The sequence below is a fragment of the Xenopus laevis genome, chromosome 3L, assembly GCF_017654675.1.
Source record: "Xenopus laevis strain J_2021 chromosome 3L, Xenopus_laevis_v10.1, whole genome shotgun sequence".
In the NCBI taxonomy this organism is placed as follows: domain Eukaryota; kingdom Metazoa; phylum Chordata; class Amphibia; order Anura; family Pipidae; genus Xenopus; species Xenopus laevis.
In genome coordinates this window covers 159,276,605-159,347,559 of record NC_054375.1, presented here as the reverse complement: position 1 = coordinate 159,347,559, position 70,955 = coordinate 159,276,605, and the positions used below count along the sequence as shown (strand labels likewise).

The 70,955-nt window shown below is 44.0% G+C and overlaps 5 protein-coding genes and 1 long non-coding RNA gene across 8 annotated transcripts in view; 5 read left to right on the top strand and 1 right to left on the bottom strand.

Annotated features, from left to right (window-relative positions):
• slc12a9.L (solute carrier family 12, member 9 L homeolog) overlaps positions 1-4,430 on the top strand; it is a 16,133-nt gene extending 11,703 nt beyond the window's left edge. The window contains exons 11-14 of one of the 2 annotated variants that reach the window (XM_041585287.1): positions 1-95; positions 939-1,113; positions 1,198-1,344; positions 1,998-4,430. The exon at positions 1-95 is cut by the window's left edge and continues 98 nt beyond it. In XM_041585287.1, the coding sequence (XP_041441221.1) occupies positions 1-95; positions 939-1,113; positions 1,198-1,344; positions 1,998-2,830 (1,250 nt within the window). In that variant the 3' untranslated portion in view covers positions 2,831-4,430. 2 annotated transcript variants of the gene reach the window in all.
• Positions 4,431-11,213: 6,783 nt separating this feature from the next.
• On the top strand, positions 11,214-15,212 carry LOC108711822 (acetylgalactosaminyl-O-glycosyl-glycoprotein beta-1,3-N-acetylglucosaminyltransferase). Its single transcript, XM_018253902.2, has 2 exons — positions 11,214-13,373; positions 14,534-15,212. Exons 1-2 carry the CDS (start codon positions 12,734-12,736, stop codon positions 14,983-14,985), a joined length of 1,092 nt encoding a protein of 363 aa, XP_018109391.2. The 5' UTR covers positions 11,214-12,733; the 3' UTR covers positions 14,986-15,212.
• A 12,372-nt stretch (positions 15,213-27,584) lies between these two features.
• Positions 27,585-35,012, top strand: LOC108711829 (cornifelin homolog). The gene is made up of 4 exons (XM_041587409.1): positions 27,585-27,664; positions 32,746-32,868; positions 33,144-33,298; positions 34,587-35,012. The coding sequence occupies exons 2-4, from the start codon at positions 32,775-32,777 to the stop codon at positions 34,737-34,739; spliced, it is 402 nt and encodes a 133-aa protein (XP_041443343.1). The 5' UTR covers positions 27,585-27,664; positions 32,746-32,774; the 3' UTR covers positions 34,740-35,012.
• Positions 31,236-32,730, bottom strand: LOC121401675. The gene is made up of 2 exons (XR_005966423.1): positions 32,351-32,730; positions 31,236-32,057 (listed from the first exon to the last, which is right to left on the bottom strand). It is a non-coding gene; the product is annotated as an uncharacterized LOC121401675 (long non-coding RNA).
• Positions 35,013-42,448: 7,436 nt separating the features above from the next.
• plscr3.L (phospholipid scramblase 3 L homeolog) lies at positions 42,449-55,236 on the top strand. Of its 2 annotated transcripts, none has more exons than XM_018250522.2 (8): positions 42,449-42,617; positions 45,244-45,293; positions 45,628-45,857; positions 47,077-47,119; positions 50,734-50,954; positions 51,513-51,674; positions 53,260-53,421; positions 54,964-55,236. In XM_018250522.2, exons 2-8 carry the CDS (start codon positions 45,281-45,283, stop codon positions 55,021-55,023), a joined length of 891 nt encoding a protein of 296 aa, XP_018106011.1. In that variant the 5' UTR covers positions 42,449-42,617; positions 45,244-45,280; the 3' UTR covers positions 55,024-55,236.
• Positions 55,237-59,351: 4,115 nt separating this feature from the next.
• On the top strand, positions 59,352-69,810 carry LOC108711825 (phospholipid scramblase 3). The gene is made up of 8 exons (XM_018253905.2): positions 59,352-59,541; positions 61,443-61,837; positions 61,920-62,083; positions 62,522-62,549; positions 66,709-66,887; positions 67,285-67,446; positions 67,545-67,673; positions 69,475-69,810. The coding sequence occupies exons 2-8, from the start codon at positions 61,825-61,827 to the stop codon at positions 69,529-69,531; spliced, it is 732 nt and encodes a 243-aa protein (XP_018109394.1). The 5' UTR covers positions 59,352-59,541; positions 61,443-61,824; the 3' UTR covers positions 69,532-69,810.
• The last annotated feature ends 1,145 nt before the right edge of the window (positions 69,811-70,955 follow it).

Here is a 70,955-nt window from a genome sequence, read left to right as displayed (position 1 = left end):
GCATCGTCCTCCTCCTCCTTCTGCTTGGATCCATTCACTTCAGGAGCTCAAGTAGCAGCTGGGGGTACATAAGTCAGGCTCTAATCTTCCATCAAGTAAGTCCTGTTGGTACCAGTTGTATAAAGAGCTGTTCCTTATCTCACAGTCTAACAGACTGCAGCTGGGGGAAGAACTCTGTCGACTACTAATCTACTTTCAATATGCTCATATAAACCAAGTTCTTGATTTTAGATTGACCCTTTAATTGCATCATGTAGAGAAGAATGAAAAGTTCCACATAGCAGCACCCACCGTGTCTTTATGTAGAGGGTAAAAGTAAAATCAGGGGGTTGTTTGTGTCTTCTGTTGTCTGCTTACTGCCACTCTTCATTCCCCTGGTCCTGGCTACATCCCCTATAAACCCTGTAGAGAAGGGAGTAGCACACATGACGTAGGGTGATGGGAGGAGATAAGGGCGACAACATATAATTGAGTATCTGGGGTAGAATTGGGGTGCCAGTGGGGTACTTGGCTGACGCTTCAACCAATATGCCAGAATACTGTATGTAGAAAGGGTATGTAAGACCTGACACATGTCGTGTAATAGTCTTGAATAAACACAACCACAGCATTTTGCTATCTTGGAGTGCTCTCCTCATTTTTAATTAATTAATGGATGTCGGGATAGCGGTATACCCGGAAGAGGATTTGTTGCATTTTTATTAAGCTAAGGCAGTGCGGAGAATATATATCAGGGATAGAATCTGTAGTAGAATTGGGGTGCCAGTGGGGTATTTGTATGGCAACTCAGAATATGTAGCCATTTGCCCTTTGTATTAAATAGAGGTCCCCTCCATTTTATTGACACCCTTTTTTTTATTGGGTTCTGAAATATTGCGTCTCCTGGTCATTCTCTTTATATTATATTCTGATCTGTTGTATCCCCTCCCTGTCCCCAGGTACGGAAATATCTTCTCCTGCTGGACGTGCGCAAGGATCACGTGAAGTTTTGGCGCCCGCAGATCCTTCTCATGGTGTCCAACCCTCGCACCTCCAGCCAACTCATTCGATTTGTCAATGACCTGAAGAAGGGCGGCCTGTACATCTTGGGGCACGTGGAGACTGGGGATCTGGGTGAGATTTCTATTCCTGATATGTTTAAAGGCCATTGTGTGTTCCCATTAGCCACTGCATTGTCACGTCTCTGTTTCTCTGCAGATACACTGCCCTCTGACCCAGTACAGACCCATTACAGCTTTTGGCTCAGTCTGGTGGATAAACTTAATGTCAAAGCCTTTGTGGATCTTACTCTGTGTCCCTCTGTCCGGCAAGGAACTCAGCATCTTCTGCGCATCACTGGGCTGGGTAAGTATTCTAACCCCTTCCATGTTGTCTCTCATTGTGGCCACTTCTTCTATTGCCACGGCCCCAACTAACACTGCCATTGTCATTTAAAAGGCTGTTTCACCTTTAAGTTAAATTTTAGTATGTTCTAGAATGGTCAGTTGTAAGATCATTTTGAATTGGTCTTCGTTATTTATTTTTTATTGTTTTTTAATGATTTGCCTTCTTCTGACTCTTTCCAGATTTCAAACCCCATCTAAAAACAATTGCCCTCCAAGGCTACAAATGTATTGTTATTGCTACTTTTTATTATTTATCTTTCTATTCAGGCCTCTCCTATTCATATTTCAGTCTCTTATTGAAATCAGTGCATGGTTGCTAGGGGAATTTGGACCCTAGAAACCAGAGTGCTGAAACTGCAAACTGGAGAGCTGCTGAATAAAAAGCTAAATAAGTCAAAAACCACAAATAATATAAAATGAAAACAAATTGCAAATGGTCTCAGAATATCCCTCTCTACATCATACTAACAGTTAATTTAAAGGTGAACAACCTCTTTAATGTCTCTATCAGATTTCTCATGTTCCAGCTGCACAATTTGGGTCTGATTATTATTGCCTTTGCCCTCTGCACTCCACTCCATATATTAATTCTTCCTCCCATCTTTTGTATAGGGGGCATGAAGCCCAATACAGTGGTCCTTGGCTTCTATGATGATGCTTGCCCAGATGACTACTTCCTACAAGACAGTTTATTCACCCCAGGCCTGTCCCCTAAAGATGATGCGTTTGGAGTGGATGCGACATCTTTGCAAGCTCACTTTCCCCCGGCCCGTGATCCTGAGACCCCGCGCCTTCTCTCGGCCAAGGACTACGTCTCCATGATCTGCGATGCACTCAAGATGCACAAGAACATTGTTTTAGCTCGGAATTTCCCTCTGTTAGTCAGGCCTGAAGCCTCAAGCTCCAGCCCAGCCACATACATTGACGTGTGGCCCTTGGACCTCCTGCGGCCCCAAGCTTCAGCCTATGTTGATGTCTGTAGCCTTTTCCTTTTACAAATGGCATGTATTCTGAACATGGCCGCCTCCTGGCGCCGCTATCAGCTGCGGGTCTTTCTCTGCGTGGAGTCCAGAGGAGGCAGTGATGGGGCTAGTGGCTGGCTAGCGGCGGAGGCAAAGTTCAGGGAGCTGTTGAGTAAGCTGAGAATCAGAGCCTTGATCCGTGTGGTGGCCTGGGACAGGGTTGCGGCATTTCGTGTACAAAATATGGGAGGGCAGGTTCTGAACCGCGAGCCCATCTCAAGCGAATACCTTAACGCTGCCAAGAGTGCTGTGACTGACGAAGGGGGGACGGAGACAGCAGTGAGATTTCTCTATCTCCCCCGACCCCCCGCTGACTCCTCTCTGCACGAACGTTACCTGGAGGAACTGGACACCCTCACATCAGGACTGGGCCCTACGTTACTTATTCATGGCCTGACTCCCGTCACCTGCACCGAGCTCTAACGGACATTTCTGCGGCACTCGGACTTCTAGCACTGACACTTGTTTATTATGGCAGTTAGTCCTGACTAATCTCAGTAACCCCGGGCTTCTCTCTTGTTTGCAGATGTCTCTTGCACTCCTCTAGGGCATTAATAACCACTAATATTCCTCCGCTGCTTCTTACATTGAACCCATGTGCTCACACTCCACACTCCACCCATGGGTGCCAAGCTTTGCTTCCTGACACTCCTTCACCCTGCGTTGCTTTTTGTTTTTGAGTCAAGCACTTCTCACCTGGGACTCACCTTTGGTTTCACACTCATCACATTCCCAGAATCCTTTGCTACTTCTGTTCATTGTTTTTTTTTTTTTTACATACTTTTAATTCCACTAAATAATGAACTAAATCATGTGTTCTGCTAATGATCTTGGTACCAGCCCCCCCCCACACCTTTCCCAGAATCCTTCATGGGTGCATCTTATTGACTGCTAACACTTTAATCCAGGGGTGTTCTCCTATTAGACTCACCCTCCTAACAAGTTTCCAGAATGAATGAGAAATGCCAATTATTTTCTAATTTAAATGCAGTAATATCAGTATTTCTTCAGCCTCACCGTTTGTTTTTTATAAAACGTTTAGCTTTGTCGTTTTTTTCTATGTTTTTCTATGTTTTCCCCAATACTTTGCTTCCTGCTATTATTTATTAACAAGCTTGTGCTTCCCGTTACCCTGAGACCTCTGCAGAAGTCGTCTCAATCGCCCCATCGCCGGACAATCTCGCCAGTCTGTTTGGTACTTTATTATACAGCGGGGATAGAAAGTGCTTCCAATCCATCACTCTGGGGCTATTATTTATTAAAGGGGTTGTTCACCTTTAAATTAACCGTTAGTATGATGTAGAGAGGGATATTCTGAGACAATTTGCAATTGGTTTTCATTTCTTATTATTTGTAGTTTTTGACTTATTTAGCTTTTTATTCAGCAGTTTGCAATTTTAGGTCATCTAGTTGCTAGGGTGCAAATTACCCTAGCAACTATGCATTGATTTGAATAAGATACTGGAGGCCCGAATAGAAAGATGCGTAATTAAAAGGTCCCAATAACAAAAAGTAGCTTCAGAGAACATTTGTTTTTAGATGGGGTCGGTGACCCCCATTGTAAAGCTGGAAGGAGTCAGAAAATAATTAAAAAATGATAAAAAAATAAATAATGGAGACCAATTGAAAATTTGATTCTATAACATACTAAAAGTTAACTTAAAGGTAAACCACCCCTTTCAGCAATACAAGGTTTAAATGTATAAAAATAACATGTCCCCTCCCTCTCACACTCACAGTATAGAATTCTAGAAGATTCCGTAACTTCGATCTCCCAGGGGAGGCTTCTCGATTGGGGGGGGGCGGAGTCTGTGGCCAAAAGAAGGTTCCTGATTGGTCCTTATTCCTCACTCTCCTGCTGGAGCTGCACTTTAGCCGTTGCTTTGGGATTTGCCTTATTGTTGCGGGTCGATGGGACGGTTGGACTTGATCTTCTCGCGACTGTTACGTTCTTTTATCTCTTTTCAGTGATTTTTTTTTTAACATGTAACATTTGGACACTTAATAAAAAGAATAAAGTGATTGTTGTCGCAGCCTCAGTCAGTAACCTTCCCCTCTGTTACTTGTATCGCTGCCCAGAGTTGGAAAATGATTTTATTATCATCAGCCTTCATTCATTCTCTCTTATTCCTGGGGGGTCACTGACCCCGGCAACCGAGATTCACATTGAATGTGAGAGTTTATTTTCCGATGATTTATATTTATATTGGGTATTGAGTTTAGTCCTGGGGTTTGATACAGGTAATATTCCATGAGAGTATTCCAAGTCACATGGCCCCTCCCTCTTTAAACTGCCATCAGAGTGTTCTTGTCCCTCCTACTGTTACACATTTCCTTCCCCTCCCCTGAAAACTGCCATTCAGTTAACACCTACTGCTTGAGTTAAGGCTCCTTGCCCCTCGCCCTGTAAGATTTTGTTTGTGTTCTAGTCCCACCCACTGTTTGTTTTTACCCTCCCCCCTGTAAGATGCTGTTAGTGTTCTAGCCCCACCTACTGCTTGAGTCTCTGACTTTTTGTGATCTGATAAAGACGAATGAATGTGGGCTAATAGCCACCCATTTGTTTTGTCTTCTATAGAAGTGCATTTCAGCTGTCACTGCCGGGCATTTGGGCATAGGCAGATCCCCCACTACACACCGGGCTGCTTGATGATCGCTAGCTCTTGTGCCTATGCTTGACTTTTCTTTTGAAGGTTTCTCTAAGTTGGGGGTGTGGCTTACTGGCGTGTGTGTAAATTGTGTTAGTGGAGGGAGGGGAAGTTCTGAGTTGGTGCAACTGTAAATACACAGACACGGTGTTTATGGGCCTATTCAGTGCTGGAGAAATAATGACAATTCTATACACTATGGGGCACTTTTACTATGGGTCAAATATTGAGGGTTAATTAACCCTCGATTTTCGACCATCGCAGTTAAATCCTTCGACTTCGAATATCGAAGTCGAAGGATTTACCGCAATTCGTTCGATCGAACGATCAAAGGAAAAACGAACTTCCTTCGATCAGAAATTGGCTAGAAAACCTAGGGGGACCTTCCCCATTGGCTAACATTGGTGCTCGGTAGGTTTTAGGTGGCGAAGTAGGCGGTCGAAGTTTTTTTAAAGAGACAGAACTTTGACTATCGAATAGTCGAACGATTTTTAGTTTGAATCGTGGTCGAAGTAGCCAATTCGATGGTCAAAGTAGCCAAAAAAATTATTTGAAATTCAAAGTATTTTTCATTCTAATCCTTCACTCGAGCTAAGTAAATGTGCCCCTTAGTATGTCTATATATATATATATGTGTGTGTGTGTGTATATATTAGGTGCAGTTTTCATACAGTTGCCTCAGATTCCCCTTCACTTGCCTGAAACTGATACTGTCAGGTTTCTCTTTGCACAGGGGGAATCTATTTCCTGGGCCATGGATATGTCTGGTCATTTCCTGTTTCCTGTCCGCCTCGTTCTCAGCCCCACCCTCAGTGAATGGTAATAGGCCACTATATAGCAGTTGGGTCTCTTGTTTTCCTGTAGGGGCAGGAGATTGGGCCGGCAAGTGGCAATGTGGCCCTTAAACAGACTAGTAGTTGTGATTGGCTCCCTTGTGTCTGCTGGGAGTCGTTTATTCTGCACCTCAACATAATGAGCAATTAAATGTACCCCCCATAAAGCCATGCTGATTTTTACCCATAATGCAATTCTTTAGAGCATTATCTTCATTGTGATCCCTTAACAACACCACAATTAGCCTCCCCCCCAGATGTCAGACTTGCAGGCCTGTAATTGCCTGGACTCTGCTCCATATCAGATGATGCCCCTATCACTGTGTGTAACATGGGGGCAGTTGTTTTGTAGGAGGAATGAGGCGTATGAAACAATATTGTATGTACATCTCTCTGCCCCCTGCATGGCTGGCACTGACCAATGAGCAAGTAGCTGCTCCACATATTGGCACAGGATTGGTTGTTGTCCAGGTGGGCGGGGCCAGACAAGTTATATTGTGCCAGTGGCAAATAGTTTTGGCAGTTGGAATGTCTTTGTGTTTGTTAGAGGAACACTGTGACCCAACAGAACAGCTTGGGCTTGTGATTGACTGATTGGGTGCTTGGCCCGTGAGCTTATTTGTACAGGCAAACAATGGGTGGGGCTGATATCAGGGCAGTGACGCTACAATGGTTACATTTGACAACAAATTGACACGTGCAGCTTCTGATCAGGAACGTGCCATAGTGGGGGTGCAGCCCAATTAGGGGTTTGTAGCTTTGGGGGGGAGGGGCAGAGGAACTATTGCTGCTCCCAATACTCACAGCTACACACCCACTACCCTGTGCCTTAATACCTGATGCAATTCCATTCCATTGTTACATCAACAGCTCTGCTGCCTGGAGAGTCTCTAAGCAACACTTACCTGTACTTACCTGCTCACGTCCAATCACAGTAAGTGACACACCCATCAGGTTCAACCTGTTATGTCTATTTATAACTGTCAGTTGATTTAATGGAAGTAAAAACCCTTCTGCCTCTCCAATTTGCCTCAAAAAAAAAAAATTCCTTCCTGACTCCGAGATACAATGGGACCAGTCCCTGGATCAACTTGTACTATGAGCTATCTCCCATATCCCTGTATTCCCTCACTTGCTAAACACCATCCAACCCCTTCTTATACCTATCTAATGTATCAGCCTGTACCCCTGATTCACTTCCCAGCTCTCCCTGTAACATCCCTTTCCCTCCTCTAATCTCATTGGCTCCCTCCTGTCTGCTGGGAGGAGCTACTGGTGAATAAAGCATCTGACCCTTCCTTGTACCTATCTAATGTATCAGCCTGTACCACTGATTCACTTCCCAGCTCTCCCTGTAACACCCCTTTCCCTCCTCTAATCTCATTGGCTCCCTCCTGTCTGCTGGGAGGAGCTACTGGTGAATAAAGCATCCGACCCTTCCTTGTACCTATCTAATGTATCAGCCTGTACCACTGATTCACTTCCCAGCTCTCCCTGTAACACCCCTTTCCCTCCTCTAATCTCATTGGCTCCCTCCAGTCTGCTGGGAGGAGCTACTGGTGAATAAAGCATCCGACCCTTCCTTATACCTATCTAATGTATCAGCCTGTACCCCTGATTCACTTCCCAGCTCTCCCTGTAACACCCCTTTCCCTCCTCTAATCTCATTGGCTCCCTCCTGTCTGCTGGGAGGAGCTACTGTGAATAAAGTATCAAAGAGTTTATTGTTTGGTATAGTTATCATATCACCCCTTATATATAGTGATCATATCCCCCTTAGATATTTATATATAGTGATCATATCCCCCTTATATATGTATATATAGTGATCATATCCCCCTTATATATTTATATATAGTGATCATATCCCCTTATATATTTATATATAGTGATCATATCCCCTTATATATTTATATATAGTGATCATATCCTCTTATATATTTATATATAGTGATCATAGCCCCTTATATATTTATACATAGTGATCATATCCCCTTATATATTTATATATAGTGATCATATCCCTTATATATTTATATATAGTGATCATATCCCCTTATATATTTATATATAGTGATCATATCCCCTTATATATTTATATATAGTGATCATATCCCCCTTATATATTTATATATAGTGATCATATCCCCCTTATATATTTATATATAGTGATCATATCCCTTATATATTTATATATAGTGATCATATCCCCTTATATATTTATATATAGTGATCATATCCCCTTATATATTTATATATAGTGATCATATCCCCTTATATATTTATATATAGTGATCATATCCCATTATATATTTATATATAGTGATCATATCCTCTTATATATTTATATATAGTGATCATAGCCCCTTATATATTTATATAGTGATCATATCCCCTTATATATTTATATATAGTGATCATATCCCTTATATATTTATATATAGTGATCATATCCCCTTATATATTTATATATAGTGATCATATCCCCATATATATTTATATATAGTGATCATATCCCCTTATATATTTATATATAGTGATCATATCCCCTTATATATTTATATATAGTGATCATATCCCCTTATATATTTATATATAGTGATCATATCCCCTTATATATTTATATATAGTGATCATATCCCCTTATATATTTATATATAGTGATCATATCCCCTTATATATTTATATATAGTGATCATATCCCCTTATATATTTATATATAGTTATCATATCCCCCTTAACTGTCTCTTCTCCAGTGTAACAATCCCAACTTGCCTTTCCCCATTACTGATCCCTTCCATTCTCTTTATCAGCTTAGTTGTTCTTCTGTGGACCCTCTCCAATTCAGGTACAATTCTGGTAGGATCTGCAGGACATATATACAGTGAAAGGTAAAATATCTGCTCACTTTATCCCCTTTATACTTCAGGGGCAATAGATAGAGAAGGGGGTTATAGTCGCACTATTCTGAGGCTGCAGAGCTGGGAGAGGACATTGGTTCCTCCCTCTCTGGCATTTAGGGCCCTCGTGTGGCTCAGACAATAAATAAAGGTCAGTTGCTCCTGTCGGGTGAGTTTCATGTGTCAGACACACCGGCCAGTTGTACCTGCTGCTCCGGGAGGATCTGGTGGATCTGACTCTCTAGCTCTTCCCTCTGCTCAAACACTCGCCCTGAGTCGCCCACGAGCTGTCTGTTCCCTTGGAGCTCTCTCTGTCTCTCTGCTGGTGAGTGTGAGTATGAGTATGAGTGTGTGTTGTACCTGTGAGTATGTGTGCATATATATATATATCTATGTGTGTGTGTGTGTTTAAAGGGGAACTATTCATTGAATGTATCTGGTTATAGAAAATAAAACTATAATACGATACTAAGGTACTTGAATTCTGGGCACTTATTTAGCCAGTGAGGAAGAAAGCTGATCCACTCTCCCCCCCCCAATCAGGTAAACAAAGTAAACTTTCAGATGGCGATTTAACTTTCTCTCCATCAGTCAATACACACACTCCTAAACACACTCACTATTGACAGTATTGGTCTAAACAACTGACAAATCTGGACTGTAAAGTAAAAAAAAAACCTTCAATCATAGAAATCACTAACCCCACCCCCGTTACATTTGTATCTCATTGTTTCCTCTCTGTCTCCTCTGCCTTTCCCTCCTGTACTACTGCAGCTTTTCTACAATCGATTGTGTCATGATTTACTATTTATATATGATTTATATCCAATAAATTACTCTCCCCATCCTCCCTCTTCTCTCCCCTTCTATATTTCTCCTCTCCCCCATTTGTCTCTCTACTCCCTAACCCCCTTTCCCTTCTCTCCTTCTGTCTCTCATCCCCTCTCCTTTCCTTTTCTCCCCCAACTGTTTGGCCTTACTCTCCCCCATCCTCCTCTTCTCTCTCCTTCTATATTTCTCCTCTCCCCCATTTGTCTCTCTACTCCCTAACCCCCTTTCCCTTCTCTCCTTCTGTCTCTCATCCCCTCTCCTTTCCTTTTCTCCCCCAACTGTTTGGCCTTACTCTCCCCCATCCTCCCTCTTCTCTCCCCTTCTATATTTCTCCTCTCCCCCATTTGTCTCTCTACTCCCTAACCCCCTTTCCCTTCTCTCCTTCTGTCTCTCATCCTCTCTCCTTTCCTTTTCTCCCCCCAACTGTTTGGCCTTACTCTCCCCCATCCTCCCTCTTCTCTCCCCTTCTATATTTCTCCTCTCCCCCACTTGTCTCTCTACCTGCTTTCCCTTCTCTCCTTCTGTCTCTCCTTTCCTTTTCTCCCCCAACTGTTTGGCCTTACTCTCCCCCATCCTCCCTCTTCTCTCCCCTTCTATATTTCTCCTCTCCCCCATTTGTCTCTCTACTCCCTAACCCCCTTTCCCTTCTCTCCTTCTGTCTCTCATCCCCTCTCCTTTCCTTTTCTCCCCCCAACTGTTTGGCCTTACTCTCCCCCATCCTCCCTCTTCTCTCCCCTTCTATATTTCTCCTCTCCCCCATTTGTCTCTCTACTCCCTAACCCCCTTTCCCTTCTCTCCTTCTGTCTCTCATCCCCTCTCCTTTCCTTTTCTCCCCCCAACTGTTTGGCCTTACTCTCCCCCATCCTCCCTCTTCTCTCCCCTTCTATATTTCTCCTCTCCCCCACTTGTCTCTCTACCTGCTTTCCCTTCTCTCCTTCTGTCTCTCCTTTCCTTTTCTCCCCAACTGTTTGGCCTTACTCTCCCCCATCCTCCCTCTTCTCTCCCCTTCTATATTTCTCTCTGGCAAATCAGTAATGAATTTACATTTTCTGACCCTACTGGTATTAGTGTGCCTGTAATATTGTTACTTTCTCCTCTGTTTGACTTTGTATATAACAAGTTTTTGGGATCAGTGCACCTCTCGGATGTGGTGGGAAGCAGTAATTACTAGTGACAGGTGCAATATAATTTAATACCAATATACAGAAGTGACATTAAAGATAAATATGAAGCAGGTGAGAATGAGGGAAGTTGCTGAACAAAAACATCTGCTTTAATTGCGCAATAAAAACGTTGTTGGGATCTGTTCCCCTTTAAAGTTGTCCCTTCTATCAGGATTTATACAAGTTGATAGGAAATGTGTTGTATCTGAGGTTACAAGATAAAATCACACATTTTAGGAAGTGTTTCAGCACCAACATGTGATTGTGAGAGATAAAGTTCCCTATTACTCTGTATTGGTGCAGAGACATGAGCTGTGTATGGGAGCAGAGTTTGTATCCTGGTCAATCCACTGTCACAGGCTGGTCAATACCAGAGGAGCTGAAGGATCTGTGCCGGGGATTGTGTGCCGGGGATTGTGTGCCGGGGATTGTGTGCCAGGAATTGTGTGCCGGGGATTGTGTGCCGGGGAGGGCAGGGTGAACCATTTACTTATGTCTTTACATCCGCCAGACTCTAATTAATGTGCCACCTGTGTATATAGTGGGAGAGCTCTGTCCCACCAATAGCAGAATGGTTTTGGGGATGGATATGTGGGGAGCGTGGAGTATAAGGGCCCATGTAGAAGAGTGTAGCCTGAAGGTTCCAACTCTTTACTGAAGTTGGGGAGCAGGGAGCCCATGAATTAGGTTTAGACCATGGATAGGAGGTGTGAGTTAGGGTGAGTAGTAAGATCAGTTTAGGGTGAGTAGGAAGAGCAGTTTAGGGTGAGTAGGAAGAGCAGTTTAGGGTGAGTAGGAAGAGCAGTTTAGGTTGAGTAGGAAGAGCAGTTTAGGGTGAGTAGGAAAAGCAGTTTAGGGTGAGTAGGAAGAACAGTTTAGGCTGAGTTGGAAGAGCAGTTTAGGGTGAGTAGGAAGAGCAGTTTAGGCTGAGTAGGAAGAGCATTTTACTGTGAATAGGAAGATCAGTTTAGGGTGAGTAGGAAGAGCAGTTTAGGGTGAGTAGGAAGAGCAGTTTAGGGTGAGTAGGAAGATCAGTTTAGGGTGAGTAGGAAGAGCAGTTTAGGGTGAGTAGGAAGAACAGTTTAGGGTGAGTAGGAAGAGCAGTTTAGCTTCAGTAGGAAGAGCAGTTTAGGGTGAGTAGGAAAAGCAGTTTAGGGTGAGTAGGAAGAGCAGTTTAGGCTGAGTTGGAAGAGCAGTTTAGGGTGAGTAGGAAGAGCAGTTTAGGGTGAGTAGGAAGAGCATTTTACTGTGAATAGGAAGATCAGTTTAGGGTGAGTAGGAAGAGCAGTTTAGGGTGAGTAGGAAGAGCAGTTTAGGGTGAGTAGGAAGATCAGTTTAGGGTGAGTAGGAAGAGCAGTTTAGGGTGAGTAGGAAGAGCAGTTTAGGTTCAGTAGGAAGAGCAGTTTAGGGTGAGTAGGAAGAGCAGTTTAGGGTGAGTAGGAAGAACAGTTTAGGGTGAGTAGGAAGAACAGTTTAGGGTGAGTAGGAAGAGCAGTTTAGGTTCAGTAGGAAGAGCAGTTTAGGGTGAGTAGGAAGAGCAGTTTAGGGTGAGTAGGAAGAGCAGTTTAGGCTGAGTAGGAAGAGCAGTTTAGGGTGAGTAGGAAGAGCAGTTTAGGGTGAGTAGGAAGATCAGTTTAGGGCGAGTAGGAAGAACAGTTTAGGGCGAGTAGGAAGATCAGTTTAGGGTGATTAGGAAGATCAGTTTAGGGTGAGTAGGAAGAACAGTTTAGGGTGAGTAGGAAGATAAGTTTAGGGTGAGTAGGAAGAGCAGTTTAGGGTGAGTAGGAAGAACAGTTTAGGGTGAGTAGGAAGATCAGTTTAGGGTGATTAGGAAGATCAGTTTAGGGGGAGTAGGAAGAGCAGTTTAGGGTGAGTAGGAAGAGCAGTTTAGGGTGAGTAGGAAGATCAGTTAGTGATAAAGTGAGGAGATCTAGTTGGGGCAGTTCCCCAGATGGGGTTGATGTACAGACCAATTAATTGCCCCACTCCTCTGTGTCTTCAGGTCACCATGAGATGCCACTTACGGACTACACTCCACATCACCTTCTACGTTCACCTGATAATTTTCATTTTGTTAGTAATTTGGGATCCTGGTAGGAAGAAACATTTGAATTCTCAATCTGAATTGGACTCCACAGTACCATTACGCGTGAGGGGGTCAGTGACCCTTTTTGATGGACTTTTCACTTACCAGCTCAACATCTCCCAGTTCCAGTCTGAGTTCCCTCACCTGCAGAACTACAACTGTTCCATCACCCTGGCACCATGGGGGGTGCAGCACATGAAGACATCTGAGAAGCTTCTTCTCTTGGCCATCAAATCCCACCCAGGCTCGGGGGGGAGGAGAGAAGCCCTGAGACGGACGTGGGCCAGAGAGAGGCTGATAAATGGCTACAGGGTCAAACATCTGTTCCTTTTGGCAAGTTCCCCGGTGCGTGGGCAGATGGAACTGGTAAAGGTGGAGAACCAGGCGTTTGGGGACATCCTACAGTGGGACTTTAATGAAGAACATCACAATTTGTCCCTGAAAGAGCGATGCCTCCTGGAGTGGCTCCATCATCAGCTCCATCGTGTGACATTTATATTCAAAGGTCAGTTCCACCATTGTGACTCCTCTACTTTTGTGTCATAAGCTCCTCCCTCACATCACCTGGTCCTCACCTAATTGGTGCTTTTACCTGCAGGAATCTCCTAAAACAAGACTCAGAAATAAGGCTTTTATTTGTATGGTAAATACACACAGGGACTTGTAAGAATCCTATTGGCTGGAGAAACAGACACCCTGTTGGGGGCGGTTTGAGCCTCTTTTTAATCTCAGTCCAGACCTGGATTTAGGTTTCACTTTAGATCTTCCCCATCATCAGTCTCTCCATCAAGAACCAACCCAGACCAGAATGTGAAATATCTGACCCATTACAGTGACATTATAACTTATATCCTCCCCCACCAATCACTCATTCCCCCTCTCTTGGTAGGGAATCCCATAACCTGACTGTCCTTACAGTAAAGAACCCCTTCCTATTCTGATGGTGAGATCTCCTTTCCTCCCCACCAATGAATCACTCATTCCCCCCTCTTGGTAGGGAATCCCATAACCTGACTGTCCTTACAGTGAAGAACCCCTTCCTATACTGATGGTGAGATCTCCTTTCCTCCCCACCAATGAATCACTCATTCCCCTCTCTTGGTAGGGAATCCCATAACCTGACTGTCCTTACAGTAAAGAACCCCTTCCTATTCTGATGATGAAATCTCCTTTCCTCCCCACCAATGAATCACTCATTCCCCCTCTCTTGGTAGGGAATCCCATAACCTGACTGCCCTTACAGTAAAGAATCCCTTCCTATGCTGATGGTGAGATCTCCTTTCCTCCCCACCAATGAATCACTCATTCCCCTCTCTTGGTAGGGAATCCCATAACCTGACTGCCCTTACAGTAAAGAACCCCTTCCTATTCTGATGGTGAGATCTCCTTTCCTCCCCACCAATGAATCACTCATTCCCCCTCTCTTGGGAGGGAAGAGTTGGTTTTCATTTTTTATTATTTGTAGATTTTGAGTTATTTAGCTTTTTATTCAGCAGCTCTCCAGTTTGTAATTGCAGCAATCTGGTTGCTAGGGTCCAAATTCCCCTAACAACCATGCACTGATTTAAGTGACTGGAATATGAATAGGAGAGGCCTGAATAGGAAAATGACTAATATAATCATCCTGTATTTCAGCCTTTTTACCTTATTTCTGTGTTTCCGCAGGGGATGATGATGAATATGTGAATCCTCAGGGATTGGTGCGCTACATTGGGGAACATGGCTCCTCCCCCTACGTGCTCCATGGGGCCCTGCAGCGCCACTCACTGGTAATGCGGCGGCATATTAAATATAAGGTGTCACATGCCTTGTTCCCCAATTCCAAATACCCCTTCTTCCTTTCTGGGGGGGGATTCCTGATCCCTGGGGGAGCAGTGTGGCCCCTCTATGTGGCGTCTCAGACTCTGCCTGTTTTCCCATTGGACGATGTCTACTGTGGATTCCTGGCACTGGCTGCCAATCTCTCCTACCGACATGAACCCCGATTTCATGTTTTCGGATTGAATTATGACGTCTGCCAGTTTCAGGGAGCCCTGGTGGTGCACAGGGTGGGGCCCGAGACCCTCGTGAAGATTTGGGAAGAGGTGCAACGTGCCACGTGCAGGGGGGCCCAGTGATAGGCGAGGGGTGGGGGAGTTTTTCAACTGACTCGTATGGACAAATTCATCATCATCTTTATCTGTATTGACATTAAGCAGGCAGGGGACCATGCGCCAGATGCACCACATTCCTTGTGTATTTGCCTCAATCACAGCACATACAGCAGGGATTTCATATGCCCCAGATGCACCTTATACAGACAGTCATACACAAATACAAAGCCAGGGTCAGGGCCCCAGATTTCATGTCCATGAGGGGGGGGGAGGGGCAGTGACCATGAAGGGCAGCAGCATTGGTCATAAGGGGGAGGGGCAGTGACTGTGAAGGGGTGGGCACTGACCAGGAGGGGGAGGGGCAGTGATTGTGAGGGGCATTGCCTGCAAGGGGGAGGGGCAGTGATTGTGAGGGGGAGGGGCAATGCCTGCAAGGGGGAGGGGCAGAGTTGTAATTTCTAAGGGGTGGGGGGGGGCAGGATTTGGTGAGTGTGGGAGTGGAAAGGGGCCGAGGTGGTAAAAGAGCAATTTATAAGATCAATTTATCAGCAGATATTTTACTGGTCAGACTAAAGTGTCAGTTATGTGACAAGTCCAGCCGTGGGGGCGGCTATAGATCTATAAACACAGCTTAGCCCTGTCCCCCCCAATCACATCCTCTGGCCCCCGCTGCCCCCTGCATGAAATCCGCTGAGATCCGCAGAATAAATATTTGTCGCTGTTGTGAGTCAAGTGCAGAAACACAATGAGGCAATAAATGAAGGTAACGAGGCCAATCATTGCTCATTTCTACTTCTCACCCAATAGCAGCAAAGTTCTTTATTGGCTCCTCTCCACTTGTGCCCAGGGGAACGGCTTATTGGAACAACATCCAATGAAAACAAATCAATTCTTTAATAAAATCGGGTACAAAACAGACACATAGAAATGTGCCCACCACAAAGCCCCCCGACATTTCTTCCCACCTTTCCCTCCAGCCATAGAACCAGTTCTGCCCCAATTTCCCTTAGTTTAACCCTTATTTCTCTGCAGCTCAGGTACTGATTGGTCCTTGGTATAGAGCAGGGATCCCCAACCCTTTGAACCCGTGAGCAACATTCAGCTGTTAAATGAGTTGGGGAGCAACACTAGCAAGAAAAAAGTTTTTTGGGGTGCCGCATAAGGGCTGTGATTGGCCATTTGGTATCCCCTATGTGGACTGTCAACCTACTTGAGGCTCTGTTTGGCAGAATATGGGGTTTTTATGCAACAACAACTTGCCTCTAAGTCAATAATTCAAAAATAAACACCTGCTTTGAGGACACTGAGAGCAACATCCAAGGGGTTGGAGAGTAACATGTTACTCACGAGCTACTGGTTGGGGGTCACTGGTCTAGAGACATTCAGTCCAGAACATCAGAGGGACCCGGGTTATTATCTCTCTATAATACACAAGAGCCATGAATATGTTGTAAATTATATCCTTATAAACGATGAGTTCTGATGTCATCAGTTATAAACGGTGAGTTCTGATGTCATCAGTTATAAACGGTGAGTTCTGATGTCATTTCTGTCACATGACTCACTGAAATTTGTGTATTATAATAAATAAAGTACCCCCAGTTGCAAAATATGAGGATATTAGAAGTTACCTCGCAGTTCCATGACCTGTATAAAAACACTCGGTAACTTATAATATCCTTATATATTACAAGAGGGGGTACTTTATTCACTATATATAGTCCAGGAGCAGCCTCTCATGTCCCTACTACACTGACTATGGAACAACAACCTTCAAAGCCAGTGATCCCCAACCAGTAGCTCGTGAGTAACATGTTGCCCCCCAACCCCTTGGATGTTGCTCCCAGTGGCCTCAAAGCAGGTGATTATTTTTGAATTCCAGACTTAGAGGCAAGTTTTAGTTGTATAAAAACCAGGTGCACTGCCAAACAGAGTCTCAATGTAGGTTGACAATCCACATAGGGGCTACTAAATGGCCAATCACAGCCCTTATTTGGCACCCCAAGAACATTACTCATGCTAGTGTTGCTCCCCAACTCCTTTCTCTTCTGAATGTTGCTCACGGGTTCAAAAGGTTGGGGATCCCTGTTCTAAGTAAAGGTCGGCAAACAAGTAGATCTTAACCCGATATGCCCATGTGGCCACCAGGCAGGGAGTTATTGGATTAATACGATCAACGGCTCCTTGGGCCAAACAATCAGAAAACAACAAAGGAATTTGGCACCGACAGGACAAGGACCGAATCAATTAGCCAATGTGGTTCCTGATGATGAAGATGAAGATGATGCCCAACCTATATCTCAGATCAATCGGGGAGACCCGTTGGCACACCCCCTACATGGGCAGATAAACTGCAGATCATTTGTGGCAACTAATTCAAGTATCTGTTGTGTAAAAACCTTACGTATGTGATAATAATATGAAGAAGATCATTTATACCTTATTAAATGAAACATCTTTAAACGTTCAAAGTTACATCGATGATATAGTGAATAAAGTACCCCCTCTTGTAAAATATAAGGATATTATTAGTTACCGAGGAGTTTCATGACCATATAAAAGTACGAGGCCGAAGGCTGAGTGTTTTTATACAGGTCATGGAACTCCGAGGTAACTTCTAATATCCTCATACTTTGCAACTAGGGATGTCGCGGACTGTTCGCCCGCGAACTAATTCGCGCGAACATCGACCGTTCGCGTCCGCCGAATGTTCGCGAACGTCGCGCGACGTTCGCCAATTTGGGTTCGCCTTAGCTGGCGCTTATTTTTGACCTCTCACCCCAGAGCAGCAGATACATGGCAGCCAATCAGGAAGCTCTCCCTCCTGGACCACCCCCACACCCCCTGGACCACTCCCCTTCCATATATAAACTGAAGCCCTGCAGCGTTTTTTCATTCTGCCTGTGTGTGCTTGGAAGAGCTAGTGTAGGGAGAGAGCTGTTAGTGATTTGAGGGACAGTTGATAGTAAGTTTGCTGGCTAGTAATCTACTTGATACTGCTCTGTATTGTAGGGACAGAACTCTGCAGGGATTTGAGGGACAGTGAGTTTAGGTTAGGTAGCTTTGCTGGCTAGTAATCTACCTTCTACTGCAGTGCTCTGTATGTAGCTGCTGTGGGCACTGCTGCTGATCTCTCATCTGCTGACTGCTGCCTGTAACCCAATAGTCCTTGTAAGGACTGCTTTTATTTTCTTTTTTGTTTTTTTACTTTGCTACTGTAAGAGCCCAGTGCTATTAGTCTAGCTGTGTTGGGGAGTGGGACTGGTGTGCTGCTCCTCCTAGTAGTTCACCACTACCAGCACCAACCAGAGTCAAAATTGTTACAAAGTATCTTATTTGCACCTGTTAGCTGTTCTAAGCTCTCTGCCAAAAGCCAATTAAGTTAGAAACTGTTTTTTTTCTGGCTGTTCAGTGCAGAGAAAAGAGGGACTTTCCAGTACAAAAGAGGGACAGGGGGTTGAGTGGTCAAAAGAGGGACAGTTGGGAGGTATGCAAGTGCCACCTAGCTGTGTGAGCTTTTTCACATTCTGTCTAAATAATAACAATAATAATTCTGTGTCGGTAAACATCACCTGAGTGATGTTTTTACAGCAGCAATAATATATTCCGTATCCACTACTGTATACGTTGCCCTTGCAGGCATTGTTTGCCCAGTCTTTAACCAAGTGCCACCTAGCTGTGTGAGCTTTTTCACATTCCGTGTCCAGAAACATCACCTGAGTGACGTAGTGTGATTTCTGCCCTTTACAGCACAAAACGCAGCGCTGTGTCAACAATGTATTTTTCAGATACATTTTTGCCCTTGATCCCCCTCTGGCATGCCACTGTCCAGGTCGTTGCACCCTTTAAACAACTTTAAAATCATTTTTCTGGCCAGAAATGTCTTTTCTAGCTTTTAAAATTCGCCTTCCCATTGAAGTCTATGGGGTTCGCGACGTTCGCGAACCGTTCGCATTTTTGACGCAAGTTCGCGAATATGTTCGCGAACATTTTTTCCGCCGTTCGCTACATCCCTATTTGCAACTGAGGGTACTTTATTTATTATAATACACAAATTTCAGTGAGTCATGTGACAGAAATGACATCAGAACTCACCGTTTATAACTGATGACATCAGAACTCACCGTTTATAACTGATGACATCAGAACTCACCGTTTATAAGGATATAATTTATGGCTTAAGATATTCATGGCTTTATGTGTATTAAAATATACGTGGGTGAGCGGGATTTGCATATTATTCAGATGTAGCCAAAGAGAACATATAATAAATTAAGTTATAAAACGGCTTTAAAACCTGATCCAAACAATTTAACAAAAACCACTGACGTCCAATAGTTCATTGAGGTCCTTCCGATATAAAGTTTTTTATGTTGAAAAATCCCAAAACTTTCCCTTTTACACAATGGGGCAGATTTATCAAAAGTTGAGGTGAATTTCCGAATTAAAAGAATTTGAATTTCGAGCTATTTTTATATAACTCAACTAAGGAATAGTCCAAATTCGATTCGAAAATTCAAATATCGAAATTGATCATGTACTGTCTCTTTAAAAATTCGACTTCGACCATTCGCCATCTAAAACCTGTTGAATTGCTGTTTTAGCCTATGGGGGGACCTCCTAGAACCTATTTGGAGTGAATTGGTGGACTTTGAAAAATCGAGATTTTTTGGGGGAAAACTTCAATTCGAATTTGATCGGATGCGCTATTACTTCAATTCGTATGATTCAATTTCAGCCAATGCAATCAAAAAACTTCGACTTCATTTTCAATTGGTCTTTTTGAATTCGAATTTTGACGTTTTTCTAATTCAAAATTCGACCCTTGATAAATATGCCCCAATGTGTTGAAACTTCGTGTCTCACCTAAACCACTATGACTGGTCTCTGGTCCTATTCATTTTATACCCCTATAATCCCCATTATGTGCCCTATTGATGGATTGGGCACCAGATATTTAGTACTTGCCAATCTTTGGGGCGTTCCATTAGACTTGTCTATAGGGACATTGTGCTACATCCAATATAGAACATTCTGCAGGAATTCTAATTCTTCATATCAAACGCCAGTCCTGTTTTATTATTTATTATGACATGTTCCAATGAAATTCCTTCATTTGATAGACTTGGAAGAGGGTCCCACATCCAAGCTGATACATTTCTCATATAAAAGAATTAAAGACCCCCTCAGTGGTGTTGGAATAAGAGACGGACTCTTTTGACAAAATGTTTTCACCACGCCCATTTTTGTGGCCACACCCCTCATTTTAAAACATTTGGCAGGTTATGAACGTTTGAACACATTTCTGTGGTTTTTATGTGTTATTACGTTTTTGTTAATGAAGGTGATTTACCCTTTAAGCTGTAAGTCTCGGTTTCCCAAGAGACCTGCTTATCTTAAATTGTTACAATTGTTTCTTTGCTTATCTTCAATTGTTACACTTGTTTCTTTGCTTATCTTCAATTGTTACACTTGTTTCTTTGCTTATCTTCAATTGTTACACCTGTTTCTTTGTTTATCTTAAATTGTTACACTTGTTTCTTTGCTTATCTTCAATTGTTACACTTGTTTCTTTGTTTATCTTAAATTGTTACACTTGTTTCTTTGCTTATCTTAAATTGTAACACTTGTTTCTTTGCTTATCTTAAATTGTTACAATTGTTTCTTTGCTCATCTTCAATTGTAACAGATGTATCCAAGTGCACCTGCCACATATGCTGGGCTCTCTGCCAAAAGCCAATTAAGTTAGAAACCTTGTATCTTTTTCTGGTTCTCACCAGAGCTGCTGAGGAATAAGGGTTAAACAAGCGGAATTGGAGCAGAACTGCCGTATTTCAATGAGGCAGTTGCAGTCTCTGTGAGTGGCTTTTACCCGATTTTATTAAAGAACGTTTTTATTAAACAGTTTAATACTAAGGGGCAGATTTATTAAGGGTCGAATTTCAAAGTAATGGGAGTTTTTTTTAGCTCTTTTTTAGAAATATATTCAAAAAATCAACGTTTTTTTCTGTGGGTGAATAGGGTTTATTCGATCATTCAAATCAAGTAAGATTGTATTCGATCGAATTCGAGTATTTTCAAGTCCACCAATTGACTCCAAATGGTTTCTAGGAGGTCCCCCATAGGCTAAAACAGCAATTCGTCAGGTTTTAGATGGTGAATAGTCTAATTCAAATTCTTAAAGGGGCAGTACATGATAAATTTCAATATTCAAATTTTCACTTTTTTTTTTTAAATTAAAATCGAATTTGGACACAAAAATAGCTCGAAATAGCTAGAATTGTAGCAGCACTTGAATGTTGTGTGGGGTTTAATGAACTGGTTTTCATTGTGATCCTTGACTGTATAATAAATAATATTCTGGCGACACATATGAGCAGATTTATCAAAAGTCAAATTTCGAATTGATGCAAGTTTTTTACTACTCTGATTTATTTGAATGTACTCACAACTGGAATCGGAGGTTCTATACGAAAAAATGTGAATGTCTAAAACTCAATTGAATGGGAACGATCCAAAAATTTGATTCATATTAGAATTGAATATGAACGAAACTCAAATAGACTTTTCCCTCCGAAAAAACCTCGAATATCAGGAAGACGATTAACATCTTCAAATGGATCAATGGAACCTCTGTGTAACAAAGTCCACTCACCCTGGTGGTCTAGTGGGGGGACGGCAGGGACACCCCCGTGCTGAACTGCTGCACCGCAGTCGCTGGTCTCTTAGGTCTCCTACTGGTTTTAAGGCAGGCGCGCTGGCGTGATCATGGCGTGATGACATCAGCAGGCCTTGGCGTGAAAATTCAAATGTATTTAAAGGTACATTTTCTTTTACACACTGCCCGTGATAGGAGTTTGTTTCTGGTGCTTTCTGAGCTAAACCTGGTTTGATCCTGTTTTGATTCCTGTTGTGACCCCTGCCTGGCTTTTGACTATTCTGACCTCTGGATCCTGACCTTTGCCTGATTACCAACTACTCCTTCTGCTTAACCCTCTGATTGACTTTCTGGTTTGACCTTTGCTGCCTGACTATGATTATTCTCTGCCTGCCCCAACCTGTTCTGACTACTCTATTGCCTAATGCCTTGTACTACGACTTTCTGCCCAAAGACTCTCACTAACAGTCGTGCCCCTCCAGAACATCTGGCCTTGTACCTCTCGTTTAAGTCCTGGTGGCATCCAAGTATCTGAGGGCTCGTCACGAAACCAAAGGTGATCACACTACTGGTGAAGCACGAGCCAAGACCAGGGAGCCTGGTGTTTGTTCTGGTGTTGGGTGCCGACCGTGACATTATAACGGGCCCAAGATGGATGAAGAAGGTTGCGCTGCTGCGGTCGCTGCTCCTTCCACCACTGATTCGCTACTCACCTCACTGTTACAGGGCCTGGAGGAACATGAGCAGAGACAAGACTACCTGATGTAGGGTTTCCACAATTTGACCCATCGACTGGATTCTTCTGTTCAGTCTCCAGTTCCAGTAGTCACCCCTTCTGTGGGTTCTCCTGCTTTGATGGGTAATGTATCTAAAACCCATGAACCCAAAATTGTCTTCCCAGACAAATTCAATGGGGACAGGTCTAAATTCTTTGTGTTCCAAGAGGCATGTAAATTATACCTCAGCTTTTTCCCCCACTCTTTCACTACTGGCGAAGAAAAAGTGAGGTTCGTAATGACCCTATTATAGAGTGATCCCCAAATTTGGGCTCTCAGATTGCCCCTCTCAGATCCTGCCCGTTTTTCCCTTGATACATTCTTTAAAACCATGGCTGTACTTTATGATGACCCGGATTGTGCATCTTCTGCCGACTCCGCGGTTTGTAAATTGCGCCAGGGGAAACAGGGTGCGGAGGTGTATTGCACCGAATTCCGCCGGTGGGCAGTGGAAACTGCGTGGAACGACATGGAGTTTCGCAGCCAGTTCCGTATTGGGCTTTCTGATTCAGTCAAAGACAATCTAGTTAACTACCCTCTATCTACTGATCTGGATGAGCTTGTGTCTCTTGCCATCCAAGTAGATAGAAGACCGAGGGAGAGAAGGGTGAGAAGGGAACTTTCTCTCATTTTGGGGTTACCAACGTTAAATCTTTTTTCCCAAATGTGGTTACCAATGTCAAACCTCCTAATCCCCCAGTGCCTTTACCTCAGGAGGAACCTATGCAACTGGGCATATCCCATATCTCAACTCCTGAGGAAAAGACTCGCAGTCGATCTTTGGGTCTTTGTATTTACTGTGGGGAAAAGGGTCATTTTATGAACCAATGTCCTAAGAGGCCGGGAAACTTCCAGGCCTAAATAGAGAAGCGGAGCTCCATTTGGGTGCAGAAGTTTCCTCTCCCCAATCTTCCTCTAGGATTTTGATACCGGTTAAGTTAACCTGGCCTACGGGCTCTGTCAAAGTGTCCGATTTTGTGGATTCAGGGGCGGAGGGGAATTTTTTGGATGCTGCCATCACGGCAAAATTTTGTGTTCCCCTAACATCTCTAAATCCTCCTATGAGGATATTAGCGGTTTAGACTGAGGTCTTATCTTTGTGCACCAATTACTTGCACTGTGAGGAACTAACCTTTTATATTATTGAGGGTGCTTCCTCTCCTCTAATCTTGGGGTTACCTTGGTTGCAAACATACAACCCACATATTGACTGGGTAACAAGGGAGGTTCTTCATTGGGGTTTAAAATGCCAGGGGTCCTGCATTCCTCCAGTGGTAGCAACTACATCTCTAGAGGGTTTACCTACAGTTTACACACATTTTGCAGATGTCTTTTCTAAGAAGGCCGCAGAGATCTTACCCCCAGACAGGCAGTGTGACTGTCCAATTGACCTCATCCCTGGGTCAACTCCCCCTCGAGGTAGAACTTACCCTCTCTCCTTACCCGAAGCCCAGGCAATGAGGGAGTATATTCTGGAAAACCTTGGAAGAGGTTTCATCAGACCTTCTAGTTCCCCTGCTGGTGCGGGTTTCTTTTGTGTTGGGAAAAAAGATGGTGGTCTTCACCCTTGTATAGACTACAGGGGTCTAAATAAGATCACCATAAAAAATCTTTAACACCTTCCTTTGATTTCCGAATTGTTTGATCAAGTTAAAGATGCAAAGATTTATTCTAAACTTGATCTGAGGGGGGCTTACAACCTCATCCGTATCAGAGAGGGGGGTGAGTGGAAAACGGCCTTTAACACCAGGGACGGTCACTACAAATATCTGGTAATGCCGTTTGGTCTTTGTAACGCCCCCGCAGTGTTCCAGGTATTTGTTAATGATATCTTCCGGGACCTGTTGGGGATATTCGTAGTGGTCTAGATGACATTCTAATTTTTCTGATTCTGTCTGATCATCATAAGCATGTTCAGGAAGTTTTGCTTGGGTTAAGGAGAAATGACCTCTTTGCAAAACTTGAAAAGTGCACCTTCGAGGTGTCTTCTGTTCAGTTTTTGGGGTTCAATATCTCCAGCAAAGGTCTAGAAATGGACCCTGGGAAAGTTAAGGCCGTAATTGAGTGGACTCAGCCTCTTTCTTTATGTGCTACCCAGAGGTTCCTGGGTTTTGCCAACTACTATTGACAATTTATAAAAAAAATTTCCCTGATATTAGCCCCAATCACTGACAATGCCTAGCATGTGGCCCCTGAGGCTACTCAAGCCTTTGAATTCCTCAAGAAGGAGCTTGTGTCTGCCCCCATTCTTCATCACCCTGACACCACTCTTCCTTTCATTGTAGAGGTTGATGCCTCAGAGGTAGGGGCAGTCCTTTCTCAAAGGCATCCTATAACCAACAAGGTGCACCCCTGTTCATTCTTCTCTAGGAAATTTTTGCCTGCGGAGGATAATTATGATATTGGAAATAGAGAATTGTTGGCTGTCAAATGGAAATATAGCAAAAAACGGAGCATTCGGGGAGATATGGTAAAATCTTCAAATTTTAATCATCAAAGTTAAAAGAAATAACAGCGTGTCAAGTTACATCAGATCATCCGCTTTACGCGTTTCATGGCATCTCGCCACTTCATCAGAAGCGTATAACTGATCACACTCCATAGCCACAATTAAATAGCACCTAGTCCCACCCATAAAATACATTAACCCTTCCATGATACCATGAATTAGATCACATGTTAATCAAATATTCGTTTTGCTAAATATGACTATATATAAGTAAATCCTGTAGCACGAGAATAGATAGTAACATAATATATATCATGTAATTTTATGATTTTGTAATTTAAGCTGTCACATTGATTATTATTGCATAAACATATGGCTACGATATAAGGTATATTTCAGCAAGAATCAGGGCTGTCTGGAAATAAGGAAATACATTAAGGCATAATGGATTTACTAAATATCATCGTACATCCTTATTTCTATATATCGGTATAATAGTTATTGACATTCAAGCTAATACATTTCATTTGTAATTAGAAAAAACACGACAATTCCCAATCCTTATTCAAACCCCCTTCCCTTTCCAACGTTTGTAGACGATAGATCCAGTATGCTTCATTTCTCAATAACCTTTTATCCGCATCTCCTCTTCTAGACTGTAAAATTGGTTTATCAATAATTTGGAAAGAAACATTTTTTCTCCCCTCATGTTTTTCTAGCAAATGTCTAGAGATTGCGGACCTCTTATCATTTCTATCCACCGCCGCAAGATGTTCTAGGAACCTAGTTCCAGCTTTACGGACTGTCTTCCCTACATATTGGGCACCACATTGGCAAGTTGCCAGATATATTATGCCCTGTGACACACAATTAAGATATTGCTTGATCGGGAAAGAATACCCAGTCCTCGAGCTTATAAACTCTTGCGATTTCTTAATATATTTACAGGAACCACATCTATCCCTACCACATTTGTAATTACCTCTGTGTTTTAGCCAGTTTTTTGAATTGGATTCTTTTGAGTTAAAAATACTTATTGATATATGGGAACCTAGGTCCCTGGCTTTTTTATATACAAAGGACGGTTTCTTTTCAAGTTGTAATAAGAGTAATAGAAATAAGCCGGAGAAAGTAGCCCCCAGACTACGAATTTGCACTACGTACAATAGAGGAACATCCTTTATAGAACGAAGTGTAACCTGCTTTATCTTGAGTCTGCCAAACGGTTGAACCCTAGACAGGCCAGATGGGCCCTGTTTTTCACACGCTTTAACTTTTCCCTTACTTACAGGCCAGGTTCCAAGAACACTAAGGCAGATGAACTCTCCCGGAGTTTTGAATCCAACTCGTCTGAGTCTAGTGAGTGTTTTCCCATCATCCCTAGTGAATTAATTGTGGCAGCACTGGGGTCAGACCTTGCCACATTATTATCCTCAGCTCAGGCTTCTGCTCCGGTAGAAACTCCCTCTGGGAGGTGATTTGTACGTGAGGATCTCAGGGAACAGGTTTTGGGTGAAGCTCACAATTCCAAAATGGCAGGACATCCAGACATCTCCAAAACGATATCTCTTTTGTCTCGCAATGTTTGGTGGCCTTCCTTTAAGCAAGACATTAAAAATGTTGTCAATTCCTGCCCACTAGGAATTTATCACAGGGGTTGTTGGGGCCACTGCCTATTCCTGACAAACCTTGGTCCCATCTTTCGATGGATTTCATTGTTGATCTTCCCCCGTCTCAAGGGATTTGGGTGGTGGTGGAGGTTCAGCAAAATGAGTCACTTAATTTCCCTCCCACATCTCCCGTCTGCAAAAACTTTAGCTGAATTATTTATTTCCAATATTTTTAAGTTACATGGTTTTCTGGTCAATATTGTTTCCGATAGAGGTGGGGACGCCCTCCGCGCCAAACTGCTCCCCCGCAGGCGCTGGTCTCTTAGGGCGCGCGCTACAAAGACTTCTATCTATATATTATGTATTATTATTATATCTATCTATCTATATATATACTGTATTATTATTATATCTATCTATATATATTCTGTATTATTATTATATCTATCTATATATATTCTGTATTATTATTATATCTATCTAAATATATTCTGTATTATTATTATATCTATCTATATATATTATGTATTATCTGAGATAGGGAGCAATGAGCAGTGGGTGATCCTCTATATTTAGGCTAAACGACCTCAAGGATCCCCTGAACCCCCGGAAACATAAGAAGCTAATTAAATGGGCACATCGGGCCCCTGAGTTTCACGTCCGGACCTTGGCCCAGTGATTTTACGTTTTCTATCTGATCCCCCATGTTCCTCTATCATATTGGTGCAGTAGGAGTCATTAGAAACATTACAAACTCTGACTGACAGTTGAGAAGTGACAGTCAGGTTTGCAAACCCTGCAGGTTTAGGAACTTCAAGTAACAAAGACTTACGGAAGCAGCCCTCTCATTGATCAGCTTGACCTATGGGTAATATCTAATGTACATCCGTAGTTTTTCAGTGTCAGTATCACTTTAAGAATATTTGTGCAGTGATAATGAGTGATGGAAGAGAAGGAGTTAATTTGTGTGGTTCATTTGTCATCCTGCTCTGTGTTCCGAGATTACTAATCCCCCCCAGGATATTGTGGTGAGAACCTTTCCATCATCCACTTACTGTTCAACAGATACTCTCACTTACTCACTTACTCACTTACTCACTTACTCACTCACTCACTCACTCACTCACTCACTTACTCACTCACTCACTCACTCACTCACTTACACGCACTCACTCACTGGGGCCGGGACTCAACTCACACATCTATACAGGTAAGTCACACTTCTGGACTTCCCCAGTTACCTCTCTCTGCTCCTGAAATGGTTAATCCCCAAAATGTCATATCACTCTGTAATTATCTATATACTGTCCCCCAAAGTCTCACCTCCCCCAAGTGCCTTGTTCCCCTGTAACTGTCTCTATATACTGTCCCCCAAAGTCTCACCTCCCCCGAGTGCCTTGTTCCCCTGTAATTGTCTCTATATACTGTCCCCCAAAGTCTCTCCTTACCCCCGAGTACCTTGTTCCCCTGTAATTGTCTCTATATACTGTCCCCCAAAGTCTCACCTCACCCCCGAGTGCCTTGTTCCCCTGTAACTGTCTCTATATACTGTCCCCCAAAGTCTCTCCTTACCCCCGAGTACCTTGTTCCCCTGTAATTGTCTCTATATACTGTCCCCCAAAGTCTCACCTCCCCCGAGTGCCGTGTTCCCCTGTAATTGTCTCTATATACTGTCCCCCAAAGTCTCACCTCCCCCCGAGTGCCTTGTTCCCCTGTAACTGTCTCTATATACTGTCCCCCAAAGTCTCACCTCCCCCGAGTGCCTTGTTCCCCTGTAACTGTCTCTATATACTGTCCCCCAAAGTCTCACCTCCCCCGAGTGCCTTGTTCCCCTGTAATTGTCTCTATATACTGTCCCCCAAAGTCTCTCCTTACCCCCGAGTACCTTGTTCCCCTGTAATTGTCTCTATATACTGTCCCCCAAAGTCTCACCTCACCCCCGAGTGCCTTGTTCCCCTGTAACTGTCTCTATATACTGTCCCCCAAAGTCTCTCCTTACCCCCGAGTACCTTGTTCCCCTGTAATTGTCTCTATATACTGTCCCCCAAAGTGTCACCTCCCCCGAGTGCCGTGTTCCCCTGTAATTGTCTCTATATACTGTCCCCCAAAGTCTCACCTCCCCCCGAGTGCCTTGTTCCCCTGTAACTGTCTCTATATACTGTCCCCCAAAGTCTCACCTCCCCCGAGTGCCTTGTTCCCCTGTAACTGTCTCTATATACTGTCCCCCAAAGTCTCACCTCCCCCGAGTGCCTTGTTCCCCTGTAATTGTCTCTATATACTGTCCCCCAAAGTCTCTCCTTACCCCGAGTACCTTGTTCCCCTGTAATTGTCTCTATATACTGTCCCCCAAAGTCTCACCTCACCCCCGAGTGCCTTGTTCCCCTGTAACTGTCTCTATATACTGTCCCCCAAAGTCTCTCCTTACCCCCGAGTACCTTGTTCCCCTGTAATTGTCTCTATATACTGTCCCCCAAAGTCTCACCTCACCCCTGAGTGCCTTGTTCCCCTTTAACTGTCTCTATATACTGTCCCCCAAAGTCTAACCTTACCCCCGAGTGCCTTGTTCCCCTGTAACTGTCTCTATATACTGTCCCCCAAGTCTCACCTTACCCCGAGTGCCTTGTTCCCCTGTATCTGTCTCTATATACTGTCCCCCAAAGTCTCACCTCCCCCGAGTGCCTTGCTCCCCTGTAACTGTCTCTATATACTGTCCCCCAAAGTCTCATCTTACCCCAGAGTGCCTTGTTCCCCTGTAACTTTCTCTATATACTGTCCCCCAAAATCTCACCTTACCCCCAAGTGCAGTGTTCCCCTGTAATTGTCTCTATAAACTGTCCCCCTAAATCTCACCTTACCCCCGAGTGCCTTGTTCCCCTGTAATTGTCTCTATATACTGTCCCCCAAAGTCTCACCTTACCCCCGAGTGCCTTGTTCCCCTTTAACTGTCTCTATATACTGTCCCCCAAAGTCTAACCTTACCCCCGAGTGCCTTGTTCCCCTGTAACTGTCTCTATATACTGTCCCCCAAGTCTCACCTCCCCCGAGTGCCTTGTTCCCCTGTAACTGTCTCTATATACTGTCCCCCAAAGTCTCACCTCCCCCGAGTGCCGTGTTCCCCTGTAACTGTCTCTATATACTGTCCCCCAAAGTCTCACCTCCCCCCGAGTGCCTTGTTCCCCTGTAACTGTCTCTATATACTGTCCCCCAAAGTCTCACCTCCCCCGAGTGCCGTGTTCCCCTGTAACTGTCTCTATATACTGTCCCCCAAAGTCTCATCTTACCCCAGAGTGCCTTGTTCCCCTGTAACTGTCTCTATATACTGTCCCCCAAAGTCTCACCTTACCCCCGAGTGCCTTGTTCCCCTGTAATTGTCTCTATATACTGTCCCCCAAGTCTCACCTCCCCCCGAGTGCCTTGTTCCCCTGTAACTGTCTCTATATACTGTCCCCCAAAGTCTCACCTCCCCCGAGTGCCTTGTTCCCCTGTAATTGTCTCTATATACTGTCCCCCAAAGTCTCACCTTCCCCCCGAGTGCCTTGTTCCCCTGTAATTGTCTCTATATACTGTCCCCCAAAGTCTCACCTTCCCCCCGAGTGCCTTGTTTCCCTGTAATTGTCTCTATATACTGTCCCCCAAAGTCTCACCTCCCCCCGAGTGCCTTGTTCCCCTGTAAATGTCTCTATATACTGTCCCCCAAAGTCTCACCTCCCCCGAGTGCCTTGTTCCCCTGTAACTGTCTCTATATACTGTCCCCCAAAGTCTCACCTCCCCCGAGTGCCTTGTTCCCCTGTAATTGTCTCTATATACTGTCCCCCAAAGTCTCACCTTCCCCCTGAGTGCCTTGTTTCCCTGTAATTGTCTCTATATACTGTCCCCCAAAGTCTCACCTCCCCCCGAGTGCCTTGTTCCCCTGTAATTGTCTCTATATACTGTCCCCCAAAGTCTCTCCTTACCCCCGAGTGCCTTGTTCCCCTGTAACTGTCTCTATATACTGTCCCCCAAAGTCTCACCTCCCCCGAGTGCCTTGTTCCCCTGTAACTGTCTCTATATACTGTCCCCCAAAGTCTCACCTCCCCCCTGAGTGCCTTGTTCCCCTGTAACTGTCTCTATATACTGTCCCCCAAAGTCTCTCCTTACCCCCGAGTACCTTGTTCCCCTGTAATTGTCTCTATATACTGTCCCCCAAAGTCTCACCTCCCCCCGAGTGCCTTGTTCCCCTGTAACTGTCTCTATATACTGTCCCCCAAAGTCTCACCTCCCCCCTGAGTGCCTTGTTCCCCTGTAACTGTCTCTATATACTGTCCCCCAAAGTCTCACCTTCCCCCTGAGTGCCTTGTTTCCCTGTAACTGTCTCTATATACTGTCCCCCAAAGTCTCTCCTTACCCCCGAGTACCTTGTTCCCCTGTAATTGTCTCTATATACTGTCCCCCAAAGTCTCACCTCCCCCCGAGTGCCTTGTTCCCCTGTAACTGTCTCTATATACTGTCCCCCAAAGTCTCACCTCCCCCCTGAGTGCCTTGTTCCCCTGTAACTGTCTCTATATACTGTCCCCCAAGTCTCACCTTACCCCCGAGTGCCTTGTTCCCCTGTAACTGTCTCTATATACTGTCCCCCAAAGTCTCACCTCCCCCGAGTGCCGTGTTCCCCTGTAATTGTCTCTATATACTGTCCCCCAAAGTCTCACCTCCCCCCGAGTGCCTTGTTCCCCTGTAACTGTCTCTATATACTGTCCCCCAAAGTCTCACCTCCCCGAGTGCCGTGTTTCCCCTGTAATTGTCTCTATATACTGTCCCCCAAAGTCTCACCTCCCCCGAGTGCCTTGTTCCCCTGTAACTGTCTCTATATACTGTCCCCCAAAGTCTCACCTCCCCCGAGTGCCTTGTTCCCCTGTAACTGTCTCTATATACTGTCCCCCAAAGTCTCACCTCCCCCGAGTGCCTTGTTCCCCTGTAACTGTCTCTATATACTGTCCCCCAAAGTCTCACCTCCCCCGAGTGCCTTGTTCCCCTGTAACTGTCTCTATATACTGTCCCCCAAAGTCTCACCTCCCCCCGAGTGCCTTGTTCCCCTGTAACTGTCTCTATATACTGTCCCCCAAAGTCTCACCTCCTCCGAGTGCCTTGTTCCCCTGTAACTGTCTGTGAATGTAGGAATTTCGGGTACTATGACTGAGCAGGTAAATCACTCCGCACCCAACAAGATGTTTATTGAGCACATTTTCTGGACTGACTCAGTCACCCAACAGTTTCTTTCTTTTCTTCTCAAATTCTCTTTATTGAAATGAACAATTAATCCCGCAGATTTTATGACAGAAATTTTAGATCACAAAATCCACATCCGCCTTCAGTTTATGAGCCTATTTGTGCTGCACTTGGCTGCCCCCTGGTGTTTGAGTTTGGAATTGTCCTGTAAAGCTGAGGTGCCGCATGGAAAAAACAGCAATTGGGGGGCAGCCATTGATTGGGAATTGTACAGTTTGTGGCCAGTGTGAGTGCAGTTTAGTTGCACTTAGTCTCTGCACTCTCTCCAGCTCATTTATATCCCTCTTAAGGACTGGAGTCCAAAACTGCCCCCATACTCCAGATGAGGCCTCACCAGGGACCTATAAAGAGGCACAATTATGTTTCATTATGTTCATTATGGTTTTAGGTCCCTGCTCTCCTTCTCATAAAAAGAAATTCAATGAGTCTGGCAAGATCTATTACACATAAAACCATAGTATTGTGATTTGCAATGAAGTCAACCTTCCAAAAGTTTTCCTACCACTGATGTCAGACTAACCGGCCTGCAGTTTTGAGGCTGAGAACGGGATCCCAGCACATTAGCAATTGGCAGACCTCAATGTATCCTGGGAAATGAAGTAAAGGAGTTACAGAGTTATGGATAAATACCCACTGCTTGTGGTGCAAGGGCCCATTGTAGATACCAGTGCAGACATGCTGGGGGCAAATAGAGAGTTCCAGTTGCACTCGGTGCTCAGTGTGATCAGGGATTGGCTTGTGTTGCTCTAGGGCCACTGCTGGGACCCCTATACATGGCTGTGTCGTTATGTGGAAGCTCCACTGGGTGTTGAAGCAAATTCAGATGGGGTTGACCATGTTTTTCAGTTACTACTTGGCCCTTGTCCACTCATGTTCCTCCCTCTGCTGCTCCACCTTCTACTCCTGTCTCTTCCCAGGACCCCCCATTGTTGGACGTGGGCTGGGGGTGGGAATAAAAGATGTACGTGGGGGCCCTCATCATTGTGCTCCTTCTTTTCTCTTCTAATCTCTTTATCTGCCCCCCCCCAGGGTAACAGTCAGTGGCTCCGCCCACAGCAATGCAGCAAGTGGTAGTGAACCAGCAGGTAACTGTTGCCTTGGCGACACAATGGAGGAGTGGCTTGTGCTCTTGTTGTGATGATGTCGAAATCTGTAAGTGACCCCTCACCACCCCCACCCTGCAATACATCTGCCCCAACTCTACCCATAATGCACTGCAGCCTCTCTTTTCTCAACTCTATAGGCCAGTTCTTTTATACCATCCATGTATGTACCGTGTATGTTTGTATGTGTCATACGTGTTCCCCACCCCCCCAGCACATTCCCTTGCCCCCCAGTACATTCCCCTCCCCCCAGTTCATCTCACATTTCAGCCGAACATAAATAAAGGAAAATAATAACAAATAATAAAAACCCTCTTTCCCCAGGTTGTTGTGCTTTCTGGTGCTTCCCATGTTTCCAGTGCAAGACGGTCAGTGATTTTGGGGAGTGTCTGTGTCTCCCCCTTATAGAGTGTCACAACCTTGACTTATTAGTGTCTACTGCCATGAGAGCGGCCGTGAGAGAGCGATACCACATCCAGGTGAGAGAGTGAGAGACTCAGTAACAGCACCCGCTTGTGGGGTCTCCCTCAACACTAGCCCCCCAATACCACAGTCCCCCAGCAATACAGACAGGGAAGTGGGAGGAAGTGAGGGGAATAGAGAGAGGGAAGTGGGAGGAAGTGAGGGGAATAGAGAGAGGAAACGAGAAGAATAAAGAAAATGAAGTGAGAGGAATAGAGAGAAGGAAGTGGGAGGAAGTGAGAGGCATCGAGAGAAGGAAGTGAGATGAAGTGAGAGACATAGAGAGAAGGAAGTGGGAGGAAGTGAGAGACATAGAGAGAAGGAAGTGGGAGGAAGTGAGAGGCATCGAGAGAAGGAAGTGGGAGGAAGTGAGAGGCATAGAGAGAAGGAAGTAGGAGGAAGTGAGAGGCATAGAGAGAAGGAAGTGGGAGGAAGTGAGAGGCATAGAGAGAAGGAAGTGGGAGGAAGTGAGAGGCATAGAGAGAAGGAAGTGGGAGGAAGTGAGAGGCATAGAGAGAAGGAAGTGTGCGGAAGTGAGAGGCATAGAGAGAAGGAAGTGTGCGGAAGTGAGAGGCATAGAGAGAAGGAAGTGGGAGGAAGTGAGAGGCATCGAGAGAAGGAAGTGGGAGGAAGTTAGAGACATAGAGAGAAGGAAGTGGGAGGAAGTGAGATGAAGTGAGAGACATAGAGAGAAGGAAGTGGGAGGAAGTGAGAGACATAGAGAGAAGGAAGTGGGAGGAAGTGAGAGGCATAGAGAGAAGGAAGTGGGAGGAAGTGAGAGGCATAGAGAGAAGGAAGTAGGAGGAAGTGAGAGGCATAGAGAGAAGGAAGTGGGAGGAAGTGAGAGGCATAGAGAGAAGGAAGTGGGAGGAAGTGAGAGGCATAGAGAGAATGAAGTGGGAGGAAGTGAGAGGCATAGAGAGAAGGAAGTGTGCGGAAGTGAGAGGCATAGAGAGAAGGAAGTGGGAGGAAGTGAGAGGCATCGAGAGAAGGAAGTGGGAGGAAGTGAGATGAAGTGAGAGACATGGGGGCAAATTCACTAAGTGGGATAGTGGGATACTATATTTATACATTGCAGTATGGATGTTGCAGTGGCAGACAGGGCTTCCTAGTGTCCATTGGGGGATCTGATGTTGGGGGGGCAGGAAATAAGAAAGGGCTAATCAATATGTCAATCAAATTTAAGGTCCACTGACAGATTTTCTGGGAGGCAAGTCTGACCCGGGGGAGGGGCAGTAGGTAACACGGGGAAATCACTTTTTAGGTCTAAGCCGATGATGATTATTTCTCTGGCTCCCCCTACAGGGCTCCATTTGTAACGACTGCTGCACCATTTGCTGTTGTTATATCTGTATCTGGTGCCAGATGGGCCGAGAGATCAAGTACCGTAAGAGCCACATGAGCACCACCACTGTCCAAACTACCACTGTGCAACCCCAACATTACCCCTACCGCTAAAGACTCCCCACAGCAACATACCTGCCCCTGCCGCTTCATATCTGCCTTGAAATACTACTACTACTACTACTGAAATACTACTACTACTGCCGCTACTGAAATACTACTACTACTACTACTGAAATACTACTACTACTGAAATACCCCACATCTCAGCATCTCTTCCTATTGCTCTGCAACTGCCCATGCTGAAGATTTCCCCCCGACGCTACTAATTACCAATCTGTTGTACTGCGTGTCCTTTAGCTGAGCAATAAAGTGTATCACTGACAATCATTATTCTATGGGATTTTACTGGGAGCTGCCATACTGATTCTTCTGCTCTCACACATGGAACATTAGCCACAAACTCCAGTGAGACAGTGACCAAAGTGGCTGAATTGTGTCAGAGTGTTTGTGTATTACACAATAATATTATATATATATATATATATATATATATATATATATACCCAGCTGTCAGTCAGTGTGGATGGAAAGGACATAGTGAATGTGGGGTACAGTGTGGGGTTACAGTGTGGGGTACAGTTTGGGGGTACAGTGTGGGGGTGCAGTGTGGGGATACAGCGTGGGGTACAGTGTGGGGGTACAGTGTGGGATACAGTGTGGGGGTACAGTGTGGGGTTACAGTGTGGGGGTACAGTGTGGGGGTACAGTGTGGGGTACAGTGGGCAGTTTATAAAACTGGGGCAAATAATGTGCAAGGCTTGTACTACCCAGTGTGTCACATCCCAGAGCTCTTGCCTCACTTGCTTTGAAACAAGGGGAATATTATGAATTATAGACACAGTGGCCCATGTGTAAATGAGTGTGAATGAGTGTAAATGAGTGTAAATGAGTGTAAATAAGTGTGAATGAGTGTGAATGAGTGTAAATGAGTGTAAATGAGTGTAAATGAGTGTGAATGAGTGTAAATGAGTGTAAATAAGTGTGAATGAGTGTGAATGAGTGTAAATGAGTGTAAATGAGTGTAAATGAGTGTAAATGAGTGTGAATGAGTGTGAATGAGTGTAAATGAGTGTAAATGAGTGTAAATGAGTGTAAATGAGTGTGAATAAGTGTGAATGAGTGTGAATGAGTGTAAATGAGTGTAAATGAGTGTAAATGAGTGTAAATGAGTGTAAATGAGTGTGAATGAGTGTAAATGAGTGTGAATGAGTGTAAATGAGCGTAAATGAGTGTAAATGAGTGTAAATGAGTGTGAATGAGTGTAAATGAGTGTAAATGAGTGTGAATGAGTGTGAATGAGTGTAAATGAGTGTAAATGAGTGTAAATGAGTGTAAATGAGTGTAAATGAGTGTAAATGAGTGTAAATGAGTGTGAATGAGTGTGAATGAGTGTGAATGAGTGTGAATGAGTGTAAATGAGTGTAAATGAGTGTAAATGAGTGTAAATGAGTGTAAATGAGTGTGAATGAGTGTAAATGAGTGTGAATGAGTGTGAATGAGTGTGAATGAGTGTAAATGAGTGTAAATGAGTGTGAATGAGTGTAAATACGTGTGAATGAGTGTAAATACGTGTGCATGAGTGTGAATGAGTGTGCATGAGTGTAAATGAGTGTAAATGAGTGTGAATGAGTGTAAATGAGTGTAAATGAGTGTGAATGAGTGTGAATGAGTGTGAATGAGTGTGAATGAGTGTGAATAAGTGTAAATGAGTGTGAATGAGTGTAAATGAGTGTGAATGAGTGTGAATGAGTGTGAATAAGTGTAAATGAGTGTAAATAAGTGTAAATGAGTGTAAATGAGTGTAAATGAGTGTAAATGAGTGTGTGTTTGTGTCAGTTCACCGACAATTTCACACTCACTGTGTAACATCCGCCCCCCCAGGTACAACTGGTTTAGTTTCTCACTTTAGCTCCTCCTCTTTATTTAGTTTTATATTGAATCACCCGAGAAAACTGAGATTATTGTGTTGTGTCTCCTGCCAGTGTTCTTGGTTTTAGCATATAAACATTACAGAAATAATCCAGTAATCCAGTCAAAAGCACCCCCTCCTTTACTGTATTAGTCCTACTACCTCTGCTGGGAGACTGTTCCCTGTAACTATCCCCCTTTCTGTAAAGTATCACTTCCTTATGTCCCTTTCACTCTCCCTCCTATTCCTTTACTGTATTAGTCCTACCACCTCTGCTGGGAGACTGTTCCCTGTATCTATCCCCCTTTCTGTAAAGTATCACTTCCTTATGTCCCTTTCACTCTCCCTCCTATTCCTTTACTGTATTAGTCCTACCACCCCTGCTGGGAGTCTGTTCCCTGTATCTATCCCCCTTTCACTCTCCCTCCTATTCCTTTACTGTATTAGTCCTACCACCCCTGCTGGGAGTCTGTTCCCTGTATCTATCCCCCTTTCACTCTCCCTCCTATTCCTTTACTGTATTAGTCCTACCACCCCTGCTGGGAGTCTGTTCCCTGTATCTATCCCCCTTTCTGTAAAGTATCACTTCCTTATGTTCCCTTTCACTCTCCCTCCTATTCCTTTACTGTATTAGTCCTACCACCCCTGCTGGGAGTCTGTTCCCTGTATCTATCCCCCTTTCACTCTCCCTCCTATTCCTTTACTGTATTAGTCCTACCACCCCTGCTGGGAGTCTGTTCCCTGTATCTATCCCCCTTTCTGTAAAGTATCACTTCCTTATGTTCCCTTTCACTCTCCCTCCTATTCCTTTACTGTATTAGTCCTACCACCCCTGCTGGGAGTCTGTTCCCTGTATCTATCCCCCTTTCACTCTCCCTCCTATTCCTTTACTGTATTAGTCCTACCACCCCTGCTGGGAGTCTGTTCCCTGTATCTATCCCCCTTTCACTCTCCCTCCTATTCCTTTACTGTATTAGTCCTACCACCCCTGCTGGGAGTCTGTTCCCTGTATCTATCCCCCTTTCTGTAAAGTATCACTTCCTTATGTTCCCTTTCACTCTCCCTCCTATTCCTTTACTGTATTAGTCCTACCACCCCTGCTGGGAGTCTGTTCCCTGTATCTATCCCCCTTTCTGTAAAGTATCACTTCCTTATGTTCCCTTTCACTCTCCCTCCTATTCCTTTAGTCACACATATATATCAGGTACCAACGAGTTGCTGTTTGTGTAGTGTTCATGTGAGTGTCCCTAGTGGTCAGTAATATAATATAACAACAGACTGGGAGCAGTGAAGGCAGAATAGTTACAGCACTGCCCCCTAGTGGAATGTGAGAATAATGAATCCATTGCTGCATCTGGAGAAGCAACAGTACAATGTACATCTCTGAAGCAAAAAAACTTATGAAGCAATAAACTTTATATTCAATTACTGCAAAGTACAGAAAGAATACTTTGAATAGTTTATCATATTTCAGGAACAAGTACAGGTTAGAGATAAAAACAGATAATTGATGCCATATTCTTTTTAACCACAATACTTCTTAAAGGACCTAAAGTGATTCAGCATAATCTTAGGTTTTACATCTAGTTTTATATATATATGTGTGTGTATCTTCCAGTAACCAACCAACATGGGATATAACAACAAAACAAAAAAAAGGTAAACAAAATATATTTGTATGATAAGGAAAGATACCTTGGTACTTTAATTTCATTTTGGCATGTTATATGTTTTTGTTATTTAAATGACATTTTATCCTATATGGATACGTCATATTTTGCTTGGCATTGTATTCAATTTAATGCAAAAAAAAAAATATATATATATAACCGGACAACCGACGAGGTTCCAAAATTCATAAAAGTAGGTCACCAGAGTCGGCCAAGGCTAAATAATTGTACATATTGCTAATCAAGCTTTAATAGAAGTATCACTGGATTATCCTCTTCTTGTTTTCTTATGGCTCATCTGTTCCTAATGAAGTGTCACAGACAAGAGTGAAACTGGGGAGTGAAACTGGGAAAGAGAAGAGAATGGAGAGAGGGATGAGACACAGAATGAGATAAAAGAGGTAAGAAAGGGGGTTAGAGAGACAAATGGGGGAGAGGAGAACTAGAGAAGGGGAGAGAAGAGAGAGGATGGGGGAGAGTAAGGCCAAACAGTTGGGGGAGAAAAGGAAAGGAGAGGGGATGAGAGACAGAAGGAGAGAAGGGAAAGGGGGTTAGGGAGTAGAGAGACAAATGGGGGAGAGGAGAAATATAGAAGGGGAGAGAAGAGGGAGGATGGGGGAGAGTAAGGCCAAACAGTTGGGGGAGAAAAGGAAAGGAGAGGGGATGAGAGACAGAAGGAGAGAAGGGAAAGGGGGTTAGGGAGTAGAGAGACAAATGGGGGAGAGGAGAAATATAGAAGGGGAGAGAAGAGGGAGGATGGGGGAGAGTAAGGCCAAACAGTTGGGGGAGAAAAGGAAAGGGGATGAGAGACAGAAGGAGAGAAGGGAAAGGGGGTTAGGGAGTAGAGAGACAAATGGGGGAGAGGAGAAATATAGAAGGGGAGAGAAGAGGGAGGATGGGGGAGAGTAAGGCCAAACAGTTGAGGGAGAAAAGGAAAGGGGATGAGAGACAGAAGGAGAGAAGGGAAAGGGGGTTAGGGAGTAGAGAGACAAATGGGGGAGAGGAGAAATATAGAAGGGGAGAGAAGAGGGAGGATGGGGGAGAGTAAGGCCAAACAGTTGGGGGAGAAAAGGAGAGGAGAGGGGATGAGAGACAGAAGGAGAGAAGGGAAAGAGAGTTAGGGAGTAGAGAGACAAATGGGGGAGAGGAGAAATATAGAAGGGGAGAGAAGAGGGAGGATGGGGGAGAGTAAGGCCAAACAGTTGGTGAGAATAGAAAAGGAGAGGGGATGAGAGACAGAAGGAGAGAAGGGAAAGGGGGTTAGGGAATAGAGAGACAAATGGGGGAGAGGAGAAATATAGAAGGGGAGAGAAGAGGGAGGATGGGGGAGAGTAAGGCCAAACAGTTGGGGGAATAGAAAAGGAAAGGGGGTTAGGGAGTAGAGAGACAGACTGTGGCCCTTGTAAAGACAAACACTGGGGATCCGTCTGTCCTACTGGGAATGAGCACAGGGCCCCGTGTGTAACACTAGTGTTTAGTGATGTTGGGGGCCAGTGATGTTGGGGGACAGTCAGGAGCTGCTGGAGGAGTGTGGGATCCACGTCAGAGATTCAGTGTAAGTTTGGGGGGGCACAGGGAATATAATTCTTCAGATGTGCCACTGGGTGGGAGGAGGGAAACTGTCAGTTATTTCTGGGGCCAGTTGGCAGTGGCTCTATATTGGGCCCCACTTGTACAAGGCTGGGGGGGGGATTCTGTAACATTCCCTAAATACTTCACTCACTCATAGAATGTCACGTCTGTGTGTTGCCCCCGGGGCTGACACTCTACTGAGGAGAAACAGTTGTCAGAGCGGCTCAGTGTTGTACAATGTAAATAGTATTTACCCCCCCTCCTGTGTGCCCCCTGGGGGGAGGTGCTGCCTGGTGACCCCGGGGCGCAGAGCATTATGGGAAGTGCGGGGGCAGGTAATACAGGTAACGGAGGGGGTAGAACTGGAACATCATGGGGGGCACAGGCAGAACAAATGTAGTAGAACCAGAATATTTAATGGCCGGGGGTAATTACAGAGGAATCAGACCCTGAGGCTGCAGGGGGGGCAGGAGGTATAGGGGCCCCACAAGGCCTAATTCATATACAATGTCAATAAATATTGATAAAACAGATCAATCGCTAGACATTTGGGGCCTGAGAAATAATTAGCTGTGGGGGCCCAGTAATAACCAGTTACCCCACTCCCACCCTGTAGTAATAATACTCAGCCCTGGTACTGGGGTTCCTTCTACTCAATAATCACATGAGTGTGTCTCTGATCCCCGTCTCTACTACTCCTGAATAAGAAACATCTGGATTCCAGCTCTAGGGGGCGCTGCAGTCTCCATGTTGTTCTAGGGAGAGGCCTGATCCCCAATTCTGTGCCGCCTCCTCCTCCTCCCAATAGTGGTATCACCCTGAGACGTGGCACAAGTGATTATTTGCTGCTGCTTCTATTGGCAGCCACTGGGTCTGCTATTGTGATTGTCCCCCACACTTAGTCTAATTGCTGAGCTTGGGGTCCTGAGCTGCTGCTTCTTTAAGACTCCCTAATTATCACATGTTCTTCAGTCTCCAATAAAGCTCATTAATGGGCAGATTTGCATTTGCGCAGTTCCTATGGCAGCCAATCACAATTCAGCTTTCACCGTGGTTCCTGCATGTGGCTGCACAAAGGGAATGAATGACTGGTTGCTATGGGATACTGCCCCAGGAGACCTGAGTAATTAGTAATGAGTGAGCAGGTCAATATCTGAATAAAGAACCAGAGAGAATTCCCTGATCCGTTATATAGACTTTATATCTCATGTATATTATAATAACTCCTTATAATAATTAACTATTTCAGGTCAGGGGGCGGGGCAGTGCTGGGACAGTGACAGAGCAGGGGGTGGGTCCATGATTGCAGGGGGCGGGATTAGGACCCAGTGGAGTTCCAAATCAGGAAACTGGATAGGCCTTCCCAAAACAGGACTGGTGGAAAATCAATGCTGGAATTATGGGGCAAAAACTTTGCATTGTGGGGGAAAAACATAAAAAATTGCACTTTTTACACTGCTGGGTGGAGTTTAAAGAGCCCTGTGGACTCCATGCAGGTAATGGGCAGAACTGAATAGAATTAGAGGAGATAAAACCCCAGCTGCCCTGTATTTGATGCTTTTACCTATTAACAATATCAGTGCCGATGTTTATTTCTATCGTCCAGACAAAGTAACACACTGGCCAGGTGGAAACCCAAGCCCCCCCTCTATAGTAAGGGTTAATCCATGGGACTCACAACCTGGAATCTGTAGCATTAACTCCTGCACCATCTAGTCCACCGTAACACATACAGCAGGTAGCACAGTCTGGCATCTGTAGGGTTAATTCAGGATATACACAATTTGGCACCTGTAGAGTTAATCCATGGGATACACATCCTGACACATTTAGGGTTAATTCAGTACAGGGCCTGGCATCTGTAAGGTTAATTCATGGCATACAGCCTGGCATCTGCAGGGTTAATCCAATAAACATAGAGCATAGGAGTTGAAGGGTTAACCCAGAAATACATGGACTGGCACCTGCCCTGGTTCTGACAGAGGAGAGGCTGGCACACCCGGTGTTAAACAAAGTAAAGGAGTTAATGGGCAACACTGGTTTTAAGGATCATATTTGGCTTTTGACTGCACCCCTCTAGCTTTGGGGGCCACAGCTGAGCAAACAGAGCTGCCTGTGACTTACTGTATAGAGCCTGTCACTGGCACCCCTAAATAGAGCCTGGTACCCCTGTATAGAGCCTGGTACCCCTGTATAGAGCCTGGTACCCCTAAATAAAGCTTGGTACCCCTGTATAGAGCCTGGTACCCCTAAATAGAGCCTGGTACCCCTGTACAGAGCCTGACACCCCTGTATAGAGCCTGATACCCCTGTATAGAGCCTGATACCCCCCCCGTATAGAGCCTGACACCCCTGTATAGAGCCTGATCCCCCTGTATAGAGCATGATACCACTATATAGAGCCTGATCCCCCTGTATAGATCCTGATACCCCTGTATAGAGTCTGATACCCCTGTTTAAAGCCTGGTACTGGCACCCCAGCTGTATAACAGGGAATCCCTGCTGTGAGTAATACTCTGCCCCTCCCTCCCCTCCTCTGCCTGAGGGCCCCCTCCCTCCGTGTCTCTCCTCCCAGAGCTGCTCCCTCCCTCCCCCTCTCCAGGCAAAAATAGACAGAGAGAGAGAGAGACACACAGAGACAGAAACAGAGAAAGCGAGAGACAGAGAAAGAGACAGCGAGAGAGAGAGAGAGGAAGAAAGCGAGAGGGCGAGAGATCTGCCAAAGAGGGGGAGGGGCAGCAAGACCCCCAAGAACTGCTCCAGGGGGAGGGAAGAAAGGTAAGAAACTGCCCCAGGGCTGAACTAATTGCCCCGGAGTTCTCTGCCATTGTCTGTACCAGCCCTTTGTCTTTATGTCTGTCTGTTCCCCCTCCCATTGTGCCCCCCCTCTTTCTCCAGGCCCCTCCTGTTAACTGCCCCCCTATCCTACAGCCCCCCCTCTTTCTCACTGCTCCCCAGTTTGTCTCAGCCCCTTCACTGTGCCCCCCTCATTACCCCACCATCTGTTTCTCCCACGTCACCCCCTCTTTATCCGACACATTCTGTTACCCCATAATTATAATTGCCCCACATTTGTCACTGACCCTTCTCTTTGTCTCTCTACCCCTTTGTCTCATTGTTTAGCCCCCCCCATTTCACTTCCTTTTCCAGGATTCTTTTTTCTTTCTCTCCCCCCCCCGGGTTAAAACCTTTTTTTTAGAAAAAAATACCTTCCTGTACTTTTTGTTTTTCCCTATTAAAAACATTGGCATCAAGTAAAATACCAGCCAGGTGGCACCCCCTGACTCCCGGCACCTCTCTCTCCCTGACTCCCAGCACCTCTCTCTCGACTCCCAGCACCTCTCCCTCCCTGACTCCCGAAACCTCTCTCGACTCCCAGCACCTCTCCCTCCCTGACTCCCGGCACCTCTCTCGACTCCCAGCACCTCTCCCTCCCTGACTCCCAGCATCTCTCTCAACTCCCGGCACCTCTCCCTCCCCTCTCTGTGATGATTCAGAGCTTGAAGCATCAGCTGCCTTTAAACAATAGGTTTTATGTCTGCGCCCACACCCATCCAGCCCCCCCAAAACCCCACCCAGCCTCAAGCAGCACCCACTGTCCTACCCCCCGCCCCTAATAATGGCATCAATCTCCCAGGCTCTCAATGTGCCAGGTAGTCATGGCAACTGTACACAAACAAGCTCTGCACCCCTACTTTTCTACTGTACCCCCACACCCTTGTGGGACACAATTCAGACGTTTACTGTAATACACTGACCATTTCTACTATACGACCCCATTTCTACTATACGACCCCATTTCTACTAAACGACCCCATTTCCCCGCTGACCCTTTAATACTCCTGCTCCCCCATTTCCCGCATCTCCCCTTCCTGTTCTGTATTTGCTCCACTGTCCCTACTCAGATGTTGCCCAAGGTTTGGGGGGTGCACAGTTGACCCAACAGGCCACTAAGAGGCTCCTCCCCATTGTGTTTCCTCACAGCGCAGGTGTAGTGACAGGACAGGTAGATGGTTAACCCCTTTTGTACTGGAACAGACTATTGGCCAATTGGCTTTCACTGCTGCACCAACTGGAGGACTAGAGAGAGTGGGGGTGCAGGTTGGTGGCTGAGGGACATACATTACAGTGTATTGGGGGGCACAAAGTACAGTATGAAATCAAAATCACCCCCATTGCCGCCCTCATGGCCTCCACTCCTCTAATATTGTTACCATCAAACCCTCCATAACGAATTGTTAGACCTCTGGAGTAGGTCACCTTGTGGTGTTTCTGTACCCAGTGAGGCACCTTGAGTGGAACTTTGAGTAGAACCTTGAGTGGAACATTAAGTGGAACCTTGAGTAGAACCATGAGTAGAACCTTTAGTGGAACCTCAAGTAGAAGTTTGAGTAGAGCCTTGAGTGGAACCGTGAGTAGAAACTTGAGTGGAACATTCTGTGACTACTAAAGCAAATAAAGTTCTGTCTTGCATAAAAAAGGGCATTAACTCAAGGGATGAAAACATAATTATGCCTCTTTATAGGTCCTTGGTGAGGCCTCATCTGGAGTATGCAGTTCAGTTTTGGACTCCAGTCCTTAAGAGGGATATAAATGAGCTGGAGAGAGTGCAGAGACGTGCAACTAAATTGGTTAGAGGGACGGAAGACTTAAATTATGAGGGTAGACTGTCAAGGTTGGGGTTGTTTTCTCTGGAAAAAAGGCGCTTGTGAGGGGACATGATTACACTTTACAAGTACATTAGAGGACATTATAGACAAATGGCAGGGGACCTTTTTACCCATAAAGTGGATCACCGTACCAGAGGCCACCCCTTTAGACTAGAAGAAAAGAACTTTCATTTGAAGCAACGTAGAGGGTTCTTCACAGTCAGGACAGTGAGGTTGTGGAATGCACTGCCGGGTGATGTTGTGATGGCTGATTCAGTTAATGCCTTTAAGAATATCTTGGATGATTTTTTGGACAGACATAATATCCAAGGCTATTGTGATACTAAACTCTATAGTTAGTATAGGTATGGGTATATAGAATTTTAATTAAAAGTAGGGAGGGGTGTGTGTATAGATGATGGGTTTTCATTTGGAGGGGTTGAACTTGATGGACTTTGTCTTTTTTCAACCCAATTTAACTATGTAACTATGTAACTATTAAGTAGAATCTTAAGTAGAACCTTGAGTGGAACCTTGAGTAGAACCTTGAGTGGAGCTTTGAGTAGAACCTTGAGTGGAATCTTGAGAAGAACCTTGAGTGGACAGTCATTGACCCTGGGGAGAAGTCTTACAAGGAAACAACAAAAGCTTCCCAATAGGAAAGCAAATATTGATCCTTTACCCATGAAGGATTTTTTGGGCAGAGGGAGATGTCTGTCTGTCCTTCCTCTACATTTTGTATCTTGTCTGTCCAGCAGGAAGGCGGATGTTCCACTGAGAGGCGCAGTGAAGATGGCAGCTCCAGGTATGAAACCCCTATCACACACCTCCATATAAGCTGTGGGTACCCCAGTCACCATCACTTAGATTGCTAGCTCTGTTGGCCTGACATTCCATGAGATCAGGAGCAATAATACTGTAATGTCAGTAGAGGTTGGAGAGGCTGCTGCCTTCAAGGCCCACGTGGGTCAGCAGGTTGAAGCTGAAGGGTCCACGTTGTATAGAGGTAAGTTGGCTTCAGCCTTTCGATAGGTAAGTGGGTTATAGGTAAGTGGGTTACAGGTAAGTGGGTTTAGGCTATAGGTCCAGTGTTACCTGACTGATGGCAAATAAATAATATCAATGTCTCTCTCTTCTAGGTTACCCCTCACCTCCTGCTGGATATGTTAGTCCTCCATACCCCTCCCCACCATATCCGGGCCCCTCTGCTCCTCCTGCCCCTACCCCGGGTTTCCATGACTATCCCGGATCACCCCAGCATCACATGTCTGCTCCATTGCACCCACAACCCGACCTCCCTCCTGGGGTAGCTCCTTACCTGCCCGTGAGCAGCGGGACTGCACTCAGTGGGTTGGAATACCTCAGTCAGGTACCGGTCTCTTTGCTCATCTCTGTCTGTGGTCACATTCCCTATTGTCTGTCTCTGCTGGGAAATGAGGAGTCTACAGAGTTTAGAGCATTTGGTGCCTCACCCTTTTTGTATTGAAATCATTGGGTTACCATATACAAGTCTAGTCTATGTGCATCAGTAAAGTCTGCTCCATCTGTAGTACTTCTCCTTTACCTGCTTCTACCTTCCCTGGCTGGACATAGAGCTCATCTCACCTGTCACTTTCTCCTCCATGATGTCCCAGGTCTCTCTTCTACCAACCCCTTCCTCTATGTCCCATGTCTAATTGATTTGTGCCTGTCTCTCGCCTTACTCCCTCTAGTCTGTCTCTCGCTTCACTCCCTCTAGTCTGTCTCTTGCCTCACTCCCTCTAGTCTGTCTCTCGCTTCACTCCCTCTAGTCTGTCTCTCGCCTCACTCCCTCTAGTCTGTCTCTCGCTTCACTCCCTCTAGTCTGTCTCTCGCCTCACTCCCTCTAGTCTGTCTCTCGCCTCACTCCCTCTAGTCTGTCTCTCGCTTCACTCCCTCTAGTATGTCTCTCGCCTCACTCCCTCTAGTCTGTCTCTCGCTTCACTCCCTCTAGTCTGTCTCTCGCCTCACTCCCTCTAGTCTGTCTCTCGCTTCACTCCCTCTAGTCTGTCTCTCACCTCACTCCCTATAGTCTGTCTATCGCCTCACTCCCTCTAGTCTGTCTCTCGCCTCACTCCCTCTAGTCTGTCTCTCGCTTCACTCCCTCTAGTCTGTCTCTCGCCTCACTCCCTCTAGTCTGTCTCTCGCTTCACTCCCTCTAGTCTGTCTCTCACCTCACTCCCTTTAGTCTGTCTCTCACCTCACTCCCTCTAGTCTGTCTCTCGCTTCACTCCCTCTAGTCTGTCTCTCGCTTCACTCCCTCTAGTCTGTCTCTCGCAACTCTATAAAGAGACCTTCTCTACTTGTCTCTAACAGGGGCTGCTGTTAGATATGAGAAGTTGGTTGGTATCTCCTCTGTATTTTTCTTATGTCCATATGTACACAATCCCCCCCCCCTGAAATTTTAGGAGTTGGGTTTCCAGCTGGTGTATGAATGAGTCAATGGGCACCTGTGAATTGAAAGTGCCCTCCTTCCTTTTTTAGACTGTCAGAGGTTGTTGTTGAAGAGCGGGGTCTCTAATGGTTCATTCCTGGGATGTTTGTCTCATGGGCTCCTCTGTGTATTTCAGGTTGATCAAATTCTCATTCACCAGAAGACAGAAGCTCTGGAGGGTAAGTGGCTGCTATTTATTAGGGGCTGATCTAAAGCTGAATATTCTATACGGCTCCATGTGATAATAATTCTATAATACACAAAAGCCAAGAATATCTTGTAAATGTAATCCTTATAAATGCGGCTCCATGTGGTAATTATTCTATACGGCTCCATGTGGTAATTATTCTATAGGACTCCAAGTGATTATTAATCTATACGGCTCCACATGATAATTAATCTATACGGCTCCATGTGATAATTAATCTAAATGGCTCCACGTGATAATTAATCTATATGGCTCCATGTGATAATCTATACGGCTCCAAATGATAATTATTCTATACGGCTCCATGTGATTATTAATCTATATGGCTCCATGTGATAATTATTCTATACGGCTCCATGTGATTATTAATCTATACGGCTCCATGTGATAATTATTCTATACCGCTCCATGTGATTATTAATCTATACGGCTCCATGTGATAATCTATATGGCTCCATGTGATAATTATTCTATATGGCTCCATGTGATAATTATACTATATGGCTCCATGTGATAATTAATTTATACGGCTCCATGTGACAATTATGCTATACGAGTCCATGAGATAGTTAATCTATACAGCTCCACATGATAATTAATCTATACCGCTCCATGTGATAATTATTCTATACGGTTCAGTGTGAAAATTAATTTATACAACTCCATATAGAGGCAGACACTAGGCCAGGGGTAACTCTGGGGCAAGTCATTAAAATGCAAAAGACCAATGAAAATCCCTGCTGATGTGAGTAAAGAGGCCCGTCCCATGTGTATGCAAATCAGCAGGAATGCTGGGAAAGGGCCCTTGTTTCACTAGTTTTCCATCAACTGGGTTTTTAAAGTGGACCTGTCACCTACACATAAAAAGCTGCATAATGACAGTCCTTTGCAAATTAAATATGGAAACCCAAAAATTTATTTTCATTAAAACATTCATACCTGTTATAAAGGTGTTTAAATATCTAAACTGTCAATCAAATATTACCTGCCCCGCCTCTATGCCCGTGGTATAGAGGAGGGGCAGTCAATTACTTTCACTTTCCATTCAGCACTTCCTAGAAGTCACTGCTCTCCTCACATTCCCCCTTTCCTCCTCAGGCTCTATAATTGTATAGGGCACTACACATGGACATTAGGTCCCCCATCCTGGTGCATACACAAGATATTGGGGTGATACACAATTTCCCTTAATAACCGTGTCCACAAAATGGCAGCTGCCTGCTTGCTGTGATTGTATAATTCCAAGGCAGAAGGAAACAAAATTTAAATAATAAATACAGTGTAAGTAAAGTTTATTTTGCTCAACTAACATGATAGAAAAGAATTTGAAATGATTTCTTAGGGTGACAGGTCCCCTTTAAGGGACCCTTTTAATAGCGCTCCTCCCTGCACTGAAATCCAGTTTTTTAAAAGAATGTTTTTTTTAAAATGGACTTTTAGCCATCAGGTGCCAGTCTAGTTATTACACAGGGTTCCTTCAGTCTCTGGAACTGCACTTTGGGAAGCGGCAGTCTTTCTTTACTGCAATGCTGCAAATTGACATTAGTACCCCCTTCCCACCTTCCCCAGACGCTGATGGGAACAGAACTGAACCTGCTGAGCCTGGTCCCACAATAAAACCCCCCCTGTCTCTTCATTATATACAGTGAGAGACAATGGGTCCTGACACCCCCATGCACCCCTTACTCTTTACAGACCTTGATGTTGTTGGGCTGCAGAGCAATGTCTCTTATAGTTGGTACACGAGTTGCTCCATTTCCCAGCAGCCCCTACTGAGCATGCTCACTGAGCTCTCACACACAGTGGACACTCCATCTGCAAATTAAAAAACACATGTTAAAGTGGTTGTTCCCCTTTAAATGAACTGTTGGTATGATGTAGAGAGGGATATTCTGAGACAATTTGCGATTTGTTTTCATTTTTTATTATTTGTGGTTTTTGAGTTATTTAGCTTTTTATTCAGCAGCTCAATTTGCAATTTCAGCAGTCTGGTTGCTAGGGTCCAAATTCCCCTAGCAACTATGCATTGATTTGAATAAGAGACTGGAATATGAATAGGAGAGGCCTGAATAGAAACACAAGGAATAAAAAGTAGAAATAACAATACATTTGTAGCCTTACAGAGTATTTGTTTTTTAGATGGGGTCAGTGACCTCCATTTGAAAGCTGGAAAGAGTCAGAAGAAAGAGGCAAATAATTTAAAAACTATAAAAAGGAAGAATAAAGGTCAATAGAAAAGTTGTTTAGAAGTAGCCATTGTATAACATACTAAAAGTTAATGTAAAAGTGTCCCACCCCTTTTATTTCCTAAATTAAAAGAGCAGTAGAAGTAATCTGCACGAATAAGTGTGCGGCACTTAGTTCCCCTTTAAAACAAGATGGCAGCACACAGTGAGTGTTTCCCATGCTGGTGCTGGTCAGGGACTAAGACAAGTCCAGACACGTGTAATTCCTTATGGGAGAAATAGCCGGAGCAGGGGCCACACCCACTGTGTATAGAGATATAGAGAGTATAGAGAATATAGAGATATAGAGATTATAGAGAATATATAGAGAATATAGAGAGTATAGAGAATATAGAGATATAGAGAGTAAAGAGAATATAGAGATATAGAGAATATATAGAGAATATAGATATAGAGAGTAAAGAGAATATAGAGATATAGAGAATATAGAGAGTAAAGAGAATATAGAGATATAGAGAGTAAAGAGAATATAGAGATATAGAGTATATAGAGAGTAAAGAGAATATAGAGATATAGAGAGTAAAGAGAATATAGAGAATATAGAGAGTAAAGAGAATATAGAGATATAAAGAGTAAAGAGAATATAGAGATATAGAGAATATATAGAGTAAAGAGAATATAGAGAATATAGAGAGTAAAGAGAATATAGAGATATAGAGAGTATAGCGATAAAGAGAATATAGAGAGTATAGAGAGTATACAGATATAGAGAGTATAGAGAATATAGAGCGTATAGAGAATATAGAGCGTATAGAGAATATAGAGAGTATAGAGAATATAGAGCAGAATATAGAGAGTATAGAGAATATAGAGCGTATAGAGAATATAGAGAGTATAGAGAATATAGAAAGTATAGAGAATATAGAGAGTATTGAGAATATAGAGCGTATAGAGAATATAGAGAATATAGAGAGTAAAGAGAATATAGAGATAAAGAGAGTATAGAGAGTATAGAGAGTATAGAGAGTATAGAGAGTATAGAGAGTATAGAGAATATAGAGAGTAAAGAGAATATACAGATATAGAGATTATAGAGAATATAGAGAGTAAAGAGAGTATAGAGAGTAAAGAGAATATACAGATATAGAGTGTATAGAGAGTATAGAGAATATATAGAGTATAGAGAGTATAGAGAGTATAGAGAGTATAGAGAGTATAGAGAGTATAGAGAATATACAGATATAGAGAGTATAGAGAGTATAGAGAGTATAGAGAATATACAGATATAGAGAGTATAGAGGCGTGAGCTGGTGGTTCCCCATAACCAGTAGAACAGGAAAGTGTCAGAGAGACAAAGACAATAAATAACTTATTAGTGACTCATGTGTTTCCTCTGCAGCTGTTACTGGGTTTGAGACCTGCAACCAGTATGAGCTGCTGAGCATTGTGGGACAGAGGATCTTCTCTGTACAGGAGCGGAGCTCACTCTGTGCCCGGTGCTGCTGCGGATCCCTCCGACCCCTTAACCTCCAGGTCTGCGACCCCTCTGGCCGTGAAGTCATTCACTTTATCCGTCCTCTCAAATGTACCAGCTGCTGTTTCCCATGTTGTCTGCAAGAGGTAATGTGCTGCCATACTGCGCTACTGCCTATTCACTCCCCATATATCCCTCCCACCATACTGCGCTACTGCCTATTCACTCCCCATATATCCCTCCCACCATACTGCGCTACTGCCTATTCACTCCTCATATATCCCTCCCACCATACTGCGCTACTGCCTATTCACTCCCCATATATCCCTCCCACCATACTGCCCAACTGCCACTTATATCCCTCCCACAATACTGCCCAACTGCCACTTATATCCCTCCCACTGTTTTGCCCAACTGCCACTTATATCCCTCCCACCATACTGCCCAACTGCCACTTATATCCCTCCCACCATACTGCCCAACTGCCACTTATATCCCTCCCACCATACTGCCCAACTGCCACTTATATCCCTCCCACCATACTCACCCAACTGCCACTTATATCCCTCCCACCATACTGCCCAACTGCCACTTATATCCCTCCCACCGTACTGCGCTACTGCTTGTGTTCTACTTACAAACACTACACTGTATATTGGCCGCACACTTCTCATTTTGCTTCTCATTATTCTCATGTCCCACAGCTGGAAGTGCAGAGCCCCCCGGGACACACTGTGGGGTACGTGGCTCAGTCGTGGCACCCCTTTGTCCCCAAATATTCTCTGCTGACTGAGACGCGGGAGCCGGTGCTGAAGGTTGTAGGACCCTGTATCATGTCAAGCTGCTGTGGGGACATCGACTTCCAGGTATGAGCCAATCACATTTCGGCAGTCTCTCTCCTGTCTGTCTCTCCAGTCACCCCCTCAGCACTCTCTCCTGTCTGTCTCTCCAGTTACTCTCTCAGCAGTCTCTCTCCTGTCTGTCTCTCCAGTCACTCTCTCAGCAGTCTCTCCTGTCTGTCTCTCCAGTCACCCCCTCAGCACTCTCTCTCCTGTCTGTCTCTCCAGTCACCCCCTCAGCACTCTCTCCTGTCTGTCTCTCCAGTCACTCTCTCAGCAGTCTCTCTCCTGTCTGTCTCTCCAGTCACCCCCTCAGCACTCTCTCCTGTCTGTCTCTCCAGTCACTCTCTCAGCAGTCTCTCTCCTGTCTGTCTCTCCAGTCACTCTCTCAGCAGTCTCTCCTGTCTGTCTCTCCAGTCACCCCCTCAGCACTCTCTCTCTCCTGTCTGTCTCTCCAGTCACCCCCTCAGCACTCTCTCCTGTCTGTCTCTCCAGTCACTCTCTCAGAAGTCTCTCTCCTGTCTGTCTCTCCAGTCACCCCCTCAGCACTCTCTCCTGTCTGTCTCTCCAGTCACTCTCTCAGAAGTCTCTCTCCTGTCTGTCTCTCCAGTCACCCCCTCAGCACTCTCTCCTGTCTGTCTCTCCAGTCACTTTCTCAGCACTCTCTCCTGTCTGTCTCTCCAGTCACCCCCTCAGCACTCTCTCTCCTGTCTGTCTTTCCAGTCACTCTCTCAGCACTCTCTCCTGTCTGTCTCTCCAGTCACCCCCTCAGCACTCTCTCTCATGTCTGTCTCTCCAGTCACCCCTCAGCAGTCTCTCTCCTGTCTGTCTCTCCATTCACTCTCTCAGCACTCTCTCTCCTGTCTGTCTCTCCAGTCACTCTATCAGCAGTCTCTCTCCTGTCTGTCTCTCCAGTCACTCTCTCAGCAGTCTCTCTCCTGTCTGTCTCTCCAGTCACCCCCTCAGCACTCTCTCTCCTGTCTGTCCCACCAGTCACCCTCACAGCAGTCTCTCTCCTGTCTGTCTCTCCATTCACTCTCTCAGCACTCTCTCTCTCCTGTCTGTCTCTCCAGTCAATCCCTCAGCACTCTCTCTCCTGTCTGTCTCTCCAGTCACTCCCTCAGCACTCTCTCTCCTGTCTGTCTCTCCAGTCTCTCCCTCCACACTCTCTCTCCTGTCTGTCTCTCCAGTCACTCTCTCTGCACTCTCTCTCCTGTCTGTCTCTCCAGTCACCCCCTCAGCAGTCTCTCTCCTGTTTGTCTCTCCAGTCACTCTATCAGCAGTCTCTCTCCTGTCTGTCTCTCCAGTCTCTCTCTCAGCAGTCTCTCTCCTGTCTGTCTCTCCAGTCTCTCTCTCAGCAGTCTCTCTCCTGTCTGTCTCTCCAGTCACTCCCTCAGCAGTCTCTCTCCTGTCTGTCTCTCCAGTCAGTCTCTCAGCAGTCTCTCTCCTGTCTGTCTCTCTAGTCACTCTCTCAGCAGTCTCTCTCCTGTCTGTCTGTCCAGTCACTCACTCAGCAGTCTCTCTCCTGTCTGTCTGTCCAGTCAGTCTCTCAGCAGTCTCTCTCCTGTCTGTCTCTCCTCCATATTAAGCGTTTGGTGTGTTTGTGCCGCAGGTGAAGCCTCTGTGTGAGTCTCGCAGTGTCGGTCGGATCAGTAAACACTGGGGTGGGTTGACCAAGGAAATCTTCACGGACGCAGATAATTTTGGGATCCAGTTCCCCAAAGATATTGATGTGAAAATGAAAGCGGTGTTACTGGGGGCCTGTTTCCTGCTGGTGAGTATTGGGGCTCCGCGGGGGAGGGGCCAGTATAAAGGGGTTGTTCATGTTTGTAACAAAATGTCACAGAAATAGTTAACAGAAAAAGTACAGTTGAAGAGATATTCACCTCAGAAGTTTCCCTGTACTAATCCTTCAGTTCCACACGGACCCTGTGCTGGGAGGGGGTCACTGACCCCAAAAACACTACAGCGTTGACTTCCTCTTCCTTATATGACATCACACATTGTACTGAACTCCTATTGGCTGAGTCTGCTGTCAATCTGCCACTGCTTCCTGTGCTGAGGAACTTGAGCAGCATCAGGTCCTGGAGAGAAACTGAATTTTTGTGCATAAAGCAAAATATGTTTCTGGTATAAATCCCTATAACATTTCGTTTGGTATTTAGAGCTCTACATCTTGTTCCAGACGTGAAACACTTAGCGGCATATTTATCAAGGGTCGAGTTTCGAATGGGAAATTGAATTCAAACAGACCAACCGAAATTAAGTCAAAGTTTTTTTTGGGACGAATAGGTCAGTTTTCTATCATATAGATCCGTATTCGGCTGAATTCGAATCATTCAAATCAAATTAATAGCAAAATCCATCAAATTCAATTGTTTGTTATTTATATACTCAGTCTGTTAACCCTTTCCATTACACCTGAGTCATCAACCAATGAGCAAATCATGTGACTGGTTACACTGCACAAGCAACCAATGAGTCACTAGGGGGAGGGCAGGATCAATGTCCAATAGGAAACAAGTAAGGGCAAAGCCTGGGCATGATGATGTCATCATATAGGTGTGTCAGGTTCAGAATAGGCCCCTCCCATCCCTGCAGAAGACTGGTCAGAGTGACAGGAGAAGGACTGAGTTAACAGGAATATAAATGAGATCTCTCAATGGCATCGTTACTTTTTGTTATGGAAAATGCTTCTTCTAACACATTCACAGCATTCTTAGTGGATTCAGAAGATTTGTACATTGAAGGTGAACAATGACAGATTTCCACCTGAAGTGTCTGATTGGCCAGTTTAATCACAATTAAATCACAATTAAATCACAATTAAATCATAAATAAATCACGATTAAATCACAATTAAATCACAATTAAATCACTATTAAACTACAATTAAATCACTATTAAACTACAATTAAATCACAATTAAATCTCAATTAAATCACAATTAAATCACTATTAAACTACAATTAAATCACAATTAAATCTCAATTAAATCACAATTAAATCACTATTAAATCACAATTAAATCTCAATTAAATCACAATTAAATCACAATTAAATTACAATTAAATTACAATTAAATCACTATTAAACTACAATTAAATCACAATTAAATCACTATTAAACTACAATTAAATCACAATTAAATCACAATGTAATCAGGGGGTTGCTGCTTTATTCACTGTCCCTCTCATACCCCATGGTCTGACCATTCCCCCCGGGGCGAGAAGAAGGGAAGGGTGCAGGGAGTACCATTGTGCAACTCCCAGCTCACTGATACAGTAACGTTACACAAATACTTTTTATTTTACAGGATTATGTCTTTTTCGAGAGATCCAGAGCGAAGCCGGAACGTCACACAGTGATCAGTTAATGATTTCCCCAAACAACTACAGTCGCCCCCTACAGACCAAATAGAATTTCATGTGCCTTCAGCTCAGACACCAAAGTACCCCAGTCACTTCATATAAGGATTTGGACTCATGGTTTACTTATGTATAAACACTCTGTACAATTCTATATTATATATATATATATATATCCGCCTATCTATTTGTAGTCTGGAATAAATAATATTACTCACTTATCTGCTGGGATATGGATTCTGTCAGGACTACTCCAGTCAGTACCGACAGGACAATGATCTGATGGAGCGAATTGGTTCTGAACAGACAGAATGGAAACCCCACCCAGGAGTGTTTCATGAGATTGACCAGACGGGGGCGCTGTTTAATAGGAATTGCTGAATGCTGGAGATGAATTAAAGGGGAAGTTGAGCTTTAAATGAAAGACAAGGGTGTAAGTACTGAGCCTGAACTTCTGCCTGACCCAAGAGGAATACGGGGCCCAGTGGGGCTCTGACCGCTTTGTGTTTCACTAAATCCTTCTGACAAATGCCATTCATTACTAGTGATGGGCCAATTTATTCGCCAGTGTTTCCCCGCCAGTGAATAAATTTGTGAAAATTGCAACGAAAATTCGCCGGCGTTTATACATTTTTTTTTTGAGGCCGGCGACAATTCCGACTCCGGCGACAATTAAAGGCGCCCATTGACTTTAATGTGCGTCAAATTGTTGCCGCCATCAAAATCCGCGTTTGGCGAATTTTCGCAGTCTCATGAATTTCGCAGGAAATGAGCGAATTTTTTGGCGAAGTAAAACAGGAGAAATTCACCCATCACTATTGATTACATTTAAGAGGGGCCCTAAAGACTTTGCACCCAATAACTTCTATTTATCAACTGAAATTATTTCTATACTGTACCCCCCCATACCAGGAGTCATTGGGTCATACCATTTCTCAGCAGGAGGGAGAAGTGGCCGTTCCCATGGAAGTGAAGGGAAAGTATTGAGTTGGGTCAAGTGAATTGGAGGAAATCCAGACTTACCCAAGAGAAACATTTGTATCAGTTCAGACCACTCTCAAATAACTGACTTTAAAGGGGTTGTTCCCTTTAGAATGAACTTTTAGTATGATATAGGGAGTGATATTATAAGACAATTTGGTATTGGGTTTGAATTTTTATTATTTGTGGCTTTTGAGTTATTTCGCTTTTTATTCAGCAACTTTCCAGTTTGTAGTTTCAGCCATCTGGTTGCTATGGTCCAAATTCCCCTAGCAACCATGCATTAATTTGAATAAGAGACTGGAATATGAATAGGAGAGGCCTGAATAGAAAGATGAGGAATAAAAAGTGGCAATAACAATACATCTGTAGCCTTACAGAGCTTTTGATTTTTAGAAGGGGTCAGTGACCCCCATTTGAGAGCTGGATAGTGTCAGAAGAAAAAGGCAAAATAATTAAAAATAACATAAATAATGAAGACCAACTGAAAAGTTGCTTAGAATTGCACATTCTATAACATATTACAAGTTAAATTAAAGGTGAACCGCCCCTTTAATGCTACATCGCCATCTGGTGGCCCAGAAAAAAGGGCAAAATGAAAAAGAGAAACTGAATGGGGGAGGGAAGGGAGAAATCCGAGGGTAAAATGTATGAGAGGAGGGAATTGGGAGGCATAAAAAGGGGGAAAACATGAAGGGAGGAGCAGATTGGGGGGCAGAAGGTTTATAAGTAAGAGGAGCTCATAGATTTGTGGGCAGTGAATTTGGGAGCCACTCTGAGCTGAGAGTCTGTTGAGGATTCGGGAGGAATATATACAATTATACAATATGTAGCTGTGTGTAATATATATATATATATGTGTGTGTGTAATATGTGTGTATGTATATGTGTGTGTAATATATATATGTGTGTGTATGTAATATATATGTATATGTGTGTAATATGTGTGTATACTGTATATCCTCAGGTAAAAACTGGTAAATACTGAGTATCAAAGGGGGGCTTTATACTATAAAAAAGCCCCTCGCACAAATGGCCACGCCCCTGATCTAAGCTGGCGACTCCCAATTCTGGTGAAACCCCTGATGCTGATTAGCAGAGCTTGAGACAACACAAGGGGTTAATGGTTCCCTGCAGGACAGACAGACAGACAGGAATAACAGGAATGAGAGAGGTGACTAAAGAGTAAATAACATGAGTGTCACCCACCTGTTCTCTGCGGGTCCCACAGCAGCACCCAAATGCACCCCATTAAACAACAGATTAGTGCCAGTGGCAAAAATTTTGCCCTTTTTTTAAAAATATTTTTTTAATATTTTTGCACTTTCACTAAAACAATACTTGTGGGTCAGTCGTGGGTTAATAACATGATGCCTCTTGGTGTTTCATAATGTATTTACTGGTCATAAACTGATATCAGTAGTGCTGGGCTGGTATATATATATATAAATATATAGATGTCCTATATGGACCTCTGCCTGTATATATATCTCCCAACATCTCCCTGCCCCAATATTCCCCAGGACCCCCATTATCACACACAGGACCCCCAAAGTCACTGGTTTTCAATGTCAGAAAGTGAACCGCCCTGTAATAAATGCAACACCTCCCCCTCCTCACTGGTTGGCACATCATTAACCCATTCACCGCTCAGCACCCACGCAGGCTCTCACACCTAAACATTCCTCACTGAAGGGGTTAAACCAAATGAGAGCAGATCCACCAGGCTATTTATTGAAGGCCCCAATGTGAGTTCTAGAGCAGTTCTAGAGCAGTTCTAGAGCAGTTTGGGGTGCACAATTACAGTGTATAGAGCCCAGTTACACCTCACTTGCACCAGGGCATTAGACACAAGGTGAGAGTGCAGTTCTGTGGGTTCAGTGGGACCCTCTCCTAAATACCACAGGGCACCCCCTGGCTCTGACTAGTCCACTATTTTGAATTCAGCCGAACCCCTGGATTCTTTGCGAAAGATTTGGCCGAATACCAAACCAAATCCGAATTTGCATATGCAAATTAGAGGTGGGAAGTATTTAGTATTGATTTAGTATTTGGCACATATTTGGCACATTTACAACCCAAAGGGGCACGAGAACTCGTCCTAATGCTGATGCCTATGTGCCCCCCTGCTCCCCAATTTTGAATATAACGTAGGCCACACTACATTTAAACAGAAGTTCCCAGGTCTATGAGTTCTAACAGATGCTACGGCTATTCGCACACTGCACCCCCTTTTGTTTGCACTTTGCTTGGGCCATTGCAATGAACCCTATGGGCTGGTGTAGTTCACTAGTTTGGGCACTAGGTGTCAGTGATACCTGAGGTCGGACTTAATGAGCCTCTGGGAAGTTTCTAGGAGGGAGGTTTTGCTTCTGCATCGATATAAGGAGATTGGGGGAGAGGAGAGTAGTTTAAGTCTGATGAAGGGGATCAGCCCAAATCCCTGAAACAATCAGGGGCACAACTAGGGGCCCAGTCTATAGTTCAAGCAAATGCCAGAGGGGCTGCTGTAAGATTCCATAGACTCCCTGTTTAGGTCTCTGTGTATTTGTAATACCAGGGATTATTTTGACTCCCAGTCCAGACATGTTAGGGGTGCAGTGGTTTTTGGGGCATGACAAACCCTAAGCACTTACCCCTTCTGCCAAGTACTACCCCATGTTCCCGTCTGGTGAATATTTGTGTTTTTTACCTGCTGGCGCATTGTATGGGGAGGAGCAGAAGCAGCTGTGTGATTGGCAGACGGACTGAAAGCTCTGCGGTCGAGGATTTATATGGAACATATTCCACACTCTTAGAGATGATATGTCATTCCCAATAAATGACTTCATAAATACAGGTATGAGACCTGTTATCCAGAATTCTCAGGACCTGGGGGTTTCCAGATAACAGATCTTTCCTTAATTTGGATCTTCATACCTTAAGTCTACTAGAAAATCATATAAACATGAAATAAAGCCAATAGGCTGGTTTTGCTTCCAATAAGGATTAATTATATCTTAGTTGGGATCAAGTACAAGTGACTGTTTTATTATTACACAGAAAAAGGAAATCGTTTTTAAAAATTTGGATTATTTGGATAAAATTGAGTCTATGGGAGATGACCTTTCTGTAATTAGGAGCCTTCTGGAAAACGAGTTTCCATATAAAGGATCCCATACCTGTATAAGCTTTTCAAGAAAATACACTTGTTCAATAAATCCTAATATTGTCCATGATTTCTTTGCTCATTTCTACCCCTCCCTTCCCTTAATAATTTCACTCTGCCCCCTCTTATACTCAAGCTCCTCCCACCCTAACAGTCAGTTGTTTTGTATATCAGTCCCTGCCCTGTAATGATTGGCTCACACTTGGCATGTGATTAGTGCAACGCTCTGGGAGCTCCATGTAATGGGAATTAATAACCTGGGTTGCTGTCTGTGCCCAGTCCCTGTGGGTTTACCTTTACCAGCCTTACCCGGCGGCAGATCCATGTACTAAATTATCAGTTTCTTGAATTCAGGCAAAAGATCCCGAACTTTATCAGAGAGACGTGTCATCAACGGGTAATGGCACTACAACCAATCAAAACAGCTTTCTTAAACCCAGAGGTGCTGTACCCGGGGACGGTGCTAAATGTAACGGGTGCCATATAGACATACAATACAAATAACTGAGGGTGCATGGGAGTTGTTCTTGTTTAAGGAAAACTAGGGCTGGGGCACGAAATCCTGTGGCAAGTCTGATCAACCCTAGAGATGCCAGGCCAGTAACTCTCTGTATTGGTGTTAGAGTCCCCTGTACCAGTCCTAGAGGTGCCAGGCCAGTAACTCTCTGTATTGGTGTTAGAGTCCCCTGTACCAGTCCTAGAGGTGCCAGGCCAGTAACTCTCTGTATTGGCGTTAGAGTCCCCTGTACCAGTCCTAGAGGTGCCAGGCCAGTAACTCTCTGTATTGGTGTTAGAGTCCCCTGTACCAGTCCTAGAGGTGCCAGGCCAGTAAATCTCTGTATTGGTGTTAGAGTCCCCTGTAACAGTCCTAGAGGTGCCAGGCCAGTAACTCTCTGTATTGGTGTTAGAGTCCCCTGTACCAATCCTAGAGGTGCCAGGCCAGTAACTCTCTGTATTGGTGTTAGAGTCCCCTGTACCAGTCCTAGAGGTGCCAGGCCAGTAACTCTCTGTATTGGCGGAGAACAGAGGAACAAACATGCAGAATAACTGCTAAAGTGCAAATTTATTATAGTCCACACAACATGTTTCGGGCGTCACAGGCCCTTTTTTTGACGCCCGAAACATGTTGTGTGGACTATAATAAATTTGCACTTTAGCAGTTATTCTGCATGTTTGTTCCTCTGTTCTCCGCTTTTGATTGTATACAAGATTTGAGGTGTGTGGACGGAGCACCTGTGAGACAGTGGGACTGGCTACATTGCTGCTTTCTACGTGTATTAAATACAAAGTGAAGGACTCTCTGTATTGGCGTTAGAGTCCCCTGTACCAGTCCTAGAGGTGCCAGGCCAGTAACTCTCTGTATTGGCGTTAGAGTCCCCTGTACCAGTCCTAGAGGTGCCAGGCCAGTAACTCTCTGTATTGGTGTTAGAGTCCCCTGTACCAGTCCTAGAGGTGCCAGGCCAGTAACTCTCTGTATTGGCGTTACAGTCCCCTGTACCAGTCCTAGAGGTGCCAGGCCAGTAACTTTTGTGTGTCAGCCAAGGGACAAATTGAGCCATAACTTTCCAATTTTCTCTATTTCTGTAGAGTTTGATGCACCAATACAGAATGTTCCCAATGATGATCCCCCCCAGCTACGACACCATAGCACCCTGTGCCCCCGTGACCCACACCCACCCTCTGACTCCAGTGCAATAATGGGCATCACCCCTGTAAAGGGGGTTCCACCAGGGATGGAGAGTCTCTTGCAGGCAAGAACGTACTGTATATTATACATATATATATAAACTTAACCCTAATAATGATAGTATGGGGCTGATTTATCTAATGAGTAACAACCAACTGCAACAAAGTTTGTGCTTTTGCAATGGTCCCACCTGTAATTAGATAGGCCAGACAAGGAAGCTATAGATGCAATAACCCAAAGAAGGAGTTTACGGAAGCAACCCCTCCCCCAACAGGAGTGAAAATGGTACATTCCTTTAGCACTGATGGCCCACAATGAATCCTTCTCTCCTATACATTGGACTTGACTGGACTTTGGCTGAGGTGCGGTTTTGGAACACGTGGGTAGATGAGTAGTCACATGACCATACTGGTGCAATGTAGGGGTGTTGGGCTTGCTGCAGGCTACACTGGTTTCTGTGCATGCCGAATGCATATAAGTCAATGGCTCATGGGGCAGTGGGAATGGAGGAGAGTGCAGATAAAATGCAAGTGGGCTGCAGCAATTCTGGGGCAAAGCTGAAATTGTATTTCTTTTTTATATAGCAGTATCTTATTCCCCATCTTTTACAGAGATTATACGTCATTCCGGTCATGGAAAGTCTGGCCAATCAGTAAGTTCCTCATTAAATATGGACTTTGAATGAAAGTCAATATATTCACTTCTTCTATGGATCCCAATGATTTCCATATCTACCCCTCCCGTCCCTTTAATCATTTCACCCCGCCCCTCTCATACTCAGGCTCCTCCCATCACTAACAGACAGTTGTGTATATCAGTCCCTGCCCTGTAATGATTGGCTCACACTTGGCTTGTGATTAGTGCAGTTCTCTCGGCAGCTCCAGGAATAGGGAATTAAATATCAGCCCCTGGGACTTGCGCCTTCCCTGTGTCAGATTCAAGTACAACTGAGCAGTTTCCTGGATTTACAGAAAAGATCTTTATCACAGAGACATGTCATCAACAGGTAATGGGGTGGGATGGCCAGCTCTAGGGGTGTCACCCCTAATAATTATGCTGTAACTCCTCAACTTTTTCCTTTTCTGTAGAGCTTGAGACCCCAATACAGTCTGTGCCCAAAGAAGAGCCACCCAGTTACAACACCATAGCACCCTATGCCCCTCCAGACTCATACCCACCACCCACCTCCAATCCCCTAATGGCCATCACTCCTGTAATGGGGCTTCCACCAGGGATGGAGAATCTGCTGCAGGTAATGATATGACTTTGCACAGTAAGTCGTAATAACTATGTCCCAACCAAACTAGTTAACATTTCTCTATTTCCCAGCTATAAATAATCCATAGATGATATATACTGTATATACCTGTATAATACACAAAAGCCATGAATATCTTGTAAATTATATCCTTATAAACGGTGAGTTCTGATGTCATCAGTTATAAACGGTGAGTTCTGATGTAATTTCTGTCACATGACTCACTAAAACTTGTGTATTATAATAAATAAAGTACCCCCAGTTGCAAAATATGAGGATATTATAAGTTACCTCGGAGTTCCATGACCTTCGGCCTCGTACTTTTATATGGTCATAAAACTCCTCGGTAACTTATAATATCCTTATATTTTACAAGAGGGGCTACTTTATTCCCTATATATAATACTAATACAATCACTTGTCAATTTCCAGATCAACCAGCTCTCGATACGGGAAAAGTGTAAGTAAAGCTTCTTATTCTCTCTCCAGAAATATCCCAAATACATTGATTGATCATTGACAGGCAGATAAATAAAATGATAGAGATATTAACCAATATTTATGTGTAGAACTGACCCATGTTGTATATTACACAGACTCACTAATGTGCAATATATTTGCACAATCATGTGGGCGCTGCCCATTCTGTCAACTCATATTGTGCAATGTATGTATATATATATATATATATCTCTCCTATTGTCTACCCCTAACTGGCCCCCTTAGCTCATAACAAGGTTAAAGATATATAGAAACATTGGGGTGTCACCCTGCTATAGTTCCAGGGGTACCCAAGGTACAAATAATCACTCACCCAAATCTCCCCCTAACTGACCTTCAGACTGGGCCCCCTTAGCTCATAACAAGGTTACAGATAAATAGAAACATTGGGGTAACAGTCACCCTGCTATAGTTCCAGGGGTACCCAGGGTACAAATAAACACTCACCCCAAATCTCCCCCTAACTGACCTTCAGACTGGGCCCCCTTAGCTCATAACAAGGTTACAGATATATAGAAACATTGGGGTAACAGTCAATCTGCTATAGTTCCAGGGGTACCCAGGGTACAAATAATCACTCACCCCAAATCTCCCCCTAACTGACCTTCAGACTGGGCCCCCTTAGCTCATAACAAGGTTACAGATATATAGAAACATTGGGGTGTCACCCTGCTATAGTTCCAGGGGTACCCAGGGTACAAATAAGCACTCACCCCAAATCTCCCCCTAACTGACCTTCAGACTGGACCCCCTTAGCTCATAACAAGGTTACAGATATATAGAAACATTGGGGTAACAGTCACCCTGCTATAGTTCCAGGGTACCCAGGGTACAAATAAACACTCACCCCAAATCTCCCCCTAACTGGCCTTCAGACTGGGCCCCCTTAGCTCATAACAAGGTTACAGATATATAGAAACATTGGGGTGTCACTCTGCTATAGTTTCCAGGGGTACCCAGGGTACAAATAAACACTCACCCCAAATCTCCCCCTAACTGACCTTCAGACTGGGCCCCCTTAGCTCATAACAAGGTTACAGATATATAGAAACATTGGGGTGTCACCCTGCTATAGTTCCAGGGGTACCCAGGGTACAAATAAACACTCACCCCAAATCTCCCCCTAACTGGCCTTCAGACTGGGCCCCATTAGCTCATAACAAGGTTACAGATATATAGAAACATTGGGGTGTCACCCTGCTATAGTTCCAGGGGTACCCAGGGTACAAATAAGCACTCACCCCAAATCTCCCCCTAACTGACCTTCAGACTGGGCCCCCTTAGCTCATAACAAGGTTACAGATATATAGAAACATTGGGGTGTCCCCCTGCTATAGTTCCAGGGGTACCCAGGGCACAAATAAGCACTCCAAATCCAGGGCACCCAGGGCACAAATAAGCACCCCCAAATCTCCCCCTAACTGACCTTCAGACTGGGCCCCCTTAGCTCATAACAAGGTTACAGATATATAGAAACATTGGGGTGTCACCCTGCTATAGTTCCAGGGGTACCCAGGGTACAAATAAACACTCACCCCAAATCTCCCCCTAACTGACCTTCAGACTGGGCCCCCTTAGCTCATAACAAGGTTACAGATATATAGAAACATTGGGGTGTCCCCCTGCTATAGTTCCAGGGGTACCCAGGGCACAAATAAGCACTCACCCCAAATCTCCCCCTAACTGACCTTCAGGCTGGGCCCCCTTAGCTCATAACAAGGTTACAGATATATAGAAACATTGGGGTGTCACCCTGCTATAGTTCCAGGGGTACCCAGGGTACAAATAAGCACTCACCCCAAATCTCCCCCTAACTGACCTTCAGACTGGGCCCCCTTAGCTCATAACAAGGTTACAGATATATAGAAACATTGGGGTGTCACCCTGCTATAGTTCCAGGGGTACCCAGGGTACAAATAAACACTCACCCCAAATCTCCCCCTAACTGACCTTCAGACTGGGCCCCCTTAGCTCATAACAAGGTTACAGATATATAGAAACATTGGGGTGTCACCCTGCTATAGTTCCAGGGGTAAACAGGGTTTTACTTTACAGATTATCATGTAATTAACAGGAATTAATGCAATAAAACCATATCTAGTAGAGATAAGTGTAAAGCAACTGGACTTTCTGAGAATTCCTGAAAACATTTTTCCCCTTATAAGAGCGGCTTCTTCAGTGCAACTGAGTAGTAGGGAATTCCCTGGCATTGAACCATTACAGAAAAAGTAAGCCTTCTATTTTAAAACCCCTTAAAACTATTCTAAACAGCCCACAGAATAACATTCCTTTCTACCTGCATTCAGTTTTATTTCATTTCACTATTGCAGCCAGTTCAACTGCAGCTCTTTTAGTTACTTCCTTGTCTAGCATGAAGCCCCTTTCCTTTCTGAGCCCCCCTTTTGCCTACTGGGCATGCTCTCTGCCTCTGCTCCAATGGAAATCAATGAGGCGTGTGCATTATGCACCTCTTTAAAGAGACAGTAACATCAAAAAATAAAAGTGTTTTAAAGGAATGACATTATAATTTGTTGTCCTGTACTGATTTAAACTGGTGTATTTGCTTCAGAAAGACTATTTTTTATATAAACAAGCTGCTGTGTAGCCATGCGGGCAGCCATACAAGCACAGGATACACAGTAGATAACAGATAAGTACTACTATAGTTTATATAAACAAGCTGCTGTGTAGCCATGGGGGAAGCCATTCAAGCACAGGATACACAGTAGATAACAGATAAGTACTACTATAGTTTATATAAACAAGCTGCTGTGTAGCCATGGGGGCAGCCATTCAAGCACAGGATACACAGTAGATAACAGATAAGTACTACTATAGTTTATATAAACAAGATGCTGTGTAGCCATGGGGGCAGCCATTCAAGCACAGGATACACAGTAGATAACAGATAAGTACTACTATAGTTTATATAAACAAGCTGCTGTGTAGCCATGGGGGCAGCCATTCAAGCACAGGATACACAGTAGATAACAGATAAGTACTACTATAGTTTATAGAAACAAGCTGCTGTGTAGACATGGGGGCAGCCATTCAAGCACAGGATACACAGTAGATAACAGATAAGTACTACTATAGTTTATATAAACAAGATGCTGTGTAGCCATGGGGGAAGCCATTCAAGCACAGGATACACAGTAGATAACAGATAAGTACTACTATAGTTTATAGAAACAAGCTGCTGTGTAGACATGGGGGCAGCCATTCAAGCACAGGATACACAGTAGATAACAGATAAGTACTACTATAGTTTATATAAACAAGCTGCTGTGTAGCCATGGGGGCAGCCATTCAAGCACAGGATACACAGTAGATAACAGATAAGTACTACTATAGTTTATATAAACAAGCTGCTGTGTAGCCATGGGGACAGCCATTCAACCACAGGATACACAGTAGATAACAGATAAATTCTGAAGAATCCCATTGTCTACTACAGAGCTTATCTATTGTGTATCCTGTGCCTTTTCTCCTTTTTCAGCTTTGAATGGCTGCCCCATGGCTATACAGCAGCTTGTTTATATAAACTATTTTAGGCTTTCTGAAGTAAACACACCAGTTTTACCCGTGCAGCAAGATAGTACACTATATTTTCATTACTTTAAAAGACTTTAATTTTTTGGTGTTACTGTTCCTTTAAGGTCTTCATAGTGGAGAGAGAGAGCTCAGAAAGGTAAAATAGGAGGAGCTTCATGCTAGACAAGGAAGTAACTGAAAGAGCTGCAGTTGAACTGGCTGTAATAGACAAATCAAATATAATTGAATGCAGGGAGAAATGAATGTTATTCTGAGGGCTATTTAGAGTCAGTTTGTGAAATTTTAAAATAAAAGGCTTACTTATCCTTTAATGGTAATACAGTGACAGAAATCAAATCTCAATGGTTCCACTGAACTGGCCTGATACTTGCCAATCAGGCTACAGACACAGTCAGATAAATGTACAAGTACAGACCTAGATCAGGCAGGTCACTGGAATTAGATTGTTTAGGTTTTGTGGCCCTGGGCCCCTGAGCAGAACGTGGCTGGGGAAACATTGCTCAGACTCTCTCCTTGCACCCACATAACCCACATAACCTCATTCCTGATCTGTTCCCTCTCAGTTAAAGTGAGCCAGGGTTGGGCACGGAACTTCGATGTGCTGAACTCCGCTGGGCAGGGGCTGTTCCAGGCAGAGCAACGCTTACATTGCTGTGTCGCCATATTTGATGTGATAGTGAGAGACACGCATGGGAACAGCATGATGGAGCTGCATGAAGGCTGCCATTGTTGCTCCAGGGAGGTGAGATTGACGTTATTCTCAGTATCACACAGACAATATGTTGCCCCTCGGTCTCATAGCAATCCTACAACTTTATAATGACGTTAAAGACATTTTCCACTTTAAGAAATTTTGCTATATAACATAAATGTTCTTTTTTTAGTGGTTTCTGAGAGATATTAGCAGTTTTAGGCTAGTCATATCTGACTCTTAAGTAAAGGATCTGGTAGGAGCAGTATAAAACTGCTAATATTTCAGAAACCACTTATTCGGGTACAGTAATACACATGGGATATGACCCTGTATCTGCTCCGTGCTGCTGTATTTGGTTCTGTAGAACTTGTCCAGTCTCCATGATTCTGTATCCAGCTGGTAAAGTTGTTAAGACCCTCTATGATTCACGTTTGTTCCCTGACAGATGGAGGTTTATACCCCGGCCAGAAGCCTCTTGGGATCTGTCACCCTTCACTGGAACTCATTTGTCACCCACCTGTCAATCATGGATTCTTCCAAGCAAGTGCTCCTCCTCATCCTCGGCCCCAGTCTCCAGGCCAACGTCTTTGGAAATGTCAGCTTTGAGGTGAGTTTTTCCTACTCATCCTCCGCTTCAGGGTGCTGCCCCTCCCCCTGCAGGGAGACCCCGATACACAGTGTGAGTGTGACATTTGTGTTGCTCAGGTGAAGTCCAGTGATGAACAACATGTTGTTGGGATGATCAGACACACGAATGAGGAAGTGACAGTTTCCTTCCCGTTGGATATGGAAGTGACACTCAAATCAGTTTTACTTGGATCAGCATTTTACATGGTGAGTATAAGGAGTGGTGGGCGGAGCTAGAGAACTGTAAGCGGAGTACAAGGGGCGGGTAAGGGAGTCTGTGACTTGAGCATTGGGAGGGACTGGAACATAGTGATGGCAGCCTACAGAGCTGGGGGTCAGACATGGAGTAGGATACTAAAATGTACATTATAGGGAAAGTATCCAGACACAGCATTAGCCAAAAGTTGGACACTCCATCTAAATGAACCCCTCATCTGGAACCCTCAATGCAGCGCTCAATGTTTGTAGGGAGAGTGGGGGTTTATTGGGGGATCAAAGACAAAGAAACCAGGTGTCACCATGAGTAAAGTCAAGTTGAGTCTGTAGTGGAGCAAAGGGAGGCCTCATAGTAATTCCCTTGGTTCAGTAATGTGATGTTGGACAGGCAGGGGCCAGATTGGCTCATATAGATTATGTGTGTTGGGCACTAGTGGCACCAAACCAAGTACAATGTGTCTCCCCTGCAGGAGCATTGGGACCAACTGGCAGTCTCAGGGGCAGAGAAGATTCAATGTTGAGGAATTTATGGGCATTTACTTAGGGTTTAATACCCTGCACTCACTTGTATCTATAATAATGAGTAATGAGATTAAGTTAGGCACATCCATAATGGAGACAGAGCTTGGAGTCCTTGTAGAATGTAGATAATAAACTTGACTGCAATGCCATTCAGCAGCATCAAGGGCAAATAAGGCAAGTTAAGGAGGATATGATCACTATATATAAATATATAAGGGGATATGATCACTATATATAAATATATAAGGGGATATGATCACTATATATAAATATATAATGGGGATATGATCACTATATATAAATATATAAGGGGATATGATCACTATATATAAATATATAAGGGGGATATGATCACTATATATAAATATATAAGAGGGATATGATCACTATATATAAATATATAAGGGGGATATGATCACTATATATAAATATATAAGGGGGATATGATCACTATATATAAATATATAGGAGGATATGATCACTATATATAAATATATAAGGGGGATATGATCACTATATATAAATATATAAGGGGATATGATCACTATATATAAATATATAAGGGGGATATGATCACTATATATAAATATATAAGGGGATATGATCACTATATATAAATATATAAGGGGATATGATCACTATATATAAATATATAAGGGGATATGATCACTACATATAAATATATAAGGGGATATGATCACTATATATAAATATATAAGGGGGATATGATCACTATATATAAATATATAAGGGGATATGATCACTATATATAATATATAAGGGGATATGATCACTATATAAATATATAAGGGGATATGATCACTATATATAAATATATAAGGGGATATGATCACTATATATAAATATATAAGGGGATATGATCACTATATATAAATATATAAGGAGATAGGATCACTATATAGAAATATATAAGGGGATATGATCACTATATATAAATATATAAGAGGATATGATCACTATATAGAAATATATAAGAGGATATGATCACTATATAAATATATAAGGGGGATATGATCACTATATATAAATATATAAGGGGATATGATCTCTATATATAAATATATAAGGATATATGATCACTATATATAAATATATAAGGAGATAGGATCACTATATATAAATATATAAGGAGATAGGATCACTATATATAAATATATAAGTGGGATATGATCACTATATATAAATATATAAGAGGATATGATGACCCCAATAGGACCTGCCTCTGTAATAATGTGTCTGTATCTTTCAGGATTGTCTCATTTACCAGAGGAGAAGTGAGTTGCTTAGCACAAGAAACAGTGACTGAGAGTGGAATCCCTATGATGTCACAGAACAGCAGTGATGTCATATGGAGATGCAAATATACTATTGTATGTATAGACATGTGCAGTGGTGAGATGAAGCTGGAGTCGTGCAGTCGATTTATTGCACTAATGAATTGTTGCAGAGAATCACTTGTTTGTATAATCTGTTGCCGTTTGGGAGACGTATTTTTGGATTTGTGGTGCAATAACAGATCTCACTTAGTTCCTCATGAATAAAACTTTGCTCTAAATCCCTCATTAAAGGCAAATTCACCTTTTTATATGATGTTGATTGTGATTTTTTTTCTAAATGAATCTCCAGGTGGGAATCCTGGGGCCCCTGGGGATGGTGAGTGAGTGAAAGAGGAATACGAGACAGTTTAATGGCAATGGTATGACATCAAATAATGAGAATACTGGTAGGTGGTTGCTAGGTGGTTGCTAGGGTGAGTGATGGCAGCAACCAACAACATTTTATGATCGTGGAGAGAGAGGAATAGAACTCGGAGCCCAATGCTGCTCTTTAGACTGGAGCCTGGCGTTGTATTGACAGGAGAATGGCCGGGGTGAAGTTATGGAAGGAGGGAGTGGACGAATAGTAAATAGAGGGCTTAGTCACATGACGATATTCATTGGGCAATTCTGGGAAATCCACAGATCTGATTGCAGGTTCCTCTGTTCTACTCACTTTTATCACCTCACAGGAACATTCCTTTCTCAAGTACCTCAAATATGACAACATAAACTGTCTTACAGAGCATTTGTTTTTTTACATGGGGTCAGTGACCCCCCATCTAAAAGCTGGATGGGGGCAAAGAAGGCAAATAACCCAAAAACTATGAAAAAAGAAAAAAATGAAGGGCAATTGAAAAGTTGCTTAGAATTAGCCATTCTATAACATTCTGAAAGTTAACTTAAAGGTGACGCACCCCTTTAAAGGCAGAGCTACAATCAATAACCAGTGTTGTTACACAGGAATTCCTTTTATCTAAACCAGACAGGGAAAGTCAGTCCCAGTAAGTACTACTCCCCCAAACTCTAATATCAGGGTCCAGGAATCCAATACTGAATATAAAGGATCTTGGGGATTGGTTGAAGTTTTGAGTATGAGAATAAATTCTTCTTTGTCCCCGTCCATCCCAAAATAACATCATCAACGTGTCGTGTCCACAGTTTAATATGTTGGGGACAGAAATGAAGTGGAGAAACCTCCCCACAAATAATCCTGCAGAATTAGAGGTAACTGAATTGCCCATAGCTGCACCCCAGGTCTGTCTGTAATGAATCCCTTCCAAATTAACATCATTATTAGTACAAATCCCATGCATAATTACTAGGGATGCACCCAATCCACTATTAGGGATTCGGCCGAATCCCCGAATCCTTGGTGAAAGTTTTGGCCAAATACCGAACCGAATCCTAATTT

Coding starts and splice junctions, on each gene's coding strand:
- LOC108711822 (XM_018253902.2), top strand. CDS start 12,734: ATGGGGTTGATGTACAGACCAATTAATTGCCCCACTCCTCTGTGTCTT. Junction 13,374..14,533: donor TGTGACATTTATATTCAAAG/GTCAGTTCCACC, acceptor GTGTTTCCGCAG/GGGATGATGATGAATATGTG.
- LOC108711829 (XM_041587409.1), top strand. CDS start 32,775: ATGCAGCAAGTGGTAGTGAACCAGCAGGTAACTGTTGCCTTGGCGACA. Junction 32,869..33,143: donor TTGTGATGATGTCGAAATCT/GTAAGTGACCCC, acceptor CTCTTTCCCCAG/GTTGTTGTGCTTTCTGGTGC. Junction 33,299..34,586: donor GAGAGCGATACCACATCCAG/GTGAGAGAGTGA, acceptor CTCCCCCTACAG/GGCTCCATTTGTAACGACTG.
- plscr3.L (XM_018250522.2), top strand. Junction 50,955..51,512: donor TCCCATGTTGTCTGCAAGAG/GTAATGTGCTGC, acceptor CATGTCCCACAG/CTGGAAGTGCAGAGCCCCCC. Junction 51,675..53,259: donor GTGGGGACATCGACTTCCAG/GTATGAGCCAAT, acceptor TTTGTGCCGCAG/GTGAAGCCTCTGTGTGAGTC.
- LOC108711825 (XM_018253905.2), top strand. Junction 62,550..66,708: donor GCTCTCGATACGGGAAAAGT/GTAAGTAAAGCT, acceptor GTTCCCTCTCAG/TTAAAGTGAGCCAGGGTTGG. Junction 66,888..67,284: donor GCCATTGTTGCTCCAGGGAG/GTGAGATTGACG, acceptor GTTCCCTGACAG/ATGGAGGTTTATACCCCGGC.